This window comes from Pelodiscus sinensis, chromosome 1 (assembly GCF_049634645.1).
Source record: "Pelodiscus sinensis isolate JC-2024 chromosome 1, ASM4963464v1, whole genome shotgun sequence".
Lineage (NCBI taxonomy): Eukaryota > Metazoa > Chordata > Testudines > Trionychidae > Pelodiscus > Pelodiscus sinensis.
In genome coordinates this window covers 148,097,040-148,166,600 of record NC_134711.1, presented here as the reverse complement: position 1 = coordinate 148,166,600, position 69,561 = coordinate 148,097,040, and the positions used below count along the sequence as shown (strand labels likewise).

General features: G+C 45.2%; 4 protein-coding genes and 1 long non-coding RNA gene across 10 annotated transcripts in view; 3 read left to right on the top strand and 2 right to left on the bottom strand.

Annotated features, from left to right (window-relative positions):
- Nucleotides 1-12,028, top strand: part of GTPBP8 (GTP binding protein 8) — a 14,594-nt gene extending 2,566 nt beyond the window's left edge. For 2 of the 5 annotated variants that reach the window (XM_006112222.4, XM_075906904.1), the window contains exons 3-8: nt 739-837; nt 2,964-3,094; nt 3,940-4,039; nt 4,485-4,603; nt 6,654-6,795; nt 10,944-12,028. In XM_006112222.4, coding sequence (XP_006112284.2) covers nt 739-837; nt 2,964-3,094; nt 3,940-4,039; nt 4,485-4,603; nt 6,654-6,735 — 531 coding nt within the window. In that variant the 3' untranslated portion in view covers nt 6,736-6,795; nt 10,944-12,028. Of the gene's footprint in view, nt 1-738; nt 838-2,963; nt 3,095-3,939; nt 4,040-4,484; nt 4,604-6,653; nt 6,796-7,297; nt 7,495-10,943 lie in introns of all 5 variants that reach the window. The other 3 variants (XM_075906917.1, XM_075906910.1, XM_075906923.1) reach the window with 3 other exon arrangements.
- On the bottom strand, nt 8,118-14,432 carry LOC112547157 (uncharacterized). Its single transcript, XR_003090899.2, has 3 exons — nt 14,224-14,432; nt 10,606-10,663; nt 8,118-8,338 (listed from the first exon to the last, which is right to left on the bottom strand). It is a non-coding gene; the product is annotated as an uncharacterized LOC112547157 (long non-coding RNA).
- A 3,989-nt stretch (nt 14,433-18,421) lies between these two features.
- TAF13 (TATA-box binding protein associated factor 13) lies at nt 18,422-23,570 on the top strand. Its single transcript, XM_075906748.1, has 4 exons — nt 18,422-18,531; nt 20,273-20,351; nt 20,729-20,826; nt 22,801-23,570. Exons 1-4 carry the CDS (start codon nt 18,505-18,507, stop codon nt 22,969-22,971), a joined length of 375 nt encoding a protein of 124 aa, XP_075762863.1. The 5' UTR covers nt 18,422-18,504; the 3' UTR covers nt 22,972-23,570.
- A 2,629-nt stretch (nt 23,571-26,199) lies between these two features.
- On the bottom strand, nt 26,200-41,065 carry RMP64 (ribonuclease MRP subunit p64). Its single transcript, XM_075906733.1, has 9 exons — nt 40,936-41,065; nt 38,781-38,935; nt 37,382-37,458; nt 35,532-35,663; nt 34,515-34,592; nt 31,674-32,029; nt 30,728-30,789; nt 29,926-30,155; nt 26,200-29,223 (listed from the first exon to the last, which is right to left on the bottom strand). Exons 1-9 carry the CDS (start codon nt 41,033-41,035, stop codon nt 28,803-28,805), a joined length of 1,611 nt encoding a protein of 536 aa, XP_075762848.1. The 5' UTR covers nt 41,036-41,065; the 3' UTR covers nt 26,200-28,802.
- Nucleotides 41,066-43,486: 2,421 nt separating this feature from the next.
- Nucleotides 43,487-68,170, top strand: LOC102459274 (protein spire homolog 1-like). 2 transcript variants are annotated; one of them, XM_075906711.1, is made up of 14 exons: nt 43,487-43,780; nt 50,399-50,427; nt 51,319-51,483; nt 53,205-53,330; nt 53,636-53,704; nt 56,900-57,067; nt 57,825-57,893; nt 60,083-60,212; nt 60,629-60,768; nt 61,514-61,642; nt 63,829-63,893; nt 64,997-65,024; nt 65,574-65,716; nt 67,728-68,170. In XM_075906711.1, the coding sequence occupies exons 1-14, from the start codon at nt 43,552-43,554 to the stop codon at nt 67,912-67,914; spliced, it is 1,677 nt and encodes a 558-aa protein (XP_075762826.1). In that variant the 5' UTR covers nt 43,487-43,551; the 3' UTR covers nt 67,915-68,170. The 2 variants fall into 2 exon arrangements, with proteins under 2 accessions (XP_075762826.1, XP_075762834.1); XM_075906719.1 differs by having other exon boundaries at nt 43,654-43,764.
- The last annotated feature ends 1,391 nt before the right edge of the window (nt 68,171-69,561 follow it).

The following is a 69,561-nucleotide window of genomic DNA, read 5'->3' as shown; positions in this document are numbered from 1 at the left end:
GGATTTCCATCAACTATTCCATTAGTTGATAAGGACTAGCATGGGGTTCTGCCTTTGAAATGTTGGAAAGCTGCGTGGAGCCTGGGGCCAGCAGGGAGCCCCCCCGCTGACCCCAGTCTCCATGCAGGCGTTTCCACTTTGAAATGTACAAGAACCCCAGTGGGGTTTCTTATACGTTTCAGAGAGGAAGCACTGCATGGAGCCTTGGGTCAGCGGGGGACTCCGCTCTGGGCATGGGCTCCAGCAGGCACCCTTGAACATTTCAAAGCTGGAAAGCTGCCCCTGCCCCTCCCACGGAGCTGAAGCTGAGGGGAGCTGGCTTTTAAGCTGGCTCCACCCCCCACACTCTCTCCTCCTACCCCCCACCCCTGCTGCCTCTTGTGATAGAGGCAGCAAGGGGGGGGGGGCGAGGAAGCAACTAGTTGACTAGTGTGACTACTATCCGATAAGCTTTTGCTTATTGGATAGTTGCTTAGTCACTTACATCCCTAATGTGAAGTAGGAAAGTGCTATTATCCCCATTTCACAGATGGGGAACTGAGAGGCTACATGACTTACTCAGCTTCACTCAATAAGTCTATGGCAGGGTCTTGAACTCAGCTCTTCCAAGTCCTACGTGAGTGCCCTGCTCCTTGGACCATCTTTCCTCATCCTAAGGTGTTAAGAACTAATTGGGAGTTTGCACAGTTAGGGTTGGAGAATTAACAACGGTATCTCCTTTCTCCTGTCTTTCTCCAGGTGTGCTTTGTGGGCAGAAGCAATGTTGGGAAATCCTCCTTAATAAAGGCCTTGTTTTCATTGGCTCCCGAAGTTGAAGTCAGAGTGTCAAAAACTCCAGTAAGTGAGGTTTTGGAATTCCTTCCATCTCATTGGGAAGCTCTTGACAGTCAGGGGAGACAGGAGAGAGGCTAACCATAGCTCTGCAGTAATGCAAAACTCTGGGGCTGTGTCTACACTGGGCCACTTATTCCAGAAAATCAGCCGCTTTTCCGGAATAAGCTGCAAGCTGTCTACACTGGCCCTTGAATTTCCGGAAAAGCAACGACACTCTACTGTACAAAATCAGCTGCTATTCCGGAAAAACTACTCTGCTCCTGCTCAGGTATAAGTCCTTATTCTGGAACACTGTTCTGGAAAAGGGCCAGTGTAGACAGCCCAGTAGTCTTTCCCGGAAAAAAGCCCCGAGCGCGAAAATGGCGATCGGGGCTCTTTTCCAGAAAAGCACGTCTACATTGGCCACAGACGCTTTTCCGGAAAAGCAGCCTGCCAATGTAGACGCTCCTTTTCCGGAAAAACTGAAAACAGAATAGTATTCCGTTTTAAGCAGTTCCGGAAATTCATGCCAGTGTAGACACAGCCTGGGAGTGTAATCTGGATTCTGTTTTGGCTTATGCATCTTCAACAGACATTTTTAAGGTTCATTTGCAAAAGTCTTATTACTGGAAGTATGAGGTGAAAAGAACCCAGCGTGACTCTGAGGGCAGATGAATTAGCAACTAGGAAGATAAAAATGAGCTTTGCATTTGTAAGATGAGCACACTCCATATGCAGGTCACTAGCACAAAACACACAGCCCTACAAAGCTGATTTATAGTCACTTTTTGAGCGTACTTTGGCACTTTTTAGCTAAATCCTCCTACTCAAGCAAGGGCCTGTGGAAGGTCTTTGAAGCACTGGGACTGTCGCAGTCTGCTCCACGCAGAAAGGGAGGCTGTGCAAGGGATCTCCACACCCTACAGACCCACAGAGGGAAGACTTCAGGGGCATGGTCAGTGATGCCATGACTCTGTTGGTCTACTGGCTTAAACACTCATGACACAGGCTTTTTAGTGTATTACTGCTGCTACTTCAGCACAAACTTCAGTAGTGGTTCTGGAGCAGCTGCACAGGTTCCCTGTGTGTTCTGCTTCCAGCACTGGAGGTGGGGAAAGGGTTCCAAACACTCTTCCCCTCCCAATCCCAATCCATGGTCCCCAACTGCAAATTTCCCATAGACAGAAATTAGATTCCTTAGATAGGTGTGAAGACCAGGCTCCATAAAGAGGTGTTCTTGACCTTCCCAGATGACTTGTACCCCTTATAGCTATCTGATTTGTCTTGTGTACCCCCAGGCTTCACCTCATTTAAACTGCTTACTTACAAGATCAGAAATAAAAACACACACCACAGCATGCTGTTACTGAAAAATTGCTGACTTTATCATTTTTACCATATGATTATGAAATAAATCAGTTGGAATATAAATATTGTACTTACATTTCAGTGTATGATGTATAGAGCAGTGCAGACAAGTCACTGTATGAAACCTTAGTTTGTACTGACTTTGCTAGTGTTTTTATATAGCCTGTTGTAAAACTAGGGAAACATCTGTATGAGTTGATGTACCCCCTGGAAAATCTCTGGGCTCTCCCAGGAGAACGTGTTTGCCTGACTACATGTTTTGATAGTCTTTCAAGTGCTACTAGACTATTTGTTGTTGTTTCTTTAACTTTAAACATTACTGTGTTTTCCTAAAATCCTTTTTGATTCCATAGCTACATGGTAGGTTAAGTACTAGTGTTCTGCTCTAGGGCTGTAATTTCAAAATCTATAAATCCAGTACATCATGTGCTTACTGAATGCATCTCCATGGGTTCATATGGCATCTCCCTCCTCTCAACTACACAGATTTGTGTAGTCCCATTTAGAGAAACTTAAGCTTATGTATCGGTCATTGAGATAGTATCATGTTTCCACTAAGCCATGAAGTGCTTCCCTCATTCAGTCAGCTTGTCAGTTGTGTAGAATACACTACAAAGTCTGTTTGGCATCTCTAGTGAATCTAAAACACTCTCCAGTCTTCTAGGCCCATCAGATCCTTGGTTCTTGTCCATGTTCGGCTCAGCTGTCTAATGTTGGGCATAAAGTAATAATCCCCTGGTCACTTTGGAATATTTAATAAAGCCCAACTTTTCTCTCTCCAGGGCCACACAAAGAAAATGAATTTCTTCAAAGTGGGGAAATACTTTACATTGGTGGACATGCCAGGCTATGGCTACAGAGCTCCCCAAGACTTTGCTGACATGGTGGAAGCCTATTTACAGGAGCGTCGGAAGTAAGAGAGCTATTGCATACTGCCATATTTGCTCTGCAATCTCACAGAGCATCAGGACAGAGGAATGTGGGTGTTTGCACAGATTATACAAAAAGTGGAAGAGTGAAGTGTACATATCAAGAAGTTATTGCCAACAATGGAGTGGACTGTATTAGATCCTGGTATAAATGGGAGAGAGGCTAATCTTAGCTCTGGGGTAATGCATAAGTTGGATTCTGTTAAATCTTTAACTGAAATGTTAAGGTTTGTTTGCAGAAGTCTTACTACTTTTGAATTGGTGGCATTTCTGTTTTTTGAGTCCTGTTTCAAAGCTTGGATGATCAAAGCACTGGAATGATCAAAGGACTGGAAAATATTCCCTTTAGGTCAGGGGTAGGGAACCTCAGGTCCGGGGGCTGGATGCGACCTCCAGGGCTCATGGCTTCTCCTCCCAGCATTGGGGAGCCTGTGCCTATTGTGGGGCTGGACCACACAAAATCTACTAGCCCCACTGGGCTGTAGTGTGCAAGGGGAATGTGGGGAGTGTCTTTCGCCTTCTCAGTCAGGGGCCACGTCAGCAGGGTTTGTCCCTTTTTTGTGTGTGCGTGCAGCTGGTTTCTCACTTGTGTGTGGCTCCTGGCTGATTTTTCTGAGGGTCAGCTGCCCTCGACCCAAAAAAGGTTCCCCGCCCCAGCTTTAGGTGTTACCCTATATTGACGCCTCTCAGGATGAATTAGATGGGGTTAATTCTCCTTTTCCCATCTCCAGATTCTATGAGGTAGCTAGTCAATTCTCTTGGTAGTTAAGGCAGAAACAATTGCTGTTGCATTGCCCCTCACCTGTGTTACTACCTTCATCTTTGTTAGCTTGAAGAGGACATTCTTATTAGTGGACAGCTTGGTAGGATTTCAGAAAGCAGACCACATCGCCATAGAAATGTTGAAGGAGTTTGGGATCCCTTATGCTGTAAGTTACACTTTCTCTTTACAACAAAAACTAAATCAAACATTTAAACTGTCCAGCATCAAGGGCATTTTACCTTCAGCTAGATGAACCTCAGCAGTAGAGCTCTAGTAGTGGGTTAAAGGTGATCTGCATTGGAGAAAAAAAAATTGTGTCCCTTTTTTAATTCATAATTTATGGGGAGGTCTGACAATCTGTGTGCACTTTATTATTATTGGGGATTTTTTAGGTTTGGATTTTCAAAATTGATCTTATTTTTGGTGCCCAGTTTGATATCCCTTAGAGTTGTGATTTGAATGTTAGGTGCTCAGCATTCATATACTAGCATCCCATTTAGGGAGGCCATGAAGCAGTTTCAAGATGATGCATCTTGGCAAATATTTCTACATTTACAGTAAAGCAACATTCTTTTTTTCTCCCTAACTCTTATCTTTATGGGTCTGTGCAGCTGGTGTTAACCAAAATCGACAAAGTTCCCAAAGGACTGTTGGTTAAAAATGTACTAGAGATCCAAGACTTTGCAGAGAAACGAATGCAGGGGTGCTTTCCTCAACTCTTCCCAGTCAGGTAAAGTTCACTGCTACTGATGCATTACTTTTAAACGCTTGGGGTGGGGAGGAGGAGAGGGGAGAACAAACTCACTGAAAGGTATGACATGCTGACTCTGCCTTATGTGAGGGGGAATCCCTTTAGAGAGGAGAGAAGAGGTAAGCTTTTAAGTCCCACTTTTCATTTGTTTTTTCAGATGAGACTGGCAGAAGCAGCACAATATGATGGTGGGCCATGCAGTGTGAGTTAGGGAAGTTAAAAGGCATTTAATCAGCTAATCAAACAGTCAATGGAATTTCAATTGACAAGTTGATTAGTTGATAAGGCAGGAGGGACTGCAGAACCTCAGTGTGGCTAACTCCCAGCCCTGGGAGCTAACCCTGGTGTGGCTCTGCATTGTAAATGTATTAAGAGCGTCAGGCTTTTAATACATTCAAAAGGCTGAAGCTTTGTGGGGTGGGGACCAGGTGCTAGCTGGGAATCAGCTGATTTCTGGCTCATGCCTGGTCTCCTGCTACACTTCTGCCTCCTTGTTGAGTCACTAGTTGCTTACATCCCTAGTTTGCATGCCTGAGACCACCAAACTCATTTTAAACAGACCACATATGGGCAATATCTTGGGGCCAGGTTTGTAATGATAGTTGCTTTCTTATGCATCAGAAGGATATTACTTGCAATTATGCTGTCCCATACAAATGAATGCTACTTTGCCCTACGACTGTACACAAAATATCCCCTCTGCATGTGAGTGGGAATGGACAGAGGCTAACATGCAGTTCTGCTCTGAAAGATTAAGCTAAATGGCACCTTTGTGTAATTGCTTTGCTTCCTGAGTTGTAACTTTAACTTTGGAATTCTTATCCTGTTAGTCTATACAACTCGGGGAGAGGGAGCTGGGTTCTGTTTTGTATCCAACAGAACAGGTAGCCAGTTTCCAATTTCAGGCCCAGATCTGCCCTTGGTTAAATCTGTACCACATTACTGAACCCAGCTGCATGGTACAAATGTACAGAATGGAATTTGGCATATAGAATCTTGGATAGGTTGGCGGCTGTGTTGGAAAGAATCCAGCTTGACTTTCAGCTTCTGGGGTGGGACTGTGGCAACTTAAAAAAAATCTTTGTGTAAATAGAGCAAGGTTGATGCTGACAAGTATGTTAAGGCCCAGAGCCACAAAGCTCTTGGAGCCGCCACCCAGCTCTCACTATATTTAAAAGGCAGGGCTGCAGCAGTTCCAGTCCCAGTTTGTGCTGGCTCCGGGAGCCACTTGTGCTGTGGCTCTGTATTTTAAATGTAGTGAGAGCTGAGAGGCAGCTCCAGGAGCTACCCCCACTGTGGCTCTGCAGAGTGCCTCCCCTTATTGACTACACAATTAGCCAAATACCCACTCCTTAATATCCTTACCCTAGACCTGTGCTTTTAGTATCAGATCTGCTTTCCAAGCGTCACTGTGCCCTTATTTATTTCATATTATGTGGTCTTAGGATTCTTTTTATGGGGGGAAATCCCGTGTAACATTCTTCCCTTTTAAAAAACAGTTGCTGCAGAGAGCGCGAGTAAAAAATATTAAACATCTTGTTTTGACTGTCTTGTGAAGTTAAATTTTTATCAAGATTTGCTGCATTCAAGCATCAGTTGCAGAGTATAGCAACTTCTGGTTTTCATTACTGCAGCACTAAACTAAATGGAAGAATTAACACCAAATTTCTCCAATAGAAAATGTTTAGGGCATCACTCAGCTATGACTTTAAACTGTTTTGAATCTGTATATTTGCACGAGAAAGACAGGTCTGTCCTTCTACCCATAACCAAATGAAGAGAAGTTGATGTACAATAACATTGTTCACTGATTCTACTCTGTGATTGTGCAGTGGGTAGAGTTAAAGCTGATACAGGATCTGTTGTTCCACAGCAATCAGGAAATTTTAAATTATATTTTAAAATGTATCAAGCAACTAGCTGACTTTGAAGTTACCCAATACTTAGAGAGATGGGGGCAGCTTAACAAAATTAGATACCTGCATTTAAAAGGAAGCAAGGACCTGAACATGTCAATATGTTTCCACAGTTCCATAGAGTATTCTGGTATCCACCTGCTAAGGTGTTTTGTAGCCCATGTTACAGGAAACTTTCCCTTGATGAATTCCTGACAGACATACCTCTCCCATTTCACAACTCATCTGATATATACTACTCATCCAGCATAACAGGTACCAAACATATTGCTCTGAGTATTGCTTTTTGCTTTGTAAATATAAAATAGAAATTATATGGGGCTTCGTAATAAATTTTCATTGGCAAGTTAAGGAAGAGTAAATGATTGAGAATGTTGTTTGATTTTTTTTCAGATTAATTTATTGGTACTAGTTTAAACTGACAATGAAAAAAATTGTAAAGGCTATGTTTTTATAAGCTGCTGCTTGTTTCCCCTTTAAGATGACGTTAACTGTGAACCAGCTTTTTAAATGAAAGCTTAAATGTTAGAACGTAGCTGTATAGCAAGAGAGAACATCAGAATGTGAGTGGCTTTGGCTATAGCAAGATCCACAATCCACTAATCAGATGTGACTTCTCTTTTTACCTATATATCTATATTAAATCCATAGGGTCATCCTATGGAATGTGAACATGTTGATATATGTTTTTAGTTGTAAGGCTGTTGGTGAAAAGGACAAAGAAAGCATGAAACTCTTTCCTGATGTATTGCTGTAGGAGGGCTTCCTAACTGGAGGTGGAAAGGATTTATCCTTTAAGAAGTTGAGGACGATGTCTCATGTACGGGCTGCATGGAGTTGTGTGGTACCTCTGCAAGAGGTAACTTCACTCTGTGCCCCAAAAGCAAATTACTCTACTGTAATAAAAAATCACTGAGTGGTGAGGGCTCTCCAGCACCTCCATCAGTTGCTGAGGTAAAGAAAAAAGCTATGACTTTGTGCTTTTGTTTAATAGTGAGGTGAATAATACTGATTTGACAGCAATTGATGAACTGGCAAACTGCTGGAAGAATTAGTACTTACAAAAGTATTTGTTGTTGTAGAGGGGGGTGAGCAATAAGTGAGCTGGATGTGGTTCACCAGGACCCTCGCAAGCTCCCAGATGCTTTATTTACGTGCACATCTGCAGGTAGGGCTGCTGACAGTGGCTGGCATTCACTATTCCTGGCCAATGAAAGCTGTGGAAAGCAACTGTCCAGCCCGCAGGTCCATTGGCCAGGAATGGCAAACTGCAGCCAAAGGGGGCTGCGAGCAGCCGTACTTTCAGACATGCAGGTAAGTAACATGTCGGGTGGCCTGTCATGGGCTCACTCTGGTGAACAGTATCCAGCCTGAGGCCCACTTATTGCCTAAGCCTGCCTTAGAGAGACGTCTTGAGTATTTTAAGGGAGGAAAAAATCATTTTTATTTTTTTTAGCACTTTGGATCTCTCAGGGGAGAAGCCAAAATCCTTTAATGACTGATATGCAGTGAACTTCCATGACAAGTGAGACAGATGTTACATATCAAAATCACAGTACACTAACTGCTGGCAAAAATCTTTAATAAACACCTTTAACAGAGACTGATACACATGTAAATTGTATCTTTAAAAATTAGTAAGACTATATACACACATACACTTAGGACTAACAACTCTCAGACAGCATGTGATGGCACAGATCCTGTAGTCCTTGTACATATATAGCTAGCCTTGGATTGACTGACTTGGGGGAGTTCATAGTGGAAAGGAATGCGGGACTGGACCACGTTAATTGTGCTACAGGGAAAAGAAAAAAAAAAGCGTAAGTGAAGGCTTCCATGCAACAGTTAAGTGGATCAGCTTGACTTTTATATTGGGCTAGGATTTGTTTCAGGCCATCCAAGAGATCTTCAGATAAATTCTTCAAACATACATCAGCTTTTGCATCATACTCAGCCAGGTATTTCTAGAAAGAGAATGTTAGGTGAGATTTCCAACTTAAACCTAAAAAATACATGTCTTCTGTGTCAGCACCATGTTCATCTTGTATCACCAACCACATCAGTGGTATCAGGCCATTTATCCATTGTTTAGAAGTTAAAACTGGGTTCTTCAATAAAACGTTAGCCAACTAAGCTCCACTTGATAGTAAAACTAGAGAGGTTAAGAAGCGGTGTCTTTTACTGTGGCATGCCACTAAGCTTCATAAGTTCTTAGGGCTTAAATCTGATCCCCAGGAGTTCTTGTGATTGAAAGATGAACCTGTGTTGCCTGTTGAATAATCATGACTACACAAAAGTGAACCTGCTCTTGAGGGAGGTTTGCATGGCAGAACACTGAAGAACTATGGATAATTTGAACCCTTGTAAATGTCTGCAATTCTCTTTGCTCTGTTAGATCATGCCACTTAAGTCTGTTAATAAGTGGGGAGTGGTTGGTGGTTTTATTTTTTGCTATGTCATGGTACAAACTTTGAGAGAAATTCAAGCTTCATTTAATTGGGGACAGAATTTCACTCTTATTAACTAATGATAGAAATGTGGAAACACCTAAGCATGCCTCCTCTCTGTCCTATTCACCTTCCCATTGAATGTGTATTTCAGATTTAGTTTGGAAACATGCAAACTTGCACTTAGATTAGTGTCCTAACCAGTTACCTTCCCCAGACCTCAAGGAACACCATGAAGTTCATAAGCTTGTCCCTTTCACCAACAGAAGTTGGTTCCATAAATTTTACCTCAAGTAGCTTGTCTCTTAATGGCTTAAGCATTTCCTCTCACTACAAGTATATTTGCATTTTAGAATGGGGTTTGATGTTCTAATACTGTTGTTAATTTACATAGCAAATAACACCCAGTTCCTGGCTTTAAGCCCTCTTGATTAAAATAGTTTTCCCTACATAAAGGAACTGGTAACATCGCTGTGAGGACGGAACTGAAATTAGGAGTCAGTTCTATTCCTGCTTCTGTCTCTATCCTCTTGGGCCCCTCTCTGTGCCTGTTTTCCCCTCACACATTGTGTTGCTTACTTAGAACATACACTTTTTGGAACATTGGCAATCTCTGTACAGCACCTACTACAACAGGTTGGGACCTCTAACTGCTACTGTAATGCAAGCTATAAGTCACAACCCTCCCTTTGCAAATTGGTTAATGCTACAGGAGAAGCTATTGTCAAGGCATCTTTCCAGCATGTGGGTCTTAAAAACAGAAGATCTGAACAAACTTGGGTTGTCAAGCAATTAAAAAATTTAATCATGATTAATGGTGTGCACCTCCCCAGCGCTGCAGGAGCCGGGCGCATGGCGCCTGATGGCAGCTATAAGGGATGTGGTGCGCCCCTCACAGCTGCCATCAGGCGCCCCTCATCAGTTTGCACCCTGGGAAGCTGTCCGGCTCGCCCATGCCTCCGTCCAGCCCTGTACCCAGCTGATCCCAGGCTCTGCATTGCACTGCCCCTTGGAAGCCAGGGATCAGCTGGATACTCCGATAAGTCAGCCAACTAGTAGATTCTTGCCCCTTTGCTGCCTCTTTCAGCTAGATCCTCCTATCTGCCCCTTTGATGCGACATCTGCGGCTCAGCTATGCTGCCCCTTTAAAACACTGCCTTACCTCTATGGAATCTACATGAAAAGCCCTCATCTCCAGTACATGGTACAAATTATCAAGCAGTTTCATTTTCTCTGCACTTACTGTCCTCACCGCAACCTGGAATCTGAGGAATATGAACATGGTCCCTTAATTGCATACTCAGGCCAAGGAGAAACACTTTCATTATAAGGTTCACAATGACATAAATGTTAGAAAAACTGAACAGGCTGAATAATTTAAATCCAGGTAATCTAAAAAAACACTAAGTGGAAAGCCTTTATTTAAATCTATGCTGACCAACTTTTCCTTTTGTACTTCAGTTTCTTTCTAAAGGAAGATAGACTGTCATTGGTTGTCACTATTAAAATGTAAATCTACAACTAGAGCCTTTTCACTAAAATGAATACATATTTAAGCAATTATGTATCTTAATTTCAGACTAAGTATACATTTAATATATTAAACAATATTTACCATTTTCTAGATAATTCACTTTTTGCTCGTGATTTCTCAAGCTGCATTAGGATAGAAACTGGAATTTAAACAAACAGCAGATAAAGTGTTTTACACAATCACCTTAAATGGTTTGGCTATATAATCTTTTATCAAAAGATGTTCTACATTTACAACTGAAACAGATTAAATGTATTCAGTGAATTTAACTGAGTAAATCTGAAGGTGTTGCACTTTTTCTGATATTCATATAATTCAGTCAGAGCTTCACTGAGGCACTTGTTGGTTGCAGTCTCAATTAGGTTTTTATGCATCTATAGATCTTTCAGTTTAGTTGCACTTTTTTTTTCCTTCTGCAGCTTCCTAAGGGGTCACCAACGCGTTCCTGGGACTAAGTTTACCAAGCAATAAAGTCCTACAACTTGCTGGGATAGTGGACCTCATGCCAGCAGAGGAATACAGGCAAATCTGAAGAATTCTCCCTATAAGAGAATCAAAGCAAGGCCTCAGAAGGACAAACTTCACTAGTAAACATTATCGATCTCCCCTCCCCAGAAATTATCAATATAATCAAAAAGGCAACTGTTTAAAGAGCTGACAAGTAGCAGAGGACATCACAAGTCTGTTTTAAAAGGCAAAGCAACTGTTCCTGGGTAGAGTTGACCTACAACAGCATGGCAAAACCGTGTGGAATGGGAGAGGACCACACATTACCAGAGATACCCCTAACTATTAAATACCTTTAATAAAATAAGTAACTCTTTGAAGGTTTCCCATTTCTTCCTTTGCTTTCTAAGAGGAGCCATTGTTATCACTGACAGCCTCTCTCACAGCCCCCAATCTGAGTGGGGTTCAGAATGACTTAGCAAGAACTATGTAGAAAAGCAAGAAGCAACACTTCTCTCCTGTATCCATTAGATCAGTGATTCTCAACTGGGGTCCAGGAACCCCTGGGTGGGCTGTAATAAGGTTAGGTGTGGGGAGGTGGAATCCGGCGAACTAGGCTAGGATTAGACTAGCTGAGACTACCTACAAGGAATTTGGTTACTGGCCTTGTAATAAACAAGAGAAAATTAGTCTATATGAGGTTTTAAAATGACATCCATGGTAGATATGTAGGAAAAGAATAGTTACTACTTTTCATTTCTCTAGCATCTTCCTTTCAAGGATTTCAACCCACTTCAAAGAAGATAATGAATGTATACTCACTTGTGCAATCGGGAAGTATTACTGATGGAAAATTAGGGAACAGGAGTAGGGCCCAAATTTTTAAAGGTATTTAGGTAAAGAGGTAGAAAGGCACTTTTGAGAATTGCCACTAGATGCCTATACACGCTAAGTATGTAAACCTCCCCAAACCCCTCCAGTTTCAATGGAAGTTAGATGCCCAGCATACTTAGGTGCTTTTTGAAAATCTCATAGGTGGTTCTCTGCATCTTTAGCACATAAATATCTTTGGAACTGGCCTTATCTAGTCAAAAGTCAGTAATAGAGCCTGGAACAGAACTCATATTTCTCTGTCAGTTTCAGGAACCTTTTTATAAAAGAAAAATGCCAAAAATTTATTTTCATAGCAAAAAGTAAATCTGAATAAACATTGGGAAATATTTTTATATTTAATCTGGATAAACTGATTACTTTTGTTGGAGAAATACAAACTTTTTCATTTAACAAATGAAAAGGATCATTTTCCTTATTCATGGAGTAAAAATATATAAATATAATATACTCTCCCTGTTTTCCAGTGAGAATATAAAGCTTTTGTAGTTATATATTTAATGTCCTTTCTGTAAAAATATTAAATTCATTTTTATGGTCTGGGGCCTAAGTGTGTCATAATCTGGCTCTGATCATAGAATACTAGGACTGGAAGGGACCTCGAGAGGTCATCGAGTCCAGTCCCCTGCCCTCATGGCAGGACCAAATACTGTCTAGACCATTCCTGATAGACATTTATCTAACCTACTCTTAAATATCTCCACAGATGGAGATTCCACAACCTCCCTGGGGAATTTATTCCAGTGTTTGACCATCCTGACAGGAACTTTTTTCCAATGTCCAACCTAAACCTCCCTTGCTTCAGTTTAAGCCCATTGCTTCTTGTTCTATCCTCAGAGGCCAAGATGAACAAGTTTTCTCCCTCCTCCTTATGACAGACACCCTTTTAGATACCTGAAAACTGCTATCATGTCCCCCCTCAATCTTCTCTTTTCTAAACTAAACAAACCCAATTCTTTCAGCCTTTCTTCATAGGTCATGTTCTCTAGACCTTTAATCATTCTTGTTGCTCTTCTCTGGACCCTCTCCAATTTCTCCATATCTTTCTTAAAATGCGGTGCCCAGAACTGGACACAATACTCCAACTGAGGCCTAACTAGCACAGAGTAGAGCGGAAGAATGACTTCTCATGTCTTGCTCACAACACACCTGTTAATGCATCCCAGAATCATGTTTGCTTTTTTTGCAACAGCATCACACTACTGACTCATATTCAGCTTGTGGTCCACTATAACCCCTAGATCCCTTTCTGCCGTATTCCTTTCTAGACAGTCGCTTCCCATTCTGTATGTGTGAAACTGATTGTTCCTTCCTAAGTGGAGCACTTTGCATTTGTCTTAAACTTCATCCTGTTTATCTCAAACCATTTCTCCAATTTGTCCAGATCATTTTAGATTATGACCCTATCCTCCAGATTAGTTGCAACTCCTCCCAGCTTGGTATCATCTGCAAACTTAATAAGCATACTTTCTATGCCAATATCTAAATCGTTGATGAAGATATTGAACAGAGCCGGTCCCAAAACAGACCCCTGCGGAATCCCACTTGTTATACCTTTCCAGCAGGATCGTGTGCCATTAATAACTACTCACTGGCTACGTCTACACTGGCGCGTTCTCACTCAAAAACTCTTTTTCAGAATAGTTCTTCTGCAAAAACTCTTCCAGAAGAGAGCATCTACAGTGGCATGTGCTTTTGCGCAAGAGATGTGCTTTTGCTCAAGAGCATCCATGCCAGTGTAGACACTCTCTTGCGCAAGAAAGCTCTGATGGCCATTTTAACCATGGGGCTTTTTTGTGCAAGAAATTAATGTTGCCTGTCTACACTGGCCTCTTGCGCAAGAACAGTTGCGCAAAAGGGCTTATTCCTGAGCGGGAGTGTCAGAGTTCTGGCACAAGAAGCCCTGATTTCACACATTAGAACGTCAGTTTACTTGCGCAAGAACACACGGCCAGTGTAGACAGGCAGCAAATTTTGCGCAAAGAGCGGCCACTTTTGCGTGAGATCATGCCAGTGTAGACACAGCCTCTGAGTACGGTTATCCAGCCAGTTATGCACCCTCCTTATAGTAGCCCCATCTAAGTTGTATTTGCCTAGTTTATTGATAAGACTATCATGCGAGACCATATCAAACTTTACCTTACTAAAGTCTAGGTATACCACATCCACGCTTCTCCCTTATCCACAAGACTCATTATCCTATCAAAGAAAGCTATCAGATTGGTTTGACATTATTTGTTCTTTACAAATCCATTCATCATAACAATGAATCTCTTCACACCAAGGCCACAAGAAATAACCACAACCTTCCTCCTCTCAGTTACATCAGCATAAGTGTACTTTGTGATTAGTAGCACATACATTGCTTGAGGTATATGTAAGCTGGTTCTGCTTGTGTCCTGAACTCTAAGGGGAAACAGGGAGGCCTCACCACTGGAAGATGAGCTCTGTTTCATCTTGTTTAAGCTGCAAGACAAAGCACTGTCAGCCAAGAAACCTACAAAAGGAAAACAGAAAATACTGATTTTACAGGTCAGACAGAACAGCTAATGGAGTACCCAGTTGGGAGAATGAACCTAATCCAGAAATAGGAATGGAGGAAACAACAGCATAGTGGGTGCTAAATAAGTCCCCCATATGAATTGGTCTCCATCTCTGAGATTCTTCAGTTTGGGCTTGCGAAAATGACTCTCTGACTGAGCCCAGTTTTGGTTTGTTTAAATCTTTTTACAGACTGACAGAAACATGGCCCATCACATCCACCCTTTATCAAGACCCTTTCTCCCCCAAACCTCACACATCCCTTGGTCCTTTCCTTCAATAAAAACATACCCATTTTTAAAAATTTTTAAGTGGGGGACCATTCCTAAAACCAGATTTCACCCCACAATCCCCTATTTCCTGGTAGAGAAGAAAAGTTCTTGTCTCCAAAAAGGCTGAATTAAGAAAGAGGCTTTAGGGGCTGCAGCCCTGGGTTAAGGGGGCCTTGCAAAAAGATCTCCAGGCTGCCACAAATGCAGATCTTTTTGCAGGGTCATCTTGGCCTGGGCTACAGCCACTAAAAGCCCGTGTTCTATCCCTGCCTGGCAGGGGATGCGGGTTGGGACAGTGGATGTAGCTCTGCACGCTGCCTTTCTTCCTCCTGTTCTCTCTGGGCTGGAGTTGTAAATGCCAGATAGCTCCATCTGTGTGCTTCCCTCATCTGCAGGCTCTGCCGCTCAAACTTCCATTGGAGAGGAATTGCAGGGCAGCATGCAGAGCCACCTGCCCCCTCCCATCTTCAGGGTATGCACTTCCAAAGGGGAACAGGCCCAGGAAGGTGCCCCACACCCCAATTCACCTGCCCCAGACCTGAGCCCCTTCCTATACCCTAACTCCCTTATAGATCCTGTACCCCTACCGCTTGCTCTGAGCCCCCTCCTGCATTCCAAACCACTTAGCCCTAGCTTGGAGCCCGCTACTACACCCCAAAAGCCTCATCCTCAGCTCTACCTGAGCCCAAAACCACATTCAGAGTCCTGACCCCTCCCCCATGCTGAGCCCCTCATTTTTAGCCCCTCCCCAGAGCCTAGGGGCCTCTCAGGAGACTTAATCTGGGCTTGGTCCCTGATACTCCTCAGGAGGCACCTGCTCTCTTTCTACCGCCAAATGTGCAGCAAAGGACACAATTCACAGCATTCTTTAACCAGCCAAAGAAACACCTGTGTAATTGCACCAGCAAAAATAAAGTACCCAGCCCCAGGAGAACAGGCATCCCATTAAAAGCATTCAGCTCTCCAGCACGGGACCAGATAGGAACCAGAACATAATGCAATAGCTTCATTACAATAGAGTGGCAGCATCTGTAAAACATGGCTTTAAAAGTTTGGTCTCCTTCACCCACTCCCCTTTACGGAGAGCAGAAGAAAAGTTCTGGGGTATCAAATCCATCCCCCCAGCTGAAGTGCTATGCCCATGAGAGCCCCTAGAAGGGAAGGGTTCTTCCCTAGAGCTGAGGCTGTCCATGACAGAACCCCTCACGACCCAAGAACAGCTCCGTTTTGGGGTGGGAAGATTCCAGGGGACATTTATATGGCACCCCCTTTACAACCTCTGAGCGCCACTGAAGGAGTCAGTCTGCAGGGCAGAGGTGTAGCCAGCTCATTTTTGACACCTCATTAATACGTATAAGCAATCATTAATATGTATGATTTGCTATGAATATGTAGTAGCTGTTAGGCATGTTAATATAGAAGTTTCTAGGAGTGTTGCACATGGCACGCAAGTAGCTGCACATGTCACACTGTGCTGCTGCATGCAGCACACTGATCCAGGCTGTTACAACTTGTTTATCAAAGCACCCAATCAGGGACCCTTGTTTTCCTGTGCAGGGTCCAATGATTTTAAAGATAAAGATCATGAATATTTATGAGAAGGGTGCTTTGAAGGCCTGGCTAACAGTTGTGTGTGTTCGTTCGCGCCTCCCTTGTTCCTGCTTGTCTCCTGTCTGTTTATGTCAGTCTATAGTTAGTTAGGGTTAGCTAGATTTTATCGAGTGTGTCCGTTAGGATTAGTGCGTTGGTTCACTGCACCAGCGGCCGGGTACTTGTCCGTGACGGGAGCGTCGTGTTAGCTAGTCAGGTTTTGTTTCCAGGTGTTAGGGATAGGTAGCTGTCTATCATCGGTTCCTGCTGAAGCGCAGAAGCCACCTGAAGATCAGCACCAGGCAAGTCTCCACCAGTGATTCCTGCATCTAGGAGCGCAAGGCCCCAGACAAGGATCATCACCACCTGCCTGCACCACACCCATCCCCAGGGTCTCCGAGGGATCGCCTCTCTGTTCCTCACTGAGGGCTCGGAAGGAGCCTAAGGCTTGAGGTCGAGAGCATCGTAGAGGGTCACCACTGCGAGGGATCTCCTCGTCTTTCACCAGAGGCTTTAAATTATCAAAGGTTTGAGAGACAGGAGCTTCTCACCCACTGTCAACTACTGGACTGTGTAATTATTGTATTTTGTGTAACCTTGTGTTTGTGGGGTACTTTTCTATTGTGAAAGTAGAAAGAATTATACTGTAAGAAAAATATGAATTGTGCTGTAATAATTGAATAAGTTGAAGGAATTCTGTTTGTCTTTTTAAGAGGAAGAAGAAAAGTATGTTAATGTTGATTGTAGGTATGCAGATCAAGGTGCTAGCCAATTTGGGCCTGAGTTTAACAGGAAAAGAAACATTAGGTGTTAGACAGGAAACAATTCCAGATAATCAGGGAGATATAGCCAGGAGATTGCTGTGTGCTTAATATTGAAATGAAGAGTACTTGAGTAGCCTCACACTAATTATGTGAAGTTTTGCCCCCCTTTTAATCCTGTTAATTTTGGCTTTCTTTTGACTGTATAAATCAAGAGGTTTGAACCTTGTATGGCACTCACATTTTCTCCATGCATTTTAGCAAAGCTTTGCTGAAATAAACAGAGCAGTCTGCCAAATCTGTGAGTCCTGTCTGACTTTGACACTATCTTCTTTCCTTCTTGAGGTTGGGATAAAAAGTGTTTACCTGCTTTTCCTTGTGCTTTTAAAACTTTTACAATATATGGTTTGGCCCTTTTAAAGAGCAATGTTTTTGTTTACTGTGGCATTCTTGGGTCAGCAAACACCTATGATAGATGAGGTTTGGTGGTATCTGCAACTTCCACTGAGGCTTAATTAATAATCAGATGCAAATGTAGGTACAAGCTTTCCTCAGTGCAACAGAGGGCTGCATTCCCCAGAGGCAATGTTCCCTCTATTTTGTTCCACCAGTGCAGAATTAATGTTGTTATGTACACCAAGTCATTGTAAAGATGTGCACCGCCCATAAAAACACACGCTGCCAGCTGTGGGTGCTCTGCTAGTCAGCTGGGCAGCGTTTGAATCTTTACTGGGCAGCCACCCAGCTTACAGGGAAGACTGCCCAGAGGATGGGAGTTATCCCCCTCCCCACCACTAAACACCAGGCGCATTAGGGGGCTGGGTCCTACTCCCTCCTGCCTGGGCCACAGAGGTTCCCCAGCAGCCCCTCTCCCAAATCCCTGCCCGTTGTACGGGCCTGCGGTGCCCGGGCTGCAGGGATATTCCTAGCCAGGAAGGCTCTCTCCCCCAGCCCCGCTTGCCCCCCTGCGGATCCCCCCCCCCCCATAAGTATCACAGCGGAGCGAGAGCAGTTTCCTGAGGCCAGCTCGCTCCACCCAGCTGCAGGCAAGTCGCTCTGGCTCCTGGGCAGGGGAAGCGGGGGGGATGTGTGTGTCTCCCAGCGCAGCCCGGAGGAGCTGCAGGGGAAGTGCCTGCGGGCAGCAGCCAGCTGAGATAACGCCCCCCCCCCCCTTGGGGAGCTGCTGCTAGGGGGGGGTGCCCCAGGTAAGCCCCCCCTCCTCACAGCTGTTCCCCCACATCCCTCCTCCCCCCCCCCCCCGCTGCACCCCCACTCCCTGCTGCAGGGGGGACAGGCACCGCCACGCGCTGCGCACACCTGCCCGCCGCGGCCGCAGAGACCAGCACCCAGTCGGGCGAGCGGGGCGGGGTGTTGGAAGCAGCGGGCGGGGGCGAGTCTGGTGCCGTACAACAAGATGGCGGCGCCCACAGCTCAGGCTGAGGTGGGCGGGGCTTGGGGAGCGAGGTGCCGCTGCGAGCATGGCCGACGAGGAGGAGGACCCGCCGGTGAGTGCAGCTGCCAGCCCCCGGCGGGGGGGGGGAACCCCTGTGCCCCAACCCCTTCCTGCCAGGGGAAAAGTCTCAGCCTCCCGTTCCCCCCCCCCCTTTTGGTGCTGTGGTCCCTTCCGGCCTCAGCCCCTCCCCCAGCGTTTCCCTCCACGCGCAGGGGCTGCAGCAGCGGCCCAGGCAGGGCAGGCCCCGAGCCGCCTCGCGCCTCCTGCCTCGCGCCTGCAGGCAGCCCCGCTGAGCTGCCAGGGCTACTGGAGGAACAACGCGCTGTGGGGGGGGGGCGCCCTGCGGCACAGGCCCGGCAACAGTTTTTGACCTGGAGCCGCTTCAGAAATGTTTGAATTGGCCTTGGGCTGCCCTGAAAGGGGCGGAGCCTCTGGTGCAAGGGGCGGGGCCAGGACACTTCCCTGCTTCCCTGGACACACACCCTGATTGTTGTGTTGGGGGGGGGGGGGGTGAAGTCTTTGTCCCCAGAGCCCCCCATCCCCAATCATCAACTGTTCAGAACAGTTGGTGGTTCCCTTTAGGAGCCCACCACCTGGTGGTTGGAGGAGACTGTGCACTCCCCCCTCCCCCTTTCCTCCAAGTTAGTTGGGGGGGGGGGAGTGCGTGCACAAAGCCTCCTCCCGCCCTGTCCTGCAAGGGGTGTACAAGGCTTAAAGTCAACTGCCAGCTGCTCAGAGGCAGCAGCAGAAGTTGGGGCGGGTGGGAGGCAGTGCTTGCAGGGTGCTGGCTACTTCCCTCCTTCCCAGCTCCCTGTGTAAACATGTAACTGCTGAAAATGTCAAAGGTTACACGTTTACAAAAGAAAACACATTTTAACATTCTTTCTCCATGGCTGTGTCTAAACTGGCCACTTTTTCCGGAAAAGCAATCGCTTTTCCGGAAAAACTTGCCAGCTGTCTACACTGGCTGCTTGAATTTCTGCAAAAGCACTGATGATCTCTGGCTGCTTGAATTTCTGCAAAAACACTGATGATCTCATGTAAGATTGTCAGTGCTTTTGCGGAAATACTATGCTGCTCCCGTTTGGGCAAAAGTCTTTTTCAGAAAAACTTTTGCGCAAAAGGGCCAGTGTAGACAGCACGGTACTATTTTCCGCAAAAAAGCCCCGATCGCGAAAATGGCCATTGGGGCTTTTTTTGCAGAAAAGCGCGTCTAGATTGGCAGGACGCTTTTCCGCAAATCTAGACGCGCTTTTCCAAAAATGCCTTTAACGGAAAACTTTTCTGTTAAAAGCATTTCTGGAAAATCATGCCAGTGTAGACGTCGTCCATGTGTTTATTTAGGGCTTGGTTCAGGATGTCAAATTTGGGAATTAATTGCAGTCTGTTTTTGAAGGTTTTTTTTGTTTGTTTGTTTGGTTTTTTTTGGCCAGAGAATAGCAATGTGCAAGTCTGAAACTGCATGATATTTATGACATAATTTAGGAGTTGGCAACACTGGAAATACTTTTTCTTGTATCAGCTTTCTCTGGGCCAGGTACAAGCTTTTGAGTTTCATGGAGAGCTCTTCTTCAGGGCTTAAGTACAAATAGTTTACACACTGAAATGGAATCCATAATTAGGCACAGACATATTCCCCACAGTCACATTGGGGGTATGGAGTGGAGTGGGAGATCCCTGTGGGGAGATTGAAATATAGGGAGCTGGGCTTAGGCTTGGCTGTGTCACTAATTGGGCTTGTCAGCTATGCTTATATGTCTGAGTTCCCTCTCTGGTATTCTGCACCACCCTAGTTTGAAGAGGACACTGAAGAAGCTGGAGGAGGCCCAGATGGTGGACAGGGCAAGAGGAAGAGGCTGTTCTCCAAAGAGTGTGAGTTTGCCATCCATGTGTCTGGGTCAGTAAGGAGGTGGACCCTCACCTTAGGCTCTCGGACAACTGCATTTGGCTTCGCTTCTATGGAGGTTATAGTCTATTTTAAATGAGGATATGACTGTAAATCACAATAAGACAGTAAAAGTGACAGACCACAGGAGTTCTGTGAGAGTCTTACACTGGAGTGGATGGGAGAGCTTTCTGAAGTCCATTTATTGGGTCCAAGGCAAAGCAGATGCGATAATGACTGCCAGTGGATCGATTGATGTGATGGAGATGAGCCCTTAGTTTGGTTGAAGAATTTAGTGCATGTTGCTAAGTGTCCTGTATAATGGGGAGCTCTTTCAATGATACCATGTTTTCTGTTTCCCCAGTAAGATGTATGATGTATGGGTTTGGAGATGACCAGAATCCCTACACAGAGTCAGTGGATATTCTTGAAGACCTGGTGATAGAGTTTATCACAGAGATGGTAGGTTCTATTAAGACATCTGCTTACTTTGTTTCTAGACTGTAATGACTATAGAGATCAGTCCATTTAAAAAGAACTCCTAATTGGACAATGGTTAGGAAAGTCCTTCCAGTGGAAGGGACTGAGTTAGTTTTTTAAAGAACCCAAAAGTAGGGTTGGTTTATTTCCCTTAAAAAGCAAAATAAAAAAGTAATGAAGTTTAAACCATTAATAAAGGTCGTCTCGTGCCTGTCTGGTTAAATATCTAATTTGCATTCTGGTGGTCACTAACCCTTCATCCTTCCAAGGTTGATAATCTAGTCTATTCAACACTGTGTAAAACATTTCTATATGGTACTTGTAAAGGGAAACAGTGTCCTGCATGCTCTGCGTGGACTTTAGATTCCATTTCTATTGTAATAGAAGATTCATCTTGTGGTCCTTAGCCAAGGATTCCTGAATTCCATTTTTAACAGAACTATGTAATTCCTCTTCTGGGGTAGAGGAGTTTTATGTACTGTTCTGTTTAATTTCATCTGCTTTCTAAGTACTACCTCTGGAAATGGGACACAGAAAGGGATCATGTTCTCTCCCTCTGGGGCAACTAGTATTGGCCACTGTCGGCAGGCAGGATACTGGCCTAGATGAACAGTTGGTCTGACCCAGTATGGCTGTTCTTCTGTTGTAGCAGGTTTAAAACGAATAAAAGAAAGTTCTTCTTCTTCTTCACACAGCGTGTAGTCAACCTGTGGAACTCCTTGCCAGAGGAGGCTGTGAAGGCTAGGACTATAACAGAGTTTAAAGAGAAGCTAGATAATTTCATGGAGGTTAGGTCCATAAAAGGCTATTAGCCAGGTGATAAAATGGTGTCCTTGGCCTCTGTTTGTCAGAGGCTGGAGAGAGAAGGCAGGAGACAAATCGCTTGATCATTGTCTTCGGTCCACCCTCTCTGGGGCACCTGGTGCTGGCCACTGTCGGTAGACAGGATACTGGGCTAGAAGGACCTTTAGTCTGACCCAGTACGGCCGTTCTTATGTTCTCCTCTCTATATCATTTTGCAGGTTAGGCTTGTTTTCCTGTGCACTTGCTGCTCCTCTGATTTTGATGTCACCTGCCAGTTTGATTATAATTCACTATATACACACACAATGCTCAGTGAAGGCACAAAGCAGCTATGCAGGATGCAGAGATAGGCTTGGCTTATGGATTTTATGTTTTAATTATTTTGACAAAGTATCTTAAAACATAGCACTTATGTCAGTTGCCAGGAAATAAGATTTCATTTAAGAGTTGTGGAGCGGGATGCCTACTGACTAGCTCAATGGATCCTGATCCATGAATCTTGCTCCTAGCTGTATGGTAATTCAAATATTAAATAACTGGCAGGAAACATTGCTGCTTAAAGACTGATTTCACCACTGTGTAAATCAGGGATGGGGAACCTAAGGCTTAGGGGCCAGATATGGCCCCCAACTTGTCTGTATCTGGCCCCTGAGGCTTGGGGCTCCCCTCCTCAGTACTTGGGTGCCTATGGTTGGTGTGCCAGTCCCTCTGTTGTCCCCCCATGGGGCTGGAGCACACAAAATCTACCAGTCTGGACACCCCTGGGCTCTGGTGCAAGAGGGATGTGGGGGGGATTTCTCCTTTTCAGTTGGGGCCATGTCAGTGAGGGATTTGGGGTTTTTTGGTTTTGTTTTGCTTCTCACTTATGTGTGGCCCCCAATTGACTTTTTTTCTGTTGGTCAGTGGCCCCTGGCCCAAAAAGGGTTTCCCACCTGCGGTGTAAATGGATCACCTAGAGAGATTCTCCTGACCATAGCCTAGCTAGGATGGTGGCTTTCAATCTCTGAAACTAATGGTTTTCTCTTCAAAAGTGAGAAGTAAAACTGCTTGTTAGACGGTGCCCTGGCACTGTTTCTAAAAACAGTAAGGTAACTTATAACAGGGAAAAGGGACCATACATTTTCATTAAATCACTTAAATGTTTTTTAACAGACTCACAAGGCAATGTCAATTGGACGGCAGGGTCGTGTGCAGGTTGAGGACATTGTCTTTTTGATCCGCAAGGATCCACGGAAGTTTGCCAGAGTAAAAGATCTGTTGACTATGAATGAAGAACTGAAACGGGCCAGGAAGGCCTTTGATGAAGCAAACTATGGATCTTGATGCATTTGTATGTGCAGAGATGGTAACCTGTAGCCATGTTTATCCCTATACATTTTTAGCATGTTTTTCAATACTGGAAAAACTAACTCCCTACCGACTTCTATTTGTTTTCGTGGCTTTTAGGATGGATCTCAGTGCTGGAGTGTTTGCCTAGGTTTTAGCATTGCCAAACAAGCCTATAACATTTTGTAAACGTCTCTTAATGTATGTATTGTCTTAATGTACGTTTGGGTTTTTTTTTTGGGGGGGGGGGAGGCTTACAGTATTTTAAGAAAAGACAGGAGGAGCCCAAATTAGAAGTGCTTCATGCATATCTGTAGCAACTCTAGTTTTGAGCTTTGCAATCTGTCACATACCAGATGACTAGAAAGCTAAATGGGAACAGGTGCTTGGCATCTGTGCTGTAGTTCTCATTGGTTTCAGATACCCTTCACCTAATCCACCTTAAGTAGATTTCAAAGGAATAATTGAAAACAGTCAGTGCCTGCATCTATTTGTGCTAGAAGGTGTTGATTATAGTGTTGTTACTCAAAATATTGGTATTTGCTTTTCTTTATAGGGGTATTTATGAACAATAAAATATTTTCATGGTTCACTCACTCCTCTTGTTTTGGGTCTGGTTTTAAATATATTCAAGGCACATGATAAAGAATAACTTATTTGCACTGAAATGGTGTATGTCCAGTAGTCTTCGGCCCACAATAGGGTCTTAATCTACTATGAATGTTTTCATGGAAATGGCTTAACTTTTTTTTGTACGCTGCCAAAACTATTAGAGAGGATGCTGACTTCTTAGATTTAGCTTCACAGTTAGCTGTGACTCTAGGCTCACCTCCTATAGATTTAACTGCACTCGAATAGTTCCCGCCACAAAGTATTATAGAAAGACAAGACTGAATTTCCAGGCATTTATTGGTCAAGAGGAAGCAATCGGGGCTGAATAAACAGCAGGCTACAGCTTCCTTCTAGAATCTAGCATAATAGAAAAAGCTTAATGATGCTATTACTTCCTTTAATAACTTTAATTGAATAGTTCTTTGTAATGGTGGAAGATCTAACTGCTCTGGTGTTTCACAGCTGGTTTAATGTCTGAAACATTATACTAGTGGGAGTCTTTTATACTTAGGTTTGAATTCCACCATGGTTGACTTGCCTTTCATTCTTAAGACACAAATTGTTATGTATGTTTTACTGAGTTCTACTGCAGAAGGTCATAAACCGAACCCTTGGTATTTAGTAGAAATACTACAATCCGATGGTATTTCTTTTGAAAGAGTCGGTATTACCATATTTACCCCTCTAGCCCACTGGTGACATTGTGATTGCATAATGATAGCTTTTAAGTGCTATTAAATCTTCTAAAAGAAAGGTGTTAAACGGATTTATAATCTAGTGCATGGTCTCCCCCTGAAATTCTCACTGCAGTCACACTGCTAAGAAGAAATAACGAGCACTCCTGTGGAAACCTTAGACACTAACATATATAGTATCATGAATTTATCAGATGAGTAGTGGATTTTACCCACAAAAGCTCATGATTTTTGTGTGTGTGTGTGTGTGTGTGTGTGTGTGTCTGTCTAAGGTGCCACAGACTAACATGGCTACCCCACTGACATTTTCAAAAAATGAGAGCTTCATCTGAGAGTGGTTTGCTATATTATGTTGCAGGATTACTCAATCCTATTGCCTAGTATTTAACCTTGTAAACAGCCTAGAGAACCTATCAATCTCTATTTGTATGTAAAGAAAATAAAATCACAATGAGGGAGGGGAGGGAATAACCTTTATGCCCGTTTCAGGAGTTGAGTAGTTAATCTGAAAGCCAGATGCCATTAAATAGAAATCTGTTGAATAAAACATGCCCCTCTCTTCCCATACCTCAACAGTCTTTATTTCAAATAAATGTCACTATGACTGTGTCTAGACTGGCCAGTTTTTCCGGAAAATCAGCCACTTTCCCGGAAAAACTTGCCAGCTGTCTACTCTGGCCACTTGAATTTCCACAAAAGCACTGACGATCTCATGTAAGATTGTCAGTGTTTTTGTGGAAATACTATGCTGCTCCTGTTGGGGCAAAAGTCCTTTTGCGCAAAACTTTTGTGCAAAAGGGCCAGTGTAGACAGCCCAGATTTGTTTTCCACAAAAAAGCCCTGATCGCGAAAATGGCGTTCGGGGCTTTTTTGCGGAAAAGCGCGTCTAGATTGGCACGGACGCTTTTCCACAAAAAGTGCTTTTGCAGAAAAGCGTCTGTGCCAATCTAGACGCTCTTTTCCGAAAATACTTTTAACAGAAAACTTTTCTGTTAAAAGCATTTCCGGAAAATCATGCCAGTCTAGACGTAGCCTATAAGTAAATCTACCTTTAAGACCAATGGGCATGGCGCTGTATTCAATGTGAAGTGCACATCTGTGCTGAAGTTCACAGGAAAAGCTAGGGATATTTAAGAAGTAGCACTGAGCATGAAAAAGCAAAGCTACCCCAGCCTTATGTTTTTCTTGGAGGCATTATTGTAAAGGTGGGTTTTAAAGAAGCATGTGCACCTAGATTTTATGTGTATTAGAGTGCCTAGCAGTTCCAGTTGTGGACCCAGGACTCTCTTGTGTCAGGTACTGTATGATAGGAGGGTATTCCTTACACCTCCAGTGTTCCTCTAAGTCAGCGTTTCCCAATTCTATTTGGCCATGGAACCCTTTTAAACTTGAAAGAATTTCAAGGAGCCCCCTAAATAAGTGTCATATATATGGAGCTGAAAAAGTAGACCACAAATAAGTAAGGTTAATAATAAACACATGCTAAACAAGATCATGAGATCAACATTTAGTTTAATCACACATATTTAAACATCACACAATGTGTACAAAAAATAAAGCTCAAACTAATACACATTATATTGGCAGTTTAATACAAACAGTGTTTTTTCTTTTTCTTGGCAAATTCTTTTTATATTTGGCTTAATACTGGAAAGTTGGATTTGCATATCTGGTGCGGCATTCAGTCCATTTCCGTATTTTGTTTTTGTTGCGTAATTTGAGAGCCCAGTTTCACACAAATATGTGCTGGCAAAAAGTAACAACTGACAAATTGCCCCTCTTGAAAAAGCTGAATATTCTTGACATAAGCTGCCCCAAAATGTAATCAGAGAAACTTCTTTACATTTTTGTATTAATTAGCCATCTGAAATGATTTTGATTAGGTTTTCGTAATCCTGTGTAGAAAAATTGACTAGTTTTACTTAATGGATTTCAAATCCAGTTATTGTCATTTATGGTTGGAAAACACTTCATGACATTTGTGTATAAATCCCAAAGATGATCTGTGATGTCCTGGCCAGGAGGAAGGGTATAGGAGAGAGCTTGGGGCATGGTGCCTGGCCAGGAGGGGTCTTGGGACAGGGTATCAGAACAAGCTGGGAGTGTGGGGTTTTGGTGCAGGGAGTGAGGGAGATTTGAGTGCAGGGTCTGGACATGAGGATGATGTTTACCTGGCTTGGCACCCTGCTGCAGCAGGGAAAGCCTCCAAGCAGCACACTGTCATTCCCCCAGCAGGGGGGCAGGAGAGGGAGCTTAGTTCCCCCAGCCTTCTCAATGCAGTGGGGATCCCAGCGCAGTTGCAGCCCCAGGTCAGGCTTCTTACTGGCAGGGCGGAGGGTGTAGAAACCCCAACCTTCCCCATCAGACCAGCAGGGTGGGGGATGGGGGGGGGAGCCGCAGGGGAAAGAGAGCGACAGCACACGGGGGCCAGCCAGTCTGAGCTGAGGGTTGTGCAGCCTCTGCCGGAGCGCAGGCAGCAATTTAAAAATGCCAAGGTCTGGGAGTGGCTACTTAGCACCTCAGACTTGGCCATCCCTCCCCCTTCTGGCAGCAGTGGCAGCTGCACACGTGAAGGAAGGGGCTACGTGGCTGTATCGGAGGCTGCGTGGGACAGGGGCAGTCCTACGGGGTGAGGAGGGGTCTGCGTGGGGCAGGGGCAGCCACAGTGGGTGGTGGAGCAGCCAGAGCAGCGCGCTTCCAGAAGCCCGCCCCCACCAGCACAGCTCCAATGGGCTCTGCAGGGGGTAGGGGAATAGTTTTCTCGTGGAACCCTTAGATTAACTTTGTGGAACCCTGAGGGTCCACGGAACACCATTGGGAAACACTGCTCTAAGTGACAACAGATCAATAGGGTATTGAGTGGTAAATGCAAGACTTCAATGGCAGCATGGGAACTGCTGTACAAGGTCCCCATCCTATCCTCAATGTTTACTCTGCCTTAATGCCTACAGGAAACCAGCCAGTTAGTAATAGTTCAGGAGCAGAGAAGGTATTGAAACAAAAAGTATAACTTGACATTGTATCCTCCCGCCCCCCCCACTCTGGCATAACTATGAACAGTAGTCCCGCTGAATTCAATATGTCTATTCCTATATCATAATTATGTAGAAGCAGAGGGATAAGGGATATTTCGGAAAAGGCTTTATTTTCCGAAAGATCCGCGTCTAGACTGACGCTTTTTTCCGGCAAAGCTCCAAGCTGGAAAAAAGTGGCAGCCATTTTTATGCTAATGAAGCAGGGGGGATTTAAATCCCCGCTTCATTTGCAATTGCGATATGTCTAATTTGCAACCCTTTCACGAAAAAGAGATGCAGTCTAGACACAGCCTGTCTGTCTTAGCCTATGTGTTGCCATACCCATCAGGCATCAGCACAACAGACTGTAGTCATACCTCCAGGATTGTGTCAATACGAAGATATTTTGGCTTCTGTACTAACAGCAAATATGTAAAAAGGGGTGATTGAACATACAGTAATTACTCGTTTAACACGTGCCACTTAACATGTTTTCATAATAGCATAATTTTTTTTAGGGAACGTTTTCGAATAACAAGGCTGTCCCCGAAATAATACAAAAATAATCAAGTGGCGGACTACTTCGTGCGGCGGTATAAGTTGGTGAAAACAGTGATAATACGCATAAGCGGATGAATACATGTAGTCACAGCACTCCTCCACTCACTCACATGTTTATCTTTGTGTTTTAACAAACTGTGGCGACTTGTGTTGCTAGATATCTAATGTTGACATTGCCACCGCCACCTTTTCCATTATTTTTAATGGGAAAATTGACCCTGCATAGCACGTTTTCACTTAGCACGAACATTTTCAGAAATACATCTGTAGTGTTAAATGAGGAATTACTGTATATAGTTTTGGCTTGTTTGAAGAACACACACATACTTCACTCATGGCAAGGAAGAATTTCCACTGATAGCTAGAAGGAGGTGTCTAAGCTCTTTCCACTTGTTAGAGGAGTCTTGTCCTCTAGTTAGTTTCTACCATGTTTTATGCTACATTCTGTGGTTGCAGCACTTAACATAGGTGTTGTCATGCAGGAAGAGGAGAGGTATTGTGATTTTCCTTAAGAGATGAAAAATGCCCAAATGAACCACTGTTCCCTTAGCATGGCCCTCTCACCTATAAAGATTTATTGGACTCTCCAGCAGCTGTATTTCCTCTAACATAACATTTTTCAAAGAAACGTTGTTTAGTAGGACTGCTACTTTCTCTGCAGGGCAGCCTCACCAGCCTCCACTCCAATTACTGTTTCTAATAGTTTCCCTTAGGTGACACCAATCCACCTTCTAAAGGTGGTTATAAGACAGACTGGAGTTCTACTTTTCAGGGCTGTGCCTGTGGCGGGCTGCTCCAGCCCCGGCTGGTTAACTAACTCACCCGGTAAGGGTGATGCTTATTTGTTAACCATTCACATCCCTACTCCACACCCCTATGGAGGTGCTCCTCACAGTTTGGGGACCTATGTATTACAGGGACTCACCCATTCCTCCTCGCACCACTGTTATACACCCATTGCTGAAAAAATGGCATCGATATCATCGTTCTCACTAGCCGCTTTCACTGGAGGCCCAGGGTTTCTTTCCGATGCCACAGGTTTAGAGGTCCCCACTTTGTCTTGCTCTCCAGCGTGCTTGGTAGCACTACAGCCTCCTGATTTTCTTAGGTGAAGTGACTGCTCAAACCCCTGAACAGGAAAGAGGGACACAGCACCATGCATACTGTCTTCCAAAAGGGTGGAAGTGTTTTGTTGAACAAACTCCAGAGTCTTCTTTGAGACCAATTTTGACCTTCTGGACAGTTTGATCTTCCTTTGCTGCCAGGAACTTGTTCTGCAATACTGCTTTATCCGAGATGCCTTTTGCAAGCCAGAAAGAAGGAATTTGCAGATGGATGCTTTAACACAGCTGAGTTTTTTCTGCAAGCTTTAAGGAGAAGGGGGTGAAAAAAAACAAAGCAATTCTTCAATAAAGGGTTGGGGGAGCAGAGGAAACCACAAAATCGTTTCTGCTCTGGCAAAACTAACCCCCTGAGGTTTGGGAGACTTGGCATTAGGACAGTTCCCTTCTTCTCTCACAACCCAGAGATATAGAGCATCTTGAAAACCAGCAGCTCAAGCTTGCAAAAATCATCATCCCAGCTAAAAAAGTGTACTCGCCCTCCCTTACATCTTACTGCGGTGTAGAAAATAGTCACTCCATTTTAAAAAAAAGCCTCACTCCAGAGGAGTGAACAGAACAATGCATTCATAGAAGAATTCATCTCTTAATTGCATTTCCAGATCTGTGAAAATGCCAAGGGCTTGTCGACACAAGGACTTGCAGCCACTTAAATAAATTGAATTAAGCAAACAACTGCACCTTGGAGAACTTTATGAATAGCTTATTTCAGTTTCTCAAATCTATTCTTAACAGATTTAAGGTAAGCCAACCCCCCCAAAAAACATTCCTACCAGAACAGCGTCCACACAAGTGTTTATATTAACCTAGCTCCATTCATTTTAATTCAGCACTGATGTGGGAAAGTTGTATTGGTATAACTTATGTAAGGCCTAAATAGCAAGATACATTGAAGAAATGCAAAGTGTTGTGCCTGAAAATCCCAAAGCCATGTTAAGTTACACCTGCCTGCAGCCCTGAGCCTCCACATGCTGCAGCCGTTTGCTTTTCAGCAGCTTTGTTCTCAGAAAAAACGTTTCTGACTTAAGCTTTTTGCTTTTGCACGAGAGAACAGCTGTTTTGAGTGCTTCAGACAGTTCTCCGAAAGAGCAGGCTTCTCTAAACTTCAACACAAGAGATTTGGCATGCTGGGCTCTCGCTGCTTTTGCTTCAGAAAGCGTTAGTCTGAAGTCGACAGCCTGAAATAAAGACAAGGGAAGAAATTAGCATTAAAATAACATCAGTGTCCCAACTGATCCTCAACAGGATAGAAATGTAGAGACGAAGTGTTACAGAAATATGCTTTACTGCACAGGGAACCAATAGGACAGCCGTCAGGCTATTAAGAACAAGGGACTTGCTTTCAGGAGACTGCAATTCTAATCAATGCTAGCACCGAGTGAAATGATACCATCTACATGTTTTGTTATCCTTTAAAGTGCTACCAGATTATTTTTTTGTTTTTTAAGTTTTTCATGTTACAGACTAACTTGGCTACCCCTCTGAAACTTTTGAAATGGAGAGGTTTGTAAACTACTCAGAACCACAAGCGAAAGATAAAACTGCATCTTCTATGCAAAGCCTCCATACCCATCTGAGGAGCTAAGAAAAATAAGTCAGGGAAAATGCCATGGAAGCCACTAGCTTCAAAGTACCAGGGACAGGCTGTGCAAAGGGGAGAAAATATTTTCCATCACAAAAATACAGAAAAGGCCTTTTGAGTCCCGATGTCATCTTAACACAAATGTTTTACCTTGAAAGCCATACAAACCTCTTGAACTCTGGGTTTAAGTTGCCTACACAGGGTCTTGATGTCAAATCCCAACTGCTTCCCTGGAGAGGAAGAGAAAGAAGAGACAATCACTTAAAAATAAGAAGAGTTAGTTGGTTTTGGTAAGCATCTTTTCCATAAATGCACAGTTTCACCCCAGCTCAGCCGTTCAGTCTGCTGCACGGTCATACAGGAGACATCAGGTCATAAGCTGGCTCACATCAGGTCTCAGCATTGCCAGCTATCAAGGCAAAGGAGGGGTGAGAAAATGAGCCTCATGCAAGATACATCTCAGCCAGCTAGATGCCAGGAACAAAATGGATAGTGAGATTTACCAAAAGCAACAGAAATATTCTGCCACTACCCTTCCTGGCAAGGAAGATTTAAAGTTAAAGTCCAGAATGAGGAGTCAGAGGATCTCAGTTCTGCTCTATGGGACTGTGTCAGTTTACTTAGTTACACTGTCTCCTCGTTTATAAAATGGGGAAGAGGAATTGTACAAATGAGAGGCTTAAATCATTCATCTTTGTACAGGGTTTTGAGATCCTGTACTGTAATGCACAGAGGAAGTGCAAAGCATTACTTAACACTCCCACTCCCACCCCCACCCTAAAAAATAAAAAAAGTCTTCACACATTTCCAGAAAAACAACAAAACTGAAAAGCTTTACCCTTCAGAAGATGAAAGACAAGGGGTAAGCCAATGCACACCTCCTTGCCACTCTTCTGTTAAAGATCCCAGCTTGTCCCTGGCCCAGAGAAGCTTAAGGTGAAGCATTTCATGCTGGCACCTGTGGTATCACTGAGTGACACTGAGTGTGGCAGCTGGATTTTGATCCATTTTAAGCAAGTTAGGGTAGATCCTAGGGATTAAGGGCAGATTTTAGGGGTTAAGGGCACGTTGCTAACATGGCTCTCCCCATCAATACTGTATCAGGACTCGTTACCTTTGTTAGCTCTCTTCACCAGAACCGGCTTTCCAATGTCAATGGGGCGCTGGATGTTCGTCATCCTCTCGCTGCCCCTTGTGGGAGCTTCCAGGCCTCTCCCTTTATTGGACCTGGGTGCTGCGGCAGGTCCTGCAAACAGTTTGTTCAGCCATCCAGTTGATTTTTTTGTTGCAAACACTTTAGATCTTTTCTTAATTTCCAAATAAAGGGGTCCCAGAAACTCAGTGATTTCAGAAGGAAAGTTAAACCCCTTAATATAAGGCATCTGCTGGGTCCTGGACACCGCTTGCAGCAACCCAGACAACACTCCATACAAAGAAATGAGGCTTTGTAATACGCACTGATAAAGAATCCTGGGAAAAGAAACACATGGACATGAGCCCGCTGCAGACGTAAGCAATTTAACTTGTATTCACTAAGCAAGTGCGCTAATCTTTGCTACCTGCCTCTCCCTCTTCCCCCTAAACAAGTCCTTTTCCTCTTCCCCCACGTAAACTTCTGGGTCCTGGCTTCATGCTCTCTAACCATCTTCCCTTCCCTGTATCTCGAAACTGGTTCTTCCCTACAAACAGCCTAACGTCCCAGTGTAAACTGCTTCCTCAATGCTTGTTTCTGGCTTAAGGAAGCCGTCAAAGATCAACAGCAGAGGTAGGGTTGCCAATTTTGATTGGACATGTTCCTAGAGGTTTCATTCTGACACAATCTTTAATTAAAGATTAATCTCTAATTCCTTGAGACTCAAGGACAATCTTGAGCGGTTGACAACCCTAAGGACAGGGCAACAGAGCAGGACTTGATTCACTCTAAAAATCTCCATCTAATACCTACCTTCCAAAAATGCTTTTCTTCCCTAATACTCTATGTAATGGATTTTCCATAAATCCTGGAAATTAGCAGGTTCCCATGTAACAGCCAGCCAACCCCATTTAACGGGCATTCTTTCATGCACCAAACCATTTTGCATCAATTAAAGTGGACCTACTTATTATTTGATGATAAACACTTTCCTTTTCAATGTCAACTGGAAAAAATATTTCCTGTTCCAAACAGCACTTATACAATGTATGTATGCCATGAAGCCATGCCATGCAAGATGGTCTATGTTTTTTCAGTCTAGTTGCACATATTGTGCACGAAGCACTGTTGTGAAAAGACTGGAACAATTATTTCACTGAAAGAATTGGGAGCATTGAGGAATGGCTTTATTTTATCAGTTTCATTTTTATCATGAGGCAGGTCATATTGATTACTGGAAAATTTCAGATGTTAAAAAACATTGTGGCAAATTGATACAGTGTAGGATAGATAGGTATGTGCGCGCGCACGCACCCCCCCCCCCATAAAACGGGATTTTCAGCTCTCCTCCTGTCCTAGTCCCTTTCTATCTTGATCTTCTCTCCTGAGCCTCCGATCTCTCACTCCTCTCCTCCTACTGGCTGCCCCGCTCACTCTCTAAGCTCTCCTCCATCTCCTGCCTCTCTCCATCTCTCTTTCTCTTCTCCTCCCCCTCCTGCCTCTTACTCTTTTTCTTCTCTTCCTCCTCCTCCTGCATGGGGAGCACGGAGCCCAAACAGCGGTTTGCGCCGCTTGCGGCTGCCTATGAGCTCCAGCTGCCCCCCTGCACTCCAGCACTGATCCTACAGCCTCCCAGTTGTCCTCCACCTTCCCCTTTCCCCTCATTCCCCCACCCTCCTCCTGGCCAGGGTCTGTTCACGGCCAGGGGGCGGCGCCTGGAGCCACCGTCACGCCACACATCACTGCCCCGTCCCTCCTTCGCCTTCCACTGGGCACTCGACTGACTTTTGCACCGCTCAGCTGGGCCACCGTGAGGGAGCAAGCAGAACAAGTGGCCATTTGGGCTCCCCCGCGGCGGCCCGGCTGAGCGGCGCAGAAGTCAGTCAAGCGCCCCAGCGGAAGGCGAAGGGGGGGCGGGACGGTGACGTTCACGGCCAGGGGGCAGGGCCTGGAGCTGTTGTCATGCCGCACATTACCACCCTGCCCCCCCAGAGGCAACACCAAACGCTAGAGTGTTACAGAGTCACAGACATTGGGCTACTATATATATATGATACAGTGAAATGAACTTGGCTAAAAAAAAAAAAAAAAAAAAAAAGCATGCTTTTCAGTTTATCTAAAGTGCAGGTCCCGTTAGTTGTCAGAAAGCCTTGAAACAATAGGGGTAATTGGAAAAATTGGACCTGGAAGATAACTGATAAGATGCGAGCAAAATTCCTTGTAGACATTCTAGCTACGAAGAGTGGCTCAAATGGATTTAAACGAATTCAGTCATGTAGGGTCTAATAACAAAGACATAGCAGGTTGAGGGTTCAACCTACCCTGTCCAACTGGAACCGGTGCTGTTGTAAATATCTGATCCATACTTATAATTGCATGTTACTATATGGGTGTGGTTATTGCTTAGGCAGTTAAGACATGTTTGGAGCAGCTGTATAAATATCATATGGCCTTTGGATTTAATAAAGCAATTTATGATTAAATGAGTGTCAAGGTAATACCATCTAGTATTAATAAATAATAATAATTCTAGCTACCCTGCCTGAGAGTGTAGTTGATGTTAGAGAAAATTGCTGAGTGTCAAGTATGCACACTTCACATCCACTACAACGTGTGACAAGATAGCCAATAAGAGAAGACAGCGTGTTTGGCAGGTCAAGAGGACACAAAAGTGGCATCAACTAGTGCTACACTACCCTATTCTGGTCGCAGCCAGCTCACTTAACCAGAAAGCATGTCTGTACTCAAACCTATTTGCTGGTGAAAGTACCCAAGGAAAAGACAGACAAAAACAGTAAAGATTAGTTTTCAAAATGTACAAACCATAATCTGCTCAACAATCCCAAAACCACAGTGTTCAAGAGGATGTATTCTTCCAAACACAGATGCTTAACAGACAGTCTGAAAATTAAACTGATTAAGGTTAGACAACAATATAACAACATTAAATGGAACTCAGCAGAGACTTTGCTTTAAAAAAAAGCTCAAGAAACAATATCTTTGGCATTGGTTTAGGCAAGAGCAGGCGTGGGCAATCATTTTTGATGGGAGGGGGGTACACCAAGAATTTGGAAAGTGGTCAAGGTCCATATTCTTCTAAGATGTTAATGGAGAAGGTGCAGCTTCTGGATGGAGGTTGGGTGCAGAAGGGAGCTCGGGTTAGTGGACTAGGATTCAGGAGGGGATGTAGGGTCTGAGCAGGGGTGTAGAGTCTGGGAGGTTGTGACTTGGGGTGCAGGTGCAGAGGGTTTGGTCTGTTACTTGGGGCAGGGAGTCAGTGTAGTAGGGGATGGGTGTCAGATGCATGCAGCTTATTTTAGACTGCTCCAAGCCAGCGGCCCAGCCCTGTACTGTCTCCATGCCAGATGCCCCTTGGGGGGAATGGGCCCTTTGCATGCTGCTTGTGCCCAGGCAGCTCCCATTTTCTGATTTCCAGCCAGTAGGACCAGCAAGATTGTGCTGGGGTTGGGGAAGTGTGCAAAGCCCCTCCCTCCAAGGGCACACAGCATACAGAGATATCCAGCCTGCAGCCCAGTGCTATGAGCAGCGTGTCAGGGTACTGCAGGCAGGGAACATGCCCGAAGCTGCTGCTGGGCTGCAGGCTGGATATCCAAACACTGAGTTACTTGGGGCTGCAATGGCAAACTTGCCAGCAGCAGGAGTTTCACACCCAAGAACACAAATAGACGTGTGCAACTTGAACCTTCGATAAATTATAAAGAAATTCTTGACTGAGTCCAGCAGCAATTATAAGCCTACAGTTTTGTTCTCGTCATGAAGCTGAATGGAAAGTGCTGCTAGTAACATTGAAGAAAATCTTTTTGTAAAGAGAAAGGATACTCAAATGCTTTGCAGCAACACTCCAGTAAGCGCAGCAAGAGCTTGCAGCCTCCCAAGATCTTCACTGCCACCACTTCTAGCACAGGCTGGCTGGGAACAACACGCTCCCCTGCATTTTCAGATTTCTTTTTCCTACAGTGACAGCAGAGTGAGGAGATGGTGGTTACACTTAGCATTTCAAATTTTCTTCCCAAGTTTTTAGCGGCTTGGAGGTAATGCTGACTGAGACCTTGACTACTCTACAAAGTCAGTGCATACATCTATTCTTAAATGTGTGTCCCACCAACGTAAGCGCCCCGTTATGGCAACGCAGTCACACTGTGTTGCCGGGCGTCGCTGATATATGATCAAAACTAGAGATATTAAAAACTGTGTAATAGGATAACCATGTAACCACTGAAAATCTCATGCAGCTTAGCTTTATACGGCAGAGCCCGCAGTGAAGCCTCCTCGGGAATGAAGCAGGCAGCCCTTGCCTGCCCAACTCCTGGAGAGGATGCTTCACAGAGTAACCGACACCATTAACTAATAAATATCACTTATCGGTTAAAAAGTAAATCGTTTACAACTTCAGAAGCCAGAGGAGTAAGATGTAGAATCACTACAGGCACTTCAATATTGCCAATGGTAAACGGCTGGTTGGGAAACAAAATGCCTGCTTGTAGCTTTCTGAACAGTCCTGTGTTCTTAAAGATACAAGTGCCATGGACCTTCTAAGAGCAGGCAACACTGATGTTGGTGAAGCATCTTTAGTGATCCCCAATGCTTGTATAATCATAGAAAAGTTGTTGACGTCCTCTGTGGCCAGGTGGTCTGGTACCAAAACAGGGAGATACATGCTATCTATTGCTCCACTGCAGTTCGGGAATCCCACTACTGCAAATCTCCCCCTCCCCCATCCTACACATTGCCAAGAGTCAGTCCTGCGCAGCAGGAGAGGATTAATGATCCTGCATGCTTGCACGACAATGGTCCCTTGCGTGGATTTTCAAACTGCACAGTGGTTTCCCATTCACTGGTGGCAATTCAGCCTTGCAGGTTTTCTCGGTGTGATTGCCAGCTCTCGTTTTGTGCTGGAGAGATGGGTCGAGTTCAAGACGCAGATTCAGGAAAGTGGCCGTTTGCATCCAGAAGTGCTGCAGCCGCTGTTCATCATATCCAACTTGTATTACAATGAGATCACAGCAACCAATGCTTCTCTCCGAGGCCCAGAAGCGGCTCTCTACCCTCTGCAGCTGCTCCATGAATGACCCTAGCAACCTTAAGTTCTGTCCCACTGCAATCTCTCCTTCAAGAAATCATCATCATCTTCCTCTCTGATTTGGTGGCTCTTATGGCTCTGCAAATATTGGAGGATCGTGTGCCCTGTACTTCCAACACGGATGACAACAGCACAGAGCTGTACAGGCTTCTGTCAGAGATGGTGGACAGTGAGGATGGCTGTACAGTTTCATGGGTTTAAGACAACATTATGGGATACAGATGACACTTTGTGATGGAGACAATTGCACATTGAGAAGCTGAGCCCTTGTTCCCAGGCACTGCTGCACATCTCATTTCTGCCTCCACCATGTATTGCCAAGACTTTCCAAGAGACAAGTTGGATGGTGGCAGGCTGCTCACGAGGATACCTGCACAGTGCGATGGACCCTGGGTATTGACACAAACGCTCCTGGTAAGCATGCACAGAGACGATTCTAGGAGCCAAATATCTATGTACATAAACAATATACTATCTAAGACAGCTTTATGCCAATGACTTGTGTCCACCAAAGCTTGTAGTATAGACATGGCTTAAGATACTGAATCATGGAGAGACGTGCTAAAATATACAGTTTCATGCAACTTACTTGGGACACAATTCTGCCAGGTCTTGAATGGAGCCCATCAAGCTCATCTGATTTAAACGCTTTAAGCACTGTTCGACCTGAAAAGAGAACAACCACCTTTTGTTGATATTTTCAGAAAAACATGTTTCTTAGCCTAAGAGTTGTCCATTAAATTAGGCAACATCTCCCCTTCTCAGCCTGCCAGAGATAGTATGTCAGCCTTCTGGGTCTCTTACATTGGTACATTCAAATATCCAAAAAATGGTGGTGGGCTCTCTCCATGACATTATTGTGACAGGCCTTTACCCTGGAGCAAAGAGATTGTCGATTAATGCTGATTCTGTAGGTCGCATGTTGTTATTTTGGAGATTTAATTAAATTTCCACAAATAAAAATGCAAATGACTTTAGAAGGAGGCAAAATGACAAGTGGATACATGGGAATTCAGAAAACCTGGGTTGTAGCCTCAATTTTGTTAGAAAAATTAACAGAATGCTTCATTAGATAGAACACCACCACTTTTAAAAAATATTGAGAATATTCAGCAAAAATATTCAGCTTCACTTTTTAACGACCCCTTAAAAAAAAACTCAGTTCTTTCTCAAGGATAGCTTGCAGAAGTTGTCTTTCAAAGGCAATTTTTGGATTATTTACCCCATCCATTATAAATGTACCACCACTGTTTGTATTTCTATTCTTAATGAACTCTAAGAAGCATGAAATGGATAAAAACATCTAATTAGATTTATTTAACATCTTAATTTGAACACAAAGATTCTGAATATTGCTCTTATGGAAAAAAAAGTGACACTTCTCAATGACCACAAAAGAGTAGGAAAAGGTTCAAAAAACCCAGTGGGACTCACTCACAGGCTACATCTAGACTGCAAGCCTCTTTCGAAAGAGGCTTTTTCGAAAGTATCTTTCGAAAAAGCCTCTTTCAAAAAAGAGCATCTAGACAAGAAGATTTTTCAAAAAAGCGGCTCACTTTTTTGAAAGAGTCTAGACACTCTCTTTTGAAAAAGCCCTGTTTTTATGCAATAGCGCCTTTTTTCAAAAGATGACTTTCGAAAAAAGGCGTTATTCCTCGTAGAAGGAGGTTTACTGCCGTCAACAAAACCGTCGCGTTCTTTTGATTTACTGTCGACAGAACGCGGCGGTAGTCTAGACACAGGTACTATTTTTTCGAAAAAAGGCTACTTTTTTTAAAAAAAACCTGTAGTCTAGACACACCCACAATGTCTTAAAAACAAGTGAAGAGTGTTATGAAACTACCAAAATCCACGTTTGGAATAAAAACAAGCCTGGCAAATTTCTTCTTCAAAAGAAAGTTTTGAAAAAACTGCAGTGTACTTCTAACTGAGATACACAGAAGGCTCCTTCCAAGCATAATTATTTCAAGCAGCTTCATCTTACTGACCTGTTTCAGAGACAAATAGGTTTTATGGTGAGACATTGAGTTGTGGAAACCATAAAGGATTGAATGTAAAACTTTTCCTTCTGCATCCACAGCTTTACTGGTTAGCAACGTGTTGACCTTGTAACATCCTGTAATAACAGCTGGAAGACATTTCACTGGGGGGGAGAAATTGAGACATTAAAATAGTTGTTTTTGAGCTTCATACAAGATAAATCATATTAGCACCACATAAATGTATAAAAACCCATGTGACAAAGCACAAGGACCAAAGAAACACACCTCATAAGCGCTAGGGACTACTTGTCTGGCTTTCAATTTGAACAAATACCAGTTTGTATTTCTTGCCTGCAATACATTCTTTTAGTCCTTACTTATGCCACGGTGCAGCTGCCCCAGCCCAGAAGCAGCCACACTGTGGCCTGGCTCCAGCTCCAGGGCAGTGGCCCACCACACAGCTCCACCGGACCATGCTCTGATAGTTGAGTAGCCACTCAACTAGTCGCTCTCCCCCCTCCCAGCTGCCTCTATCAGAGATAGGCTTTAAGCCATTTCCCCCCAGCACTGTCTCTGCAGGGGGCAAGGGAGGTAGAGTCACAGCGGGGAAACAGTATGAGTGGGGACTGCTTCAGTCCCCACTTGCACCAGTTCCCACTGTGGGAGCTTCTGCTTTTGAAATGTACAAGATCCCTGCAGGGCTCTTGTACATTTCAAAAGCAGAAGTGCCACACAGAGCCTGGGGCAAGCAGGGACTCAAGAAGTCTCTGCTCACCCTGTGCTCTCTGCAGCAACCTCCTATAAGAGAGGCAGCATGGGGGGAAGGAGGAGCTGGTGCTTGGGGGAACTGGATTAAAAGCTGGTTCCCCCCGCACCGTCTCTGGGGTGCTGCTTGCCCACACCGCTGCCTCTATTAGAGACAGCAGGGGAAGGAGAATAGGGGACGCTGCTGGGAAACAGCCCTTCTCCACGGGGGTCCCAGCAGGGAGCCCGGGCCACCACAAACAGGGGCTAGTCTGGTACACAGGGGTGTCTGCCGTGAACAGGGGCTACTGGACACAGAGTGAGCCAGGACCAAGCAGTCCTGGCTCGTGCGGATCACTGCTGCTCTGCATTTTAAATGTAGCAAGAGCCAGTTGCTCTTACTACATTTAAAATGCAGAGCAGCAGCACAGGTGGCCCCAGAGCCGGCTCCTGGAACTACCTCCGCTGTGGCTCTGAACAGCAGTGCTTATTGACTAATTGTATAATCGATACAAATTGTATCGACTATTCAGTTAGCCAGATCATTGCATTTTAACATCCTTAGCTGGGACTGGGGCCACAGTACAGCTGACCAAGAAGGGACAACCCCACCATGGCCCGGCTCCAGCTCCAGCATACGGGGCAGCGGGGATGGCCAAGAGAGCCATATTTTGGTGCCATACTGAGCCATAGGTCTCTGCCCCCTGCTATAACACATGGAGGTTTCATTAAAACAGAATCGTAAGTAATTTACTTCTCCCCACTTTTTCTGTTTTCCATTCCTCAGAGTTTGGACAGCTCAACAAGCTTAGGCAGTATCACTAGGACTAGTCTAATATATTTGGATTTGTGTTCTTAAAACTGCAAAGGAATAGAAATAAAAAGGTGGCGAGTTGGGGGAGGGTTTTTTTTTAAAAAAATATAAATCACAATCACTTCTAGTTTGGTTCTGCTCTGTATTTAAACCACAAACCCACAGAACTCTGGGACTGATCAAGCCCTTACAAAAAAAAAAAAATCTATTCCCAGATCCTTGACAATGCCAGTGACACAAACGCGTCGTGCAATATGTGCCGGGCTGTTTCAGAGCCACAGAGGATATGAAACACGTCAAAGATGCTTCAAGTTTGCAGACAGGAAAGGCAAAAGCTAAGAGCCCCGCACGTGGGGGTGGGCGCGTGGGGAGTTCTCCACAGATGCTGCAGAGCCTGTTTGCTCAGTTCTACTCTTCTCCCCCCCCCCCACTAGCCCCCAAAGCTGCTTTTCACCCCACCTCCCCCCCAACCATCCCTCCACTGCTACCCTCTGGCCCCTGCATCCTCCCAGCGCAGCCCCCCCAGCCAATGCTCTCCCATCTCCCGGCACGTGCTCGCTTTTCCCCGCACCCCTTCCCCAGCGCTGCCCTGGGCCCGGCCACCTGCGGGGTCTTGGGCCGCCACGGCCACCGTAGCGCAGCTCGCCGGCCACGGCACATGCCAGCGGTTCCACGCTGCCTCCCCCGCCATGGGCGCCGCCATCTTGCCGAGGGTGGGGGGTGGCAGGAGAGTAGCGATCAGGGGGGCGGAACTACAAGCGCAGGGAGGCGGGACGGAACCAAAGCGGGCGCGTGGGGGTGGGCGGGGAAGGTGGAACCAAGTGGTCTGGGCGGAGGCAGGCGCGCGGCGCGCTAGGGGGGAGCGGAGGCCGCTGGGGTCCGTAGCGCAAGGCGCCGGCTCCCGGAGGCAGGGGGCGCAAGAGGGGCCCCCTTGCAAGCCACGCCCCGGGGGAGCCTGAAGGCTGGGCTGGCGCAGGGCCCCTTAGTCTGTTGTTGTTATGGGTCTCCTGTCTCCTGGTTTTGGGGGGGCTTGAGGGGTGAGCCCCAAGGGCTGGGAGCGCTGCTGAGATCTCTCCAAGGTGCACCCCCTTGGCTGGGATCCTGGCACAGCGTTGCCCAGGGACCTGCCCTTTTTGGTGCCCGTCCCAAGCCTTGTCTCTTGCTGCCACTAGGGTTGCCAGATGGTTTCAGAAAAAATACAGAACAACAAGAAAAAAAAACATGCCAGGAAAAAGTGTGTTGAGCAAAAAAAAAAAAAAAAAAAAAAAAACCCCACCATGGCCCCTTTTAAAAATTGCATGGTGAGGCTTTTTTGCCCTAACAGCTTACCGGTGGCCGCCCACTATCTTGCCTCCCTATGCTGGGTCAGAAAGCTCCCTAGTAAGCACTAGGGTTGCCAGGCTGCCTCCATACTGAATCAGACAACCTGGGGGTTTTGCCTCCTGGCTGGGAAAAAAATCAGAAAGTACTGGACATTTTAGGTGTCCAGTATTTTCTGAATTTTTTTACTGGACAGGAGATGAAAATAACAGACTGTCCAGTTCAATACCGGACACCTGACAACCCTGGCTTCCACTTCCCATCACAGCTCAAAGCAGTGGCCAGGCTGTGCCAGGAGAAGAGGTGCACAATTACAGACAACCCTTCACTGTCCCCATGAGCAGTGCCACCATCGCCACACACACCATCACATCCCTTTTGAGATGTAGGGGCTCGCCATGTGCCTACCACAGCATGTGGTGTGCACCTCACCTCGGGCACTAAAACCCAAATAACAACAGCTATGGGATGATCATGACACGGCATTCGTATGGGGAAATGATAAAATGCAAAAACATCACTTCATCTCTGTGGGAATGCCTGTGATCCACCCACATTACCTCCTAGCACAAGCATCCAGCCACCTCTCACCAAAGTGGTGCAAAACCTGGGGGCCCTGTCTATGGGAGAGGGAGCTGGAACAAGCTATACAGGCAAAAGTGCAGGGCTACGTCTAGACAGGCATGATTTTCTGCAAATGCTTTTAACGGAAAAGTTTTTCCGTTAAAAGCATTTGCGGAAAAGAGCGTCTAGATTGGCACGGACGCTTTTCCACAAAAGCACTTTTTGTGGAAAAGTGTCCGTGCCAATATAGACTTGGTTTTGCGCAAGAAAGCCCCGATCACCATTTTCACCATCGGGGCTTTTTTGCGCAAAACAGTTTTTAGTTGTCTACACTGGTCCTCTTGCACAAAAACATTTCCGGAAAAGGGCTTTTGCCCAAACGGGAATGTCAAAGCATTTGCGCAAGAAGCACTGATTTCAGACAGTAGAACATCAGTGCTTTTGCACAAAATCAAGCGGCCAGTGTAGACGGCTGGCAAATTTTTGCACAAAAGCAGCTGCTTTTGCGGAAAAACTTGCCAGTCTAGATGCAGCACAGGAGTGTTTTCCCACATTAGGAGTGTTTTATCACTGTAGCTATACCATTAAGTCACTGCTAGGGTAAGCATAGCCTTACCTTTGGGTGATCAGGAAGCATCAGTACTGAACAAAAAGAAAATCCTTCTTCCAGCTGCAGCTGGTTAAGAAACTACTCCTTCCCCCAAGATGAAGAGTTGGCCAGAGTGAGCCATGTGTCCTTTACCTTCAGGCTCGGAAATTGTAACTCTCAGTTTCTGGGGCTGAAAGTGGATAAAATGCACAAGCTCCAGCTTGTACAGAATATGGTTGCCTGGCTTCCTCATAGGACAGGCCTCTGAAAACACATCACTCTATTTACTGTCTACTGGTACAGAGGTCTCTTCCAACATCATTGATTCCCAGGTGTCTCCTTCCCACCAAGTATGCAAATTGCACCCCCACCAACAATGATTTTTTTCTTTTTCCATGCTGAATCTAAATTTTTGGACCCAGGAGTCATATTTATTCTCATTACAAACCTGATGAAGGCAGTGGAGTTACACTCAGACATTAATTTTTCGGGCTTCTAATCTTTCAAAATGCCTTTTAATTTTTTTCTCTCTGTCTTCAGTCACTGATGCTTGTATAACTAGAGAGAAGATGATGAAAGTAAAAGTGTCCCTTTAAGAAGTTGTAGCCTTAAGTAGCTCTAACTGGTTTCACCTGAAGGAAATATAAGGCAGAATGGATAAAAACTGCCAAAAACACCTACAGCTGTCTGAGGATGTAAAATAGCCTGGGCAAAAGCAAGTATATGGAGGGTAGTGAAAGTAAAAAATGGATTATTCAAGATGTCAATGGAATGTTACTAAGATCTCTTTGGGAGAGTTTCTGAGATGTTGTGACCAGCCCATAAGTGAGGAGCAAGCCTGGGCCCTTTGCTTTCAATGTTGTTATGAAATGAAGCAGCTGATTCAGGACTCCCACCCTGTAGTGATTAGAGGTCTGGGAAGCATTCTTATCCACTCTGATGGTGTTGTTTCCTTCACGGTGGGTCCTAAATCTGGTAAGAATAAAGGCAGCAGTAGGTGGGGGTTTTTAAACAAAAATCTTCTTACTCTGATAATCCTATAGGGTTTTTTGCCTGTGTTAATATAATATACATAAATGTGATTGTCTCTGAAATGCTTTCCGTTGTGAATCCCATTAATTCCTCTACAAATAGAAAGCTAACTTGTGATATGTCCTGGTGTCTCTGAACCTAATATCTATGCTCCTAATGTGAAGGGCTGTGTTCTCCAAACCAATTAGGGTATCTACAGAGACTGGAGAAGAGATGTTGGGTAGGAGCATTATACCAGTAATGTTTCTGATATTTTAACTATCAGGTGAGAAGCCAAAGTTTTGGGGTTTTAGTTCTGCATTTGCTGCTTTTCCCAACCTGTAATATGGGGATAAAATACTTTTCTAATTTACGGGAATGCTTTGAAACTCAACTACTGTTTGTAAAGTATTTTTGCCAAAAAGTGCTATAGAACTGTAGCTGATTATTCCTTCCCCCTCCTCTATGATTCTCTATTGAATCACTCAGGGTTTTTTTGTCGGGGAAGGGGAATAACTTGGACGAATTACCGAGACAAGGAATTCTGGCTTCTGGAAAAATGACTGTCTTCCACAATATGGATGCGCGCACACACACACACCCATATTATTTGTAGGGTGACCAATTGCCCTAACTTTGTAGGGACAAAAGCTTCAGAGGGGTAGCTGACTTAGTCTGTAACTGGAAAAACTTAAAAAAAACCCACATAGTCTAGTAGCGCCTTTTAAAGACTAACAAAACGTGTAGAGGGTATCATGAGCTTTGGTGGGTATAACCCACTTCTTCAGATGACTGGAGTGTTGAAAGTCTAGATCCAAGAATAAATAAGGGAAGGGGGGGTGGACAGGAGGAAAAATAAGACAGTGAATAAATTGTTCAAGTAGTTACAAGAGTCTGATAACCAAACAACAATGGAAGTACTAATTGTTCTTAAGTCATTAGGATGTGGAAGGTAGTGTGGGAGCCAATACTTCTGTTCATTCCATGCTGATAACTTAATTTACAAGTTTGTCTTAAATTCCAACTCTTCCCTGTGCATTTGGCTTGTGGAATTGACCTGAAACAACACGGTGACTTGGAAATCCATTAATGAGTGCCTGGGCAGGTTAAGTGTTCTCCAAGAAGTTTCTGTGTGTTGACTTTTTGGGTTGACTTTTTGGGTATCTGGTTTGTGTCCGTTAATGCTTTTCAGTAGAGGCTGGCCAGTTTGGCCAATATACATGGCAGTGGGGCTAGCGTTACCAGGTAGACCCTCTCCCCTCCCCCCAAAAATACCAGACACACTTGATCATGGGCAGGGGGAGGCACCTGCCAGGAGGGGGGCGGGGCTGGCAGGGAGGGCAGGGGCCATGGGGCTTGCCAGGAGGAAGGGGAGGTGGGAAGCAGATCTTGGAGGGATCAGGGGCCGGGGGAAGGGCTGGACAGTAGAAGGGGGGGCCAGAGGAAGGGGGGGTGGGAAGCAGAGCTGGGGGGGGGGGTGCAGCCACTGGCCGCAGCTGGAGTCTAACAGGTCGCACCCCTGGCAGGAACTCCCTCTAGTTGCTAGTAGAAGCCGGACAGGGCTGGGAGCCGCGCCCCCTTCCTGGCTTCTGCACGCAACTAGAGGCTCCCAGCTGGGAGGCGGGGCCACGATTGGCACTGGGAGCCTCCGGTTGTGTGCTGAAGCTGGGCGGGGAGAGTGGCTGGGAGTCCCAGCCACTGCCTGAGCCCTGCCCTGCTTTTGCATGCGACCACAGGGCTCCCAGCGCCAATCATACCCCGCCTCCCAGTCGCTCCCCCACCACCGCCAGGCTTCCGTCCAGCACCTAGCCAGAAATTCAGAAAATACCAGACATTGCATGTGTCCAGTATCTTCTAAATTTTTCTACCGGACAGATGGTGCAAATACTGGACTGTCCAGTAGAAAACCGGACACCTGGCAACCGTAAGTGGGGCATTGCTGGCATTTGATGGCATAGATCACATTAGTGGATGGGCAGTTAAATGAGCCCCTGATGTTGTTGGGTCCAGTGATAAAATCTCTGGTGTAGATGTGCGGGCAGAGTTGGCACCGGGACTGATTGCAGGAGTAGGTTCTTGGATGATTATGATGGAGTTGTGTTGTGTGGTTACTGGAAAGAATTTATTTGAGGTTAGGGGGCTGTCTGTAGGCAAGAATAGGATATTTGGGACTTACAGGTGTGCCAGGTTCTCCCTTCCTGCTCCTCCCACACACAATCCTCCCCCTCATCCTGATTTTTTTCACACTGGCTACTGGGTCACCTTAACTGGGTGGGTGGGTGGGAGAGGGAGAGCAGGCAGGCTTTGGAGACCTGAGAGATGCTTAATCATATTGCTATACGGGCAGTCCCCAAGTTACGCGGATCCGACTTATGTCGGATCCGCAGTTACGAACGGGGCCCTCCCTCTCCCTGGTCTCCAGCAGACCAGGGAAAGGAAGCAAAGCGGCGGAACACGCGGGCAGCAGACAGCCCAGACGCGTCTGGGCTGTCCACTGCCCGCGTGTTCCACCACTTTGCAGACCAGGGGGACGGGAAGCAGACCAGGGGGATGGGGAGCAAAGCAGAGCAAAGCCACGGAGCCCGAGGGCAGCAGGACAGCCACGGCGCATCTGGGCTGTCCTGCTGCCCCCGTGCTCCGCGGCTTTGCTCTGGACACCTGTGGTACAGCAGCTGGGGCGCTGCCAGTTGGTCCAGTAGCGCCGCTCTGGGCGCTACTGGACCAACCCGGCAGCACCCTAGCTGCTCTGCCCCAGGCGTCCTGATTCAGCCACTGCTGGTCAGTTTCAGCAGCGGCTGAATCAGGACGCCTGGGGCAGAGCAGCTTGGGTGCTGCTGGATTGGTCCAGTAGCGCCGAGGAGCGGCGGCGCTACTGGACCAACCCAGCAGCATCCCAGCAGCTCTGCCCCAGGCGTCCCCAAGTCAGCTGCTGCTGAAACTGACCAGTGGCTGACTACAGGAAGCCCCTCCCCCGGGCTTCCTGGAATCAGCTGCTGATCAGTTTCAGCAGCGGCTGAATCTGGATGCCAGTTCCGACTTACATACAGATTCAACTTAAGAACAAACCTACAGTCCCTGTCTTGTACATAACCTGGGGACTGCCTGTACTTCCCGGCTTCCTTGCTTTCTGCTGTTTAGACTTTCTCTGGAAGTAACAATTTATACTGGTATGTGACTGTCAGCATTGGCTGTGGATGGAAAGAGCAGAGGGACAAGTGACTGAGTTAATTTTGTGACAAGTGGCTCAGTTCATTTTGTTGCAGTATTCCAAACAAAGCCGAATCCCACTCCCACATTCTTTTTTTGTTGAAACCGCTCTATCAATGCGGTGGCTGTTGCTAGATTTTCTGTCTTGGAGAGGAAAGGTGGACAAGAAATATTTTTTTTCTTGACCAAAAATCACATGTGGGTGTAAAGAGAAACCTATATTTAGGCATTCTTTCCTCCCTACCTCCACCACACACTACTGGGTGCAGAAGGAAAGGAAAACTCTTCTTTCTTTCGATATTAACAAATATCCACTACGAGATCAAAGCCAGCATGCCGGGATCCAGATAGAAGATGCACCAAGCATCTTTTCCAGTGACCCTCAGTTACATTCAGTTTATCTCCTGTGGAAATTAGAGAGTCGATATGACCCAAGTCTTTTGGAAATCTCCATTCTGACACTGCACCCAATAGTCTTCACAGTGCTATATGATTATGGCATAATTACGTGCATTTTGTGCAAGATGGTCAGGAGGTGTTACTGGAAAAGTTTCATAATTTGCTGAATAGAATTATCCTGTTTGTATGCCTCTATCACTTTTGTATCTAAAGTTAGATATATAATCAATATTCCTATTTCAAATGTAATTACAGCTGGGTGATTCCCACTATGCAAGATGCTTTTAGGTTATGTAGCTGGTTGGGATCGCCTATTCAGGGTAATTGGCCACTAGGGAAAACAGTAAGCACTAAGAGAAGCCGATTTCCCACCTGGAGAGTCTTCCTGAGAACACTTAGGCTGTGTCCAGACTCAGGGGTTTTTTCAGGAAAAGTAGCCTTTTCCCGAAAAAACTTCCCCTGCGTCCAGACTCAAGCTGCGTTCTTTCGAAATTATTTTGAAAGACCGCGGCTTTTCTTTCGATGGCGGTAAACCTCATTTCACGAGGAAGAACGCCTTCTTTCGAAAGTTCCTCTTTCGAAAGAAGGCGTTCTTCAATGTAAATAGGGCTTCCTCGAAAGAGAGCATCCAGACTCGCTGGGTGCTCTCTTTCGAAAAAGCGGATTGCTCTTTCGAAAGAAGCCTGCAGTCTAGACATAGCCTCTCAGGCTGTCTGGAGTAACAGCTGCTATGATTCCACAAGGTCATTAGACCAGTGTGTGGGTCCCTGGACTCCATCATGGGTTGTCAGTGTTTTTCCACAAACTGAGTTTGGGAACAAGGGGTTTCTGCCATGTACTAAAGCTATATAACAGGAGTGGGGAACTTAAGGCCCAGGGGCTGGATGTGGCCTCTGGCTTGCCTGGATCCAGCCTGAGGAGAGTCAGTGTTGGCACTCCAGCCCTGCGCTCACCCAACTCCCCCCCCCCCCCCCCCGACTCCTTCTCCTTCGCTCATGCACCCTACCTCTCAGGCAGACCCCTCACCCCACTACTGTACCCTACCACCTTTCCAGACCCAGCAACCCCCAACCCACTCTTCCTTCCTCCTGCTTAGGGTTACCAGGTAGACACCCACCCACCCCCAAAATACCGGACACACTTGATTGTGAGCGGTGGCGGGGCTGGCCAGGAGGAAGGGAGAGGCGGGAAGCAGAGCTGGGGGGTGATTGGGGGCTGGGGGTGTTGAATGGGAAGGGGGGGCCCAGAGGAAGGGAGGCGGGAAGCAGAGATGGCCGGGGGGGGGGGGGGGGGAGTGCAGCCACTGGCCACAGCCGGAGTCTAACAGGCCGTGCCCCTGGCAGGTGCTCCCTCTAGTTGCTATAGAAGCCGGGCAGGGGGGAGTGGCTGGCTGGAAGACACTTTCCCCACCCAGCTTCTGCATGCAACCAGAGACTCCTAGCTGGGAGGCGGGGCCATGATTGGCTCTGGGAGCCTCTGGTTGTGTGCAGAAGCTGGGTGGGGGGAGTGGCTGGGACTCCCGGCCACTACCCCCGCCCCGCTTGGCTTTTGCATGTGACCACAGGGCTTCCAGCGCCAATTGCGTCCCGCCACTCAGTTGCTCCCCCGCTACTCTGCTGATACCATTATTGGACCTAACCAAGTGAGTTATAAGATCAAGAACATATTCCTGCGCATCCAGAAATAGAATTTATGCTATTGTGCCAAAAGTGTCCGTCTGCTATGTACATTGGACAAACGTCTCACACACTTTGCCAAAGGATCAATGCCCACAAAACAGATGTTAGACAGTATCACAAAGAAAAAAAACAGTTTCTTGCCATTTCAGCCAGAAAGGACATTGTCTCAACAACTTGATTACCTGCATCCTGCTTCAAAGGCCTTTTAAGACTACACTTGAAAGAGAATCCTCTGAACTGTCATTCATGCTCAAATTCGACACTTTACACTTAAGTTTGAATAAATACTCTAATTATCTTACCCATTACAAAGATAGCTTCCGCAATTATCTCTAATATCATTAGCTCACAGACATTTACCTCTCCCCTCCCCATCCCTTTTCTGTTCTGAAATTTGATTTGTCCTTTTCATATGTGTTCATTTTTTTTAAATTGTATCCTTTAACATATACGGATGTGACAATTTTCTTCCACTATTTGATCTGAGGAAGTGGGTCTGGCCCACGAAAGCTCATCACCTAATAAACTGTTTTGTTAGTCTTTAAATTGCTACATAGTTCTGTTTTTTGTTTGAGCTAGGGGAAAAGCAGGACTCAGGCTAAAGGTATTTCTAACCTGTGTATGAAAGACCAGAGGATTCCAAGATGTGTAGCAAGTGCAGCTTGTCCCTTAAGAATTTGCAACCCACCTGATTCATCCATCAGAATGAGATTTATTCAAATCCTGTCTTTCTAGTATATTAAGCTTAGGTGGTGGTTTTGTTTATTTACTAGATAATCTGCTTTCATCTGTTTGCTATTGCTTACAATCTGTCTTTTGTTGTTGTTAAACTTGTTTTTTGCATTATAAACAAATGAGTTGGTGAAATGTTTGGAAGTTTTATCTCGGAAGCTCTTGCATGGTCCCCTCCACCCTGAGGGGGGAAGCACACTGGATAATAAATTAATACTGGTTGGGGTTTGGGCCAGAGAGGACAGTGCTTCTCTGGGGTTCTAGGCGGGCAAGCTGGTGGCTACTTTGGCTTGAGACTTTCTGCTGTTGCTTTATGCGGTGGCTGGGGAGAGAGCCTGCATGTATCTGCAGCTGGATGTGTCCCTACCTTTGTGACTGCTGGTAGAAGGGTAGGAACAGCGCAGTATGAGATGGCCACAACTGGGGGGGTCAGAGTGCTCAATGGTACTCCAGTTTCACAATGCCAACTCTAGTTACCCTCTCTAGCATGTACTTTAAGTCTGTAGGGATTGGTACACTGTGCTGTCTTTCACTAGTAAACAGCTATTTCTCACTTCCCTTTCAGGTGTTAGCAAGACTCAGCTGGAGGAGCAGGTAAGCAATGACGCTCAGCAACCTGATTTTTTTTTATTTTTATTTTTTTAAACCTAGCAAATGCACAGATATAAGTCTGCAGTGGTAAAAGGCCTAGCAATAAGAATAATCAGTGATGCAGCTGAGTCATGACTCCATGGGCCTCTGATATTCATGGCACTCATTCTGTCCCTGTGGCTTGCCTAGCGCATTGCTGTTTGCATGGGAGAAGAGGCGTAGGTGAAATTGAAGGGCTAAATGCACAAGTGATGCAGATTGACTTGACGTGAGATACAGTGAAGGGCTCTGGGATAGAAAATGCAGTCCACAATGGGTGAAAGTCTGCTCTTCCTGCTTCCACAGCTCGCTTAGGGTATGTCTACACTGCGGGCTAAAGTCAAATTATGCAACTTCAGCTAGGTTAATTGCATAGCTGAAGTTGAAGCAACTTAACTTAGCTTTTGGCACTGTCTACACAGCAGGAAGCCGAAGGAAGAACACTCTTCCTTCGATTTCCCTTACTCCTCATGAAATGAGGATTATAGAAGTCAGAATAAGAAGCCTGTTACTTCAAAATAATGGGCTTGTTGTGTAGATGTGGACTCTGTTTCAAAATTAACCTGCAGTGTAGACATAGCCTTAAAGTTTTCTAGCCCTATTTGGGTGTTACAATTGAATTTTGTCCCTGTCTCTTGTCCCTGGCTTATTCAGGGAGCATCTCAACTGCTTACATGAAAGTGGTAGGATTATGTTGTGTGTCCAAAGAGGCAGATGCCCTTGATTGTGGGAAAGGGAGCTAGCATGGTTGGGAGGGGTTGTAATCTTGTGGGTCCATTTGGGAATCTTATTTCCACAATATCAAGTTACTGCTACCTTAATCTGAAAGACTGTTTCCTGGGCCTCTGTTTGCAGCTGACAGAGCATCTGGGAATGGTGATCTATAAGGCGCTGGACTGGGGGATTGACAGCCATATGGAGCGAGAGCTGAGTGAGCCAATGGAGAAGTTGATCTCCCTCCTTCTGAAATTAGACACTGAGGCGACAAAATCAGCAATCACTTGCCAGGATGTCCTCAAGGTTCTCTTCTTCTCTTGTATTTTTACTATACAGCCATGCCAACTTCTGTAATGTGTCTGTACTTATCGCACTACCTAGCTGTTCCAGTGCATTCTGGGAAATCTGGTCTTGGCCCCACCAGCATGTTAGCTGTTGCACTCTTAAAATCTTATCGTGCAGAGATGGAAGGAAGGAAAAATGGGCAAACTAGTTCCACTGGCATCGTTCAGGCTCCGTGTCCTAATAAGTGAGCCACACTGCTTTCTAGAAACTCCCTGCCAGCCTCAGCCATTGGTGAGGCTTCCACACAGGTGAGGATGGGAAAACGTACCACGTGTAAGGTCCTAACTACTTATAAACTCAGTTAATATCTATAGCATGGCTAGGCCCTTAATCCCTAGTTCTCTTATGTAGCGGTCTCCTGCTGCCAGTGCCTGCCTTGGACTTAACCTCATAGAAACATGCCTGCAGGCAACACATTTTTTATTCCTATTTTCTCTCCTCACTTTACCTGACTTTCCAAGTCACTTATGGAGGTTCGGTTTATTTGGATGGGGTGCAGATAAGCTCCAGGATGTAAAGAGAAAGTTATGAGCACACTTCTAAGAAAGCATGGTGTTAACGCACCTCTCCTGCCTCCTGAGAAACTGCTGCAGATGTGAGAAGAGTCAGTACCTGCAGCATTCTCTCTACCTGAGACTTTTTGGATTCGTAGCTGAATGTTGGAAGTGCAAGCAGTTGGGAAAGATTAATGCAGTCAGAATGTGTGGATGCTCCCAAGCAACCTTTCCCATATCCCCAGGCATCATGGGACCCTGTATTCAAAAGCAGCACTGAAGCTAAAGGAAACACTTGACCTAATCTTAATAGCTATCCTCTTTCCAGGCATCTGGCCTCTAGCCTAGAGGTGGATTTCCAAAACTATACGTAAACCTTGCCCGCTAGATTAACTCTTTTTTAATACCAAAATACCTGCCCATATGTTCTCTCAGTAGAACATAGCATGCAGGCACAAAGAAAAGCTTTATCGAAAGTGATCCATGCTCTCCGGTCAGTGCTCTAGTTTCAAATCAATGTCCAGACACTGAGCTTCACTACCCCTCTTCCATTTCGTGTGGGGAAACTGAGGCACAAAAACATGATTTGTCAAAGACCTCACAGAAGGTTCCTGAAAAAGCTGGGATTTGAATTTTAATTATTCCTACTTGCCATTAGGCTGTTCTCAACAAAGTTTTCTCACTCCAATCTCTAGACAGTTGGTTAGTGTGTTCAATGCACAGAGCAGCCATAATTTGAGTCCACCAGTTTTATTTTTAGATTAAAGAAAAGAGAACAATAACAGAAGTGTTCAAGAGTACACAGTGATTTCCTCTAACAAGCTGTCTGTCATGTCCCAGAAAAGGGCAGCCTCACCTGAAAACCAGTTATTTAAAGTTCTGATACACAGAAGATAATAAATTACACAGCTCCCTACAACATCACTGACACAGAATTGGAGGCTGTCTCTTTCCCTATTCCTTTCCCTTCTCTTCCTTTGGAAGGAAAAAAGCAAACAGGAATAGGGGAAGAGAGTCTCTAATTCTGTGTTGTCATTGATGTAGAGAGCTATTTTGAGCCATAACATACAAGGAAAGGTGATCTTAAGCCCAGAACCTGAGTAAACTGGGAACTAAAGGATTTGGCAGGGGAAAGGGCCTTATTTCAACCACCAGTGCTGAGTATATTACTGCATTACCTTTCAGATCTGTGAGGAGCATTTGCCCCGACCTTCTGAGGCTGCCAGCTATTACAGAACGGTCTGCAGGATTCTCTTTGCTGAGTACATAGATCTTCAGAAACTAATGCTCACTATACAAAGCTCCAAAGAGGTATTTTTGGGACCATCGTTAAGCAGCTGTGTTTCTTTCTCCCTCTCCTCCTCTCCCCCCCCCCCCCACTTAATTCTAGGCTAATCCTCTTTCTTTTCCCCTGAACAGAAAGTTATTTAGCTAAGGTTGCGTGCAAGGAATAGAACAAGTTTTCTCCCAAGAGACTGAGTACATTCATCTTGTGTATTTGTCTTCCAAGTTGTTGAAGCTTGCAGTACAGTGACCTGGGCTGGATAGACAGGAACAATTTAAGAATGACTGGACCCAGTACAGGCTAATGATATGCTCACATGTTTGTTTGACAGAGTCTAAAAAGAATGGATGTGGAGGATTTGCTGGACAACGCCTCTCTGAGGAAGAAGGATAATTACTGGGTAAGTTTAGAGTTCTTGGGGGTTTTTTTTTTGCTTTCCCTCTGAGGCCTTCCAGTGACTTACCAGCTTAAAACAAATACAGAAAAACAAACTAGTTAAAACCCTGTAAATACCAAGTGACCTGTTATACTAAACTCTAGCTCTCTGCGGGCGTTGCTCTCCACTCTAAGAACAACTCTTCTCTGGTCTCCTCTACATGGCCAACTTTGGGGAGAGATCTACTGTAGCAATGGACAACAACGCTGTAGATCAGCAAGCAACATTCTAGCCATTGTGCCACAGACCTGCTGTGAGCAGGTTTAGATGTCAGATAGTTTAAAGGCCATTGGCTTCAACTGATGGCATCTGTGCAGCTCCATTAGCGCGAAAGCAATGGTGGGAGAGTCCCAGAAAAAGCTCTATCAATGTAGCTTCCATGGGGTAGGAGAATTCCCCCACCATCCTGCCCAGTCTCATCACTCTAGTCTAGTAGGTGGACTCCAAGATTGCTGGGGCTGAGATAATGACTTGTTCTGCCTGTCCAGGGTTAGTGAATTCAGTGCGCAACGAAAAACAAACCGCTCTTCTGACTGGAGCCTTGCCAGGGTAAATCAATGCACGAGTCTGCAAAAGATAGCAACAGCAACTCCCTGGGGACTGGTCCTGCTCCCTTTGTCTAAATAGCATTCACTTGGAAACATAACAAACCATTCACGTGACAATGTTTGTGACATTTGTTTGGGCATATTTTCAATGTTGTCATGTATTAAACTAACAAGTTAATGCACGCTCCTCAGACCACTACATCAACTTCATATGGCCTATTCAGGGAGGACCCATGTAAATGCATGGGCTTTGCAGTGTGACCTCAAAGCCCACAGACTCAGCATTGCTTAACTAAGAATGCATTTTCAAAAGCTGAAGTTTCACTGTCAATCCCCTACTGCTAGTCTTCCGGATTCAAGCGCCCCCAGGAGCCAGCTGCTTGTACCATTCTGGCAGGTAGCCAAAGCCTGAGTTGAGTAGGGCTCCATAGTCATGTCCACATCTTGAGTGGCTTCTGGGAGCTAAAGCAAACTATAGAGCACAGCATTGTACACTAGTATGCTGAACATCGCCATTAGCTGCTGCAGAGCTGCACTGTTCCAGCAGGAGATTGGAATGTCTAAGGTACCACTCACTTGACCTCAATGCTTAGATGCCTCCTGGGAACATAACTGTCCTTTAAGTGTGTGACTGTGAGTGGAGCATATGCATAGCTCTTACCCCCCCTCCACCTGCCCCCTTTGCATTAATGAGACTAATGCTGTCTGCTTTTCTTCTGCTTAGTAATCCTGACACCAGTTGTAGATGAGAAATGTGTGCAGGTTTCTAAAACAGTATATTCTCTCTCCTCTGAAGTCAGGGTAGCTCCATGCAGAATCTGGAGGGAATAAAAGTGACTTTCAAGTCTAATGACTTTCAAGTCCATGGCTAAGGTTGGACCCTCTCAGCCAAAAGCACATGAAAGCTAGCAGAGGAGAATGTGTTAGGACTATTATCTGTATTGTACTTTAAAAAAGTCTTCCAAGGAGCTAGGCTGCAGGTTTTGGGTGTGAAAAGAATGGAATCTTCTCTTGGTTAGTTGGTTAATGAAGTGCTTAAAACGTCTCATGGTAGGAAAAGGGACTCTGGTGCTGCTTGCAATAATTACAGTACTCTTTTCTATACTACTACTCGTTTGTGAAGGCAGTTCCGCTTTAGCTGTCAGACAGCTGCTTGTATCAATCTCTTTTGCTACTGCCCAGTTTGCTGCAATCTTTCCTTGGACTTCTTTGCATTAAAAGATAGCTCAATGTTCTGCTACTCCAAAAACACAGTAGTTCAGGAAAAACAGTCTCAGAATGGCTGTCCATTATTTCAGTTGCAACTTTACTCTGTTTTTAGTGTGACTAGAACCTCATGTGTAGCTAGGCTACAACCATGGGCAGGCCGGGTTCTTGACTATCATGGCCTATAACTATAAACATCTCTCTCCATCCTTGTTGCTTGGGTAGTGCAGCTTAGTTATGGCTCTGTCAAGTCGTCCAAATGTCCTGTCATCAAGAGAAACCAAGACCTAATATTGCAGATTTTTGAGGGGAGAAAGAAGACCCCAAGGAGGCAAATATGGAAAACTTACATTTTCAAGCAGCTCTAAATCAAAAAAGTAAAAGCCCCCCACTTTTTTGTTCAGTCCATTGCTAACAAGGAAAAGTAACATCATTAAGCTGTTGGTTTAACACCAAATGTGGATCTGAACAGAATCATTTTGTTGTGTTAATGGGGCAATCTTGCAGACACTTGCTTTTAGGTTGCTGCATGAATCTTGGAAGGTGAAATATAGAACAGAATGGATACATATTGAAGCTGACAATCGAGCTCCCATAGTTTGAGTTAATTTGTTTTACTTCGGTCTTCATTCCCCTCCCCCTTATTTGGATCATTCAAAAGGATTACAAAGACTACTTTGTATGTTGTAGGCCAGTCAGTGTTTCTCAACCTTTTTTTTTTTTTTTTTTTTTTTTTTAAATATATAAAGTACCTCTTCTTTTTTTAAAAAAAAAAAAAAAATAGTACCCCCAGTACCTACAGTTTTCAGACATTTTTTTTCCCCACCATTGCAACACATTTGTGTAAACAACTTAATCGTAGCCGGGCAGGCGACGACACTTTTGGGTGCAAAAAACAAAAATAATAAAGCGCTGTAAAACAAATTCAGTTCTCCAAATTTCAGTTGTTGACATTCCCCCCCCCCCCCCCGACTTCTCTCGAGTACCCCTAAGGGTACTTGTACCACTGGCTGAGACACACTGCTGAAGGCCACATTTAATGATCTTAATATCTTGGCTAGTATCTCATCCAAAGATCTTGGAGACATTCTACAACAGTAAACCGTTCAACAGTTATCTGAGGTAGCTAAATTATTTTAACCATTTTCTTGGGCCCACTTGGGCACAAGGCTGTATTTCTAAAGTTAATGAGAAGTGAGAGGTGAACCCACCTGAGTCCTGCCTAATGCCTCCCTGCCCCATTCTTCTGCTTGAAGCACTGGGCTACTCTGCCTGGATTTGTAAACAGGCTTAAATGAGGATCTCAGGCAGATACTTGTGCAGCTAGTTGAGCCCCTTTTTGAGTATGAGAACTCCCCCTCAGATTGCAGCACTGTTTAAATTGCCTCATGTTATCCTGTGGCAGGCTAGCTTGTGGCACGATGTCGTTGGGGAACTGCGGAATGGTGTGCGGCTGCGCAAGACCGTGGACCGACCCCGGCGTAGCGTTCCTCCCAAAGAGTACACCCGGTCTCCATACGAGCTCTTGGCAGAGGACATCAGACACAAAAGATACACCCTCCGCAAGGTGAAGGTGAGCAGTGCTTCTCAACACTCTTAGCCTGGAGTCTGCTGCTCCAGCTACTTGTCATCTGTTCAGTTAAACCCAACCTGTGTCCTGCAACTTTCCCTCCAAGTCGCTGCCAGCCTCCAAAGGTAGGTGAGAATTCATGAGCGCCACTTGGCTATGTAATGACCACCAAAACAAACTTTGCCTACAGTGATTTACACAACATTACTTTGTATGAAGCTACTTCGTAAAACTGACTCTTACTTTACTCCCTTTCCTGGCTCTGGAAACACTGATCTGTCTCCACAGACACTCGGTGTGTTCTAACTGATCTTCTTGGAAGTGTGTAATCCAGAAATGGAGGGCTCTTCCATGAGAGATCAAAGGGAAGCTTACCAGTGGGCTGCCACGAGGAGAGGACTCTAGGCAGCACTCACTCACTTGAATGGGGGGGGTTGGGCAATTTAAGGAAAATTTAAAACTTCCCAACAAGTTTTGTCGGGAGGGCTGGCTGTCATTGGCTTTTCTCCTTGCAAAATCATCTTCCTATTGCTTTCTTGGGAGTGAAGGGTCCAAAGGGCAAAAGTCTCATAATAGCACTCTTGCTTTATCTCCTGCCTAAAAAGATTGACTTGTTACACATACCTGTTGAAATGCCATGAGTGGTTATAGAAGATTGAGCTAGGAAATAATTTCACATCTTCCACTTCTACGGAAGGAGGCATTTCAATAAAAAATGAACTTTCATCACTTCATATCTGTCCTTTTTTCACCCTTTCAGATCAACGGTGAGCAAAAATGCAAGAGCTCTGAAGGCAACACAATTACTTCACAGCCTCTTTTAAAGCTAGTAAGTGACTGACTTGTTTAGTTGTGATGGCATGAACAGAAGGGCCACTGAGTTGTTTGAAGCAACACTGACCTAACGTTCCAGTTACCTTGCCTGACTTGGGAATGAGAGAGACCATCATATGACACATTAAAAGACCACCTGTGATACAGGTGGGAGGGAAGATGACTGCTCCTACAATTCTATAGTCCCCAGGGGCCAGCAGCTGCTGTATGAGGCAGCAGTGCAGGGTGTCAGGCAGGAGCTGGTCCAGGAGGGGAGCCAATTTAAAAAACAGCTCCCCTTCTGGACTGGCTGCCAGTTGCCCAGTGCTGCTGCCTCTGATAGAGGCAGCAGTGGGGGTGCCAGCAGCTCCTGTCTAGTGGTGGGTCTGAGCTCCCAGATCCAGCACAAGCCAGAACTGAGCCAAGCTGCCTGCCCGCCTCCTAATACACTTTAAATCAAGAGCTGCAGCAGGAGTAGGTTCTGGAGCCAGCGCAAGCCAGAACTGAGCTGGGCAGCTGGCCAGCCTGCTAAAAAAAAATTTACTGGCATGGCTGGGAGGAGGGAAATGTGTGTAGGTTAATGCTATAGACTATCAGCTTTTGCTTATCGCTTAATCGACTATAATCTGAGGGCATGTCTATACTACAGCATTATTTCAAAATATCTTATTTAGAAATAGTTAATTTGAAATAAGGTATTTTGAAATAACAGGTCCACACATAAAATGCAATTCAAAATAGCATTTTTCTATTTCAAAATAGCGCATCCACATTGAGTGGACTCTGAATTGAAATGAAGGCTGCTTAGAACCAGCTCACGCAGGGCTTCAAGTCAGGAGTGTCTTTGTGTGGCTGCTGCCTGGGGCTACCTGAGGTTTGTGCTTAAAGTGACCCCTCCCCAGGACAGCCAGATCTCAGGTCCCCCTGCTTGCTTGTCTACCTCGATGAAAGACAGCAAAGCATTTTGTGTCTGCGTGCGCTGATTGCCCTCACTCAGGACACCACAGCACTCTGCAACATGGAGTCAGAGCTGACCCTGGGCACTCGGGTGCTTCTCTTGGATGCGTTGCTGTGAGCCTGGCTGCGCTTTCTGCAGGCTGCCATCCGGGAGGTCCATCGGGGGGCTGTCAGTATCCAGGAGGCCCTGTGGGAGAGCTTCCACCCTGAGGAGCACTAAGAGCCTCCCTGGTCTGCCCCACTGGAGGCTTGTGCTTCATTCCTCCCTCATGTCCTTCCACTTACTCCCCCCACCCCCCTTCCAGATGTCAAATAAAATACATGTATTTTCATGAACACAAACTCTTTATTTAACAAAACGGGGGGGGGGGGGGATGAAACTCCGGGGAGATTGGGGAAAGGAGGTGGGAGAGGGAAGGGGGAAACCTGAGAGGAGGGAGCTTGAAGGGGGAGGGGAAGCTCAGGGTTGGGGGTCTCGCCGGACCAACTTGATTGTCATGCAAACCTGCTCCTGGGTTCGCACGTGGCCTTTGGTGGTCAGGCTGGCAGCTATCCTGCCCTAGACGGCCGCGTTCCGCCATCTAGTGCAGAGATCATGGATGTTGGGGGGCATCACCCCCCAAACCTGAATAAGGTCCATGATCTCCACCCTGGACCAGGAAGGTGCCCACCTTCTCCGGGCCCTGGCAGACTGCTCCTGGGGAGCGGTGGAGGGCTGGCTGTCAGTGGCTTGATGGCTCATGTTTTGGGGCCACTGGGTCAGGGCAGTGACTGCTGGCTCTGGGCTGACACGCTTGGAGCTAGTACAGGCACTGTGGCCAGAGTCTACCCCTTTAAGGGCTCCAGGGCTGGGGGACAGGAAAGGAAGTTTTCCTGGTTGTTCCCAGAGTGGCCACCAGGGCACCCTGGGAAGGCTGGAGGCCTCCTATTTCGAAATAAGTGTCTATATTGCGCTTATTTCAAATTTGGCATTATTCCTCATAGAATGAGGTTTACTAAATTCGAAATAAGTGCTCCGCTATTTCGAATTTATTTCGAAATAGCGGTTTGCCTGTATAGATGCTATTAAAGTTAATTTGAAATAACGACTGTTATTTTGAATTAACTTTGATGTGTAGACATACCCTTACATCCCTAGTGTGGACTCTGATTTGTGAAAGTGTGCTTGTCAGAAGGGGAATGTCTTGCTCTGGGGGAATTTTCATTTTATCCAGTGGCCTTTCATAGCTCTTTACTTCATGTTTACAGGCCTCTGAGAGGAAACTGAAAGAGAACTCCCCCAAAGAACCCAGTCTGCATGACCTGCTCATGATGGAAATAAAACAGCCGCGGAAGCTTCGGCCATCTTCTACAGAGAGAAATTGGAGCAAGCACAAAGGTACCTAGTGGCACTGCTGGGCATCCAGTAGCAATAGGCATACAACTTATGGAGTATGAGTTAGTCGTGGGTCAAGTAAGGGATCCAAAAGAGCTTTGCATCAGTTTTCTGAGGCACCAGCATTGTGCTATATAACTAATATACAGATTAGTACAACTGGAAGGATTATCTAGTTGAGTCCCCTGAATCTCTGCCTTACATCACCTACTAGGGCCCATTTGCCTGGGCTGGAGTGTCTCCTCTTCTAAGAAAGATGAATAAAAGGCTCGACTCCTGAGAGATTAAAAGGAGACACAGGGCTGCTGAGCCATCACCACTTCCAAGAGCTCCAGTGTGGGATTTTGGGCATCTGTCATCGGTGTCTTGCATCTACATAGCACTTATATTTCAGGTGTTTGGGTTTTTTTTTTCTTTAGATACCTTTGTGATGCCAATACTTTCATTGAATTCCACTTGTGGCAATGTCTTCTCCATCCGGAATGCTATTACAGAAATTACGATTCACAGAGTTAGAAAACAGCTGCTGGTCCCTAGCTTGCTGGCCTCAGAATTTCAGGTAAGCCGTTTTAAAAGAAATTTCACTTTAGAGAATAAATGGAGTACCTATCAATTCACCTGAAGCCTGCCTATCCTGCAGCAATCCAAACTTTCGGTGTGTTTAAAAAGAAATACAATCACTTATGTGGTGTAGCTGGAGCTTAAAACTGAGGTTCTCACTGCTCTCAATGTAAATTCCATGACTTTTTTTTCATAAAAGGTGGGACCTACATAGCCAGTGTCAGCCAAAATGCCTTGGGCTCCTCTGTCACTACTCTCCACTTCCAAGGTGTCTGCATTTCATGTATTATGAAATGCAGTGACTATCTTATCTCAAGTCAATCATTCCGTCTCCCCTGCTTGTGGAATTTCTGAGCAAGTAACAGTCCCTCTGCTGCTGCTGTTTTTGTCCTCTGCCTGCTACAGAAGGGGCTACATCACATTTGTGTGTCAAGGAGGTCATCTGGGCTTCTCTCCCTAATTCAGTGAACGACCCGTGGCTTTTCTTTGTACAGGGAGCAGGGAACACGGCTGTGGCCTGACGCGGTCTTTCATGGCTGGCATGCCAAAACGTCAGCATTGGGCTCCCCTTCCAGATGGGAGCCAGGTGCTTTCCTTGCCACCCTTTGCTCCCCTCAGACTCCAGCATGGCTGTCCTGTGACTCAGAAGGGCACTCAGAACAGGGCTTGAGGAGACGCTGTGCAACATCTCCCTCTCAAATTGGCTTCTCTTTAGTCTTTAACTGAGCTCTCCTTTTGCCTAGGACTCCTTTCCTACACGGTGGGCATCGCCAACTATTGCGGAACTGATTGGAACCAGATACGCTATGGTGGTGTCTGAAATGGAAGGCTCCTGCCAAAGAGATGGTCCCAATGGATCTTCAAGGGCCAGGGTATTTTCAGCATTCCCCTTTGATTTACTGTCCTTTCTTTCTGAAGCATCTGTTGACTCATGCCCTCCTGTTCCTGGGAATAAAATGTTCCTGGCAGGTAAATAGATCCAAGTGGCTTCACTTGAAGATCAGTATAAAATAGGATTGAGTCCTTCCATAGTCCACACTGCTCAATGTTCTATTTCTAACTATGTTTAATTTGCACAATGAACCTAAACCAGGGTGGGCAATTTTTAATTGGGGTGGGCACTCCAAGATTTTGGCAAGTGGTCAAGAGCCACACTTAAAAGCAAGAGGAAGACCAAGGACAGGGTAGGCCCACTGCTCAGTGAGGAGGGAGAAACAATATCAGGAAACTTTGAAAGAGCAGAGGTGCTTAATGACTTCTTTGTTTCGGTCTTCACCAAGAAGTCTGAAGGAATGCCTAACATAGTGAATGCTAGTGGGAAGGGGGCAGGTTTAGAAGATAAAATAAGAACAAATTAAAAATCACTTAGAAAAGTTATGTCTGCTCCTCCATGAGGATCTGATGGAATGCATCCTAGAATACTCAAGGAGCTGATAGCTAAAGGCTCAGAGGAGCGATCATCTTTGAAAAATCATGCAAGACGGGAGAGATTCCAGAAGACTGGAAGAGGGCAAATATAGTGCCCATTTATAAAAAGGGAAATAAAAACAACCCAGGAAACTACAGACCAGTCACTTTAACTTCTGTGCCAGGGAAGATAATGGAGCAAGTAATTAAGGAATTCATCTGCAAACACTTGGAAGATAAGATGATAGGTAACAGCATGAATTTGTAAAGAACAAATCATGTCAAGCCAATCTGATAGCTTTCTTTGATAGGATAATGAGCCTTGTGGATAAGGGAGAAGCAGTGGATGTGATATACTTTAGTAAGGCATTAGATACAGTCTTGCATGATCTTATCAAACTAGGCAAATCCAACTTAGATGGGAGGGGCTACTATAAGGTGGATGCATAACTGGCTGGGTAACCGTTTTCAGAGTAGTTCACCATCCTGCCAGAAGGGCATAACAAGTGGCTTCTGCAGGGGTCTGTTTTGGAACTTGTTCTATTCAAAAGCAAACATGATTTTGGGATGCATTAACAGGAGTGTTCTGAGCAAGACACGAGAAGTCACTCTTCTGCTCTACTCTTCACTGATTAGGCCTCAGTTGGAGTATTGTGTCCAGTTCTGGGCACCACATTTCAAGAAAGATGTGGAGAAATTGGAGAGGGTCCAGAGAAGAGCAACAAGAATGATTAAAGGTTTAGAGAACATGACCTATGAAGGAAAACTGAAAGAACTGGGCTTGTTTAGTTTGGAAAGGAGAAGACATGCTAGCAGTTTTCACATATCTAAATGGGTGTCACAAGGAAGAGGGAGGAAAAAATTGTTCTCCTTGGCCTCTGAGGATAGGACAAGAAGCAATGGGCTTAAACTGCAGCATGGGAGGTTTAGGTTGGACATTAGGGCAAACTTCCTAACTGTCAGGGTAGTTTAAACACTGGAGTAAATTGCCTAGGGAGCTTGTGGAATCTCCATCACTGGAGATATTTAAGAGCAGGTTGTTTAGACATCTATCAGGGATGGCTTAAATGGTACTGGGTCCTGCCATGAGGGCAGGGTACTGGACTTGATGACCTCTTGAGTGTTCTCTGATTCTATGGAGGGGTTGCGGGGTCTGGCATGGAGGATGGGTGCAGAAGGGAGCTTGGGGTAGGAGACTGGGGTTCAGGAGGGGGTGTGAAGACTGAGGGCATTTGGGTAAAAGAGGGGGTTGTGATCTGGTGTAGGGTCCAGGAGGGGGCAAGGGAGCAGGAATTGTGACCTGGAAGAAGGGGGTACAAAGAATTTGGGTCTGTCTCAGTGTCTCCATTTCAGTATCCCAACTTTCTTCATTGGATGCCTGTGCTCTTCCACACAATATATGTATTGTCAAGAGCAGCTCTATTGTCTGAATCAAGTCTTGTTGTCAAGTTTCAAATCTTATCTAAAAACCCCTTTTCCTATGGCTCTTAATTCTTATATCGATGCCCTCCTCCTACATTTGAACTGTTACTGTATGTGGTTCTAGCCTTCAGGACGCTGAATAATACGGAATGTGCTGTGCTGTACTGGCAACATCTACTGTTTGCCAAGTGTTGTCCCATTGGCATTCATAGGTAACTCTTATCTACAGGTCTGTGCCTACTGCCGTAAGCAGATGGTCTTTCTGTGGCCTTACATGTGTCATCTCTGTAGCAGGTAAGCTGATGTAGAAAGACTTTATGGGGCCAAAGAAAGGATAATAAACTATTTTCAAGTGCCAATTGCAACACTCAGTGGAACAAACGTAGCTCTCTAGCTTTGCCTGCATAGTTGAGCACTATTGTAACTTTTTGTTATGGTTGTGGGTAAAGGGAAGATGGTCACCTTTGTAGTGTCTTAGTTGTATTAATTGTTCCCCCTATGCTAGAGACAGTCCTCCTCTGCAAAGGTGGAACCTGATTGTCCCCAAAGTCCTGGGGCAGAGGGTGGCTTGGTTCTAGATCAGGCTTTTAGGCAAATGCACCAAGTCAGGATCTTATGGATGAATGATGAAATTCTGTGACTGCTTCAGTAACTTGGAGCATGTAGTAACCCCTCTGCTTGCACATAAACTGAAAGGTTTGTTCCTGGGGGAAACAAATCAGGGGCCTGTGACAGACTTAGTTGTTTTAACTAAATTTGAGGCAGAAGTAGTTTATTCAGTATGGGTCATTCATCACTGATCAAATACCTGGGCTATACTGCCATGTGCTTCTGCACAAGAGCGTCCATGGCAGTGTGGACGCTCTCTTGCGCAAGAAAGCTCTGATGGCCATTTTAGCCATAGGGCTTTCTTGTGCAAGAAACCCCCACCACGCATCCACACTGCCCTCTTGCACAAGAGATCTTACACTTGTTAGAAAAGAGCATAGCTCTTGTGCAAGAAGCCCACGCTTTACTGTAAATCTTCTTGTGCAAGAGCCAGCGGGCAGTATGGAGACACTGCATAAGAACAGCGTTCTTGCGCAAGAACCCGCCAGTGTAGACATAGATCCTATCTTTTGGTGACCCAGTCAGACAGCACTAGTACTGAATTGTGAATATTAAGTATGTGTGGCTGACAATGAATAGTTTGATAGGGTGGAGCTTTTTCACCCGAGATCACTTTAGTGACCAGTGAATGGGAAAGTTCTAACTGAGGCCAGGTGAACAGTCATAATTCCAAATGATGCCTCTGAGCTTATTTGGAAGACCCATCTTAGCCTACAGTATTGGGAACTCCCAAACTCCATTCAAATAACAACACTGGTTGGTTTTTTTTGTTTTTGTTTCCCCCTTAGTGTCATCTGCTGTGATTGCTGTGTTAAGGTATGTCCTTTACTCTGGACCATAGCCTAACTGATTAATTTCTGTCCTGAGTGCCCTTCCATATGTCTTAACTGGACAATGTATCTTAAACCACTTTCTTGGTAGCTTCTGGAAGAAGCTGTCTCAAGATTCCAAACCAGTAAAAAAAAAAAAAAATTATATATGATACACCCAAAAGTATAGGCAATTTCATGGTCCGAATGATAAAGTACCAGATGGAAAACCTTTTCTGTTTTCTATTCAAAGCTTGACCATCAATTTGCTGTGACATTCCACACTTAATTCCCCTCCCCCCCCCCCCCCCCGCAAACCAATGGAGATGATGATGTTACCCATCAATGTTTGTAAAGTGCTTCAAGATCTCTGAAATACTTATTACTAGGAACTTTCTGATTCTGGTACAACTAACATTTCCCCCCCCCCTCCCCCCCCCACCTGATATGTTAAAATATTATCCTGCATTTGGCAAACTTGCTCTGTCCCATGGTAGCTTTCTAAAGCAGAATTTGTTCTGTTGATGACTTAAGTTTCATGGCCTTCTGCTTCTAGATGTCCATGCCCTTCAGACCATGTGTGCATCTTCCACTTAACTTAATAAGAGCACTAAAGCTCACTAAGGAGGAGGATCCAGCTACCCAAAACCAGAAATCAACACAGTTGTTGATTGAAGTAGAACATTGGGATTGTTCTAGGTAAGTGTGGGTTTTGTTTAGTGGTGTGTAGGGTTTTTTGTTTGTTGTTTTTGTTAAATGTGAGACTTGCTTTCTATAGTCTTACCCCCTCTGGGTGTCTAGAAAGAAGGCATTGCTTCTGTGAAGTAGGACCTGTACAGGCAAATACAATGACTGTTAAAGACATCATTTGTGCTTTTGAACAACTGCATGTTACACTGGCTTTTGGCCTGCCCACTTATTCTGGTTTATTAATGACTCTCTTGAAAAGGTTCTGTTGGGTCTTAGGCTTTAGGCAGAGATGGGTAAAGTGGATTACAGTTAACATCTTGCCTGAAACTTTCATACGTAATAGTAACTTTCTCCAGGCTTATGCTATTGCAGAAAAATCACCTAATATTATTCCCTATCCAGTGTCCGATATATTCCCAAAGAAAACTTCATTAAAGCTGGTAGAACTTCCCCGGGTCCAATAGCTCTTGTGTCTCTCCCCATAACTTAAGATGCAAACTGGGCCTAGTGTTCATAGGGAAGGAATTTTAATTGACTCAGAGGAGTCTTCCCTCTACCAAACTAAGTGTCTTGTGCATAGGCTACATATTATGGAATGTACTCTGATATTGTAAAGCAACAAGCAGTGTCTTGGTTCTCTTCCCCATTTTATCTGTGTGAAGCCCTCCCCTCTTATTGTGGGCAAGCTATTCCAAAAAGAGTGTAAAACCTGTCCCAAATATATTCGGGTCTTGACCCTTGTTATTGGGAGCCCCATATGGGAGGATGAGTGATCACAAGACCGCTTTCTCAGATCTGGAGTTGTGTTGTCCATGATGAGAATAGCATTGGAAAAACTCTTGGCTTTGAAAGGCCTCTCTGGGCCAGAAAAGATCTGTACACTGCAGCCTTTGGATTTGACCTATTTTTCAGTGTGGGTCAGTACAGCGTTCAGAGCAGAGTTGACAGCCATTAATACTACTTAAGTAGCCTCATTCTGAACTCCTTAGAGCTCTGTTGGAATAGCTGCTCTCCTTGTAAGGCAACATCCCACCTCAGTTATTGCCATGTACATGACAAACACAAATCACTTGGCCATCTACCAGAAGGTGGTGAGCCCTCTCTTGACCAGCCACAACTATAAAGAAGGCCTATTCGTAGCTGTGGGGATCAATTACCAGTGACCTTTTAGGATGCAAGACTAATGAGAAGTCCTTGTGGCACCTTATTGACTAACAGAAATATTGGAGCATAAGCTGTCGTGGGCGAAGACCCACTTCGTCAAGCATCTGACGAAGTGGGTCTTCGCCCACGACAGCTTATGCTCCAATATTTCTGTTAGTCTATAAGGTGCCACAAGGACTTCTCATTAGTCTGAATCAGCAAGAACAACACGGCTACCCCTCTGATACTTTTAGGATGCAGTCCATCCTGATCATGAGAGGATACGTTGTCCTCCTGCATGCCCCTCCCCCACTCCATGCAGATCAGCTGGTGCTTGCTTGTTCCTCTTGTGCCATACTGAAGGGCAGAGTCATTCTTAGGATTTATGGGGCACTACATAGTTCTGTTAAACTGGTGCCCCATGCCCAGGGACAGCCGTGGATAGAGTTTTTTTTTTTTAGAGATGTGATTTTAATCTTCAACACACATGAGATTTTTAAAACCAATTTTAAACTAGGGTCCTGTCGACTAACATAGTAAATTCAGAAACTGACAGGATATCCCTGGGGCTGGCAAACACCTGTTAAATGGCTTCACCACCACTTGAATGGCTTTCACAGGTTGAGTGTTCTGCTAATGGCATGGGCAGGTGCTTAAGGCTGGATGAACATTAAGACCCAGTGGTGCCCCAAATTTTCTGCATATGGGTGCGGATTGCCCTGACTGAAGGGAGTTGAAGGTGCCTGGCACCATACAGGAGTGTGCTCTAGCAAAGTGCTAATTGGGTGTTGGATCAGATGGGGAGGCAGGGAGGGAAGGGTTGACTGAATGCTCCACCTATTTAACTGAAGCCTGGATTCATTTTTGTAACTTTCAGAGTACCACTAGTTTTTGAACCCCATTGCCTAGCACAGCCTCTTGCCTCTCAGAGGACTACCATGAGGGACTGGCCTTCTATGGATATCTGTACCAAATGTGAGCAATACTTGCTGCACATCCTCTCCAGCCAGCAGCAATGCATCCCTCCCAGGAAAAGATCCCGGTCATGGGCTGAATTGGAGTGACTCCTGTCTCCAAGTGTGTCTCCTGTCCTGTCCTTTTGATTCCTTTACATATTTTTGGGAGGGTTGGGGGGGCACCTGGAGTGAATGCAAATATGAGTTGTGTGTATTAAAGGCCTGAATCAGACTCCCTGCTGGTTAGTCTTACCTAGCTAGAAGGCACAGCTATTTATTTACACAATTTCAATGTAAAACATTGTGGCTCTTACCAATCTGCTTTTTAATTATTTTTATAAATTTAATAAATATTGAAGCAGTGTGATGCCTCTAGTATTTCATCCTTGACCACACTTGCTATCACCCCTACAGATGACAAAAATCAAATAGTCCCTGCCAAAGGGCAAGCCCCATTATCTAACAGGGAGAACACAGTAAGTGAGGGAAGGTGCTCATTCCAAAGCTCTGTTTAATGGGGGAAAATGGAGCTTCCCATCATGTCATGAGAGCACCACAGTCTGTCTTGGGGGCCCTTGTTTCTAGCTCAGCTGGAGGCAGTCAGTACACTGCTAGAAAGTCTAGAAAGTCTGACACAGCAGAGCTTTTCCCCTCCTGCCTTTCAGGAATGGGCACCCCTCTATCACCACCTGCAGTAATTGCCCTCAGCCTGTTGCTTTACTTTTATTCTGACCTTGGACTTTTTTCAGCTGTCCTGAGTTGAACCACCTTGATTCTTTTGTGATGCTCTAGTGAAGAAAAAAATACAGAGTGTATTTTGGTAAACTGTAGCAATGGCAGAGAAGAGGTTTTGCATATATACTTTAATTTTAGAATACTCTTAAATCCTTCCTGTTCCCTTAAGACAACCTGGAGAAACAAATGTAGTTCAAAGGTTGATTTCTTCCTGCTGCGTGGAGGGAAGAGCTGGTTGTTCTAATTTCCTTCTGCCACTGAGGCAGAGGGAAGAAAAGGTGGCTGGATCCATGCTGCAGAAGTCAATCTGGCTGTGAAGAGTTGGAAATTCAGACAAAGGGAAGTAAATGGTTAGCTGGACAGAGGCAGCCCCAGCTCATAGAGCTATCTGCACCGTCAATAATCTAGGCTGTGTGAGTGACTGTGAATTTAAACAATAAATGGTCTGGTAGCACTTTATAGACTGACAAAACATGTAGATGGTATCATGAGCTTTTGTGGGCACAGTCATCTGAAGTGGGCTCATACCACCATCTACATGTTTTGTTAGTCTATAAAGTGCTACCAGACCATTTGTTGTCTTTTTAGTTTAGTCTGTACAGGATAACTCGGCTACCCTCTGAAGCCAGTGAATGTGAAGCACTTCCTCATGTGTGTTTCATAGAGGACTTCAAGCACACAATTGATTAGGGTTGTCTTGAGGCTTCTAACTCTTGCATGCAAGTTTTCTGCTCGCTTTGTCCTATTTTAGCTGTAACCTAAGCTAATCTCCAAGCCAAACAAGGGCCTACATCTGTTCTAGTGGACAAAAGTTTACCACACAGTGCTAACCAAACCAGTCCTTGAGTAGAGCATTGGAAAGACAATCTTCTTTCTTCTTCCTGAAGTCTTAGGTTACATTAGCCTCTGGGCGGACTAGTACAGTGAGCCCTCTTCCCAATAGGAGAGGCAAATCCACCCACCTCAAACTATACATAACAGTGACTAGCCCATACCCCGGTGGAATTTCCACGTATCCTG

Excerpts from the sequence above, each read along its gene's own strand:
- TAF13 (XM_075906748.1), top strand. The coding sequence starts at position 18,505 with ATGGCCGACGAGGAGGAGGACCCGCCG. Across the intron at positions 20,352-20,728 it reads GAGGCTGTTCTCCAAAGAGT|TAAGATGTATGATGTATGGG; the intron begins GTGAGTTTGCCA and ends CTGTTTCCCCAG. Across the intron at positions 20,827-22,800 it reads TAGAGTTTATCACAGAGATG|ACTCACAAGGCAATGTCAAT; the intron begins GTAGGTTCTATT and ends GTTTTTTAACAG.
- RMP64 (XM_075906733.1), bottom strand. The coding sequence starts at position 41,035 with ATGGCGGCGCCCATGGCGGGGGAGGCAGCGTGGAACCGCTGGCATGTG. Across the intron at positions 34,593-35,531 it reads TGTTGCTGCAAAGCATTTGA|ACTGTCTGTTAAGCATCTGT; the intron begins GTATCCTTTCTC and ends TTTAATTTTCAG. Across the intron at positions 30,156-30,727 it reads TTAAACCCAGAGTTCAAGAG|GCTGTCGACTTCAGACTAAC; the intron begins GTTTGTATGGCT and ends TCTTTATTTCAG.
- LOC102459274 (XM_075906711.1), top strand. The coding sequence starts at position 43,552 with ATGGATTATTCAAGATGTCAATGGAATGTTACTAAGATCTCTTTGGGA. Across the intron at positions 61,643-63,828 it reads ATGGATCTTCAAGGGCCAGG|GTCTGTGCCTACTGCCGTAA; the intron begins GTATTTTCAGCA and ends TCTTATCTACAG. Across the intron at positions 65,025-65,573 it reads GCTGTGATTGCTGTGTTAAG|ATGTCCATGCCCTTCAGACC; the intron begins GTATGTCCTTTA and ends TTCTGCTTCTAG.